At 31.6% G+C, this 72089-nt stretch overlaps 4 protein-coding genes, 2 long non-coding RNA genes and 1 pseudogene across 17 annotated transcripts; 3 read left to right on the top strand and 4 right to left on the bottom strand.

The window, feature by feature from the left end:
* Nucleotides 1-3523: 3523 nt before the first annotated feature.
* On the top strand, nt 3524-14327 carry LOC137818339 (uncharacterized). Of its 2 annotated transcripts, none has more exons than XR_016516234.1 (3): nt 3524-3806; nt 3987-4053; nt 13992-14327. It is a non-coding gene; the product is annotated as an uncharacterized LOC137818339 (long non-coding RNA). The 2 variants fall into 2 exon arrangements; XR_011082060.2 differs by having other exon boundaries at nt 3578-3806; nt 3976-4053.
* LOC137818338 (putative ureide permease A3) lies at nt 11734-16754 on the bottom strand. 8 transcript variants are annotated; one of them, XM_068621695.1, is made up of 8 exons: nt 16523-16754; nt 15265-15570; nt 14349-14487; nt 13937-14111; nt 13590-13612; nt 13395-13495; nt 12877-13251; nt 11734-12162 (listed from the first exon to the last, which is right to left on the bottom strand). In XM_068621695.1, exons 2-8 carry the CDS (start codon nt 15499-15501, stop codon nt 11989-11991), a joined length of 1224 nt encoding a protein of 407 aa, XP_068477796.1. In that variant the 5' UTR covers nt 15502-15570; nt 16523-16754; the 3' UTR covers nt 11734-11988. The 8 variants fall into 8 exon arrangements, with proteins under 8 accessions (XP_068477796.1, XP_068477794.1, XP_068477792.1 ...); XM_068621693.1 differs by having other exon boundaries at nt 13590-13615; nt 16523-16679; XM_068621691.1 differs by lacking the exon at nt 16523-16754 and adding an exon at nt 16253-16482.
* Nucleotides 16755-26542: 9788 nt separating this feature from the next.
* On the top strand, nt 26543-28029 carry LOC150024687 (uncharacterized; annotated as a pseudogene).
* Nucleotides 28030-30341: 2312 nt separating this feature from the next.
* LOC137818340 (uncharacterized) lies at nt 30342-33056 on the bottom strand. 2 transcript variants are annotated; one of them, XR_011082061.2, is made up of 4 exons: nt 32821-32957; nt 32472-32702; nt 31596-31837; nt 30342-30702 (listed from the first exon to the last, which is right to left on the bottom strand). It is a non-coding gene; the product is annotated as an uncharacterized LOC137818340 (long non-coding RNA). The 2 variants fall into 2 exon arrangements; XR_016516235.1 differs by lacking the exon at nt 32472-32702 and having other exon boundaries at nt 30457-30702; nt 32821-33056.
* Nucleotides 33057-34276: 1220 nt separating this feature from the next.
* Nucleotides 34277-35348, bottom strand: LOC137819238 (non-specific lipid-transfer protein 1). Its single transcript, XM_068623025.2, has 2 exons — nt 34873-35348; nt 34277-34529 (listed from the first exon to the last, which is right to left on the bottom strand). Exons 1-2 carry the CDS (start codon nt 35238-35240, stop codon nt 34520-34522), a joined length of 378 nt encoding a protein of 125 aa, XP_068479126.1. The 5' UTR covers nt 35241-35348; the 3' UTR covers nt 34277-34519.
* Nucleotides 35349-36390: 1042 nt separating this feature from the next.
* Nucleotides 36391-37319, top strand: LOC137817894 (uncharacterized). The gene is made up of 2 exons (XM_068621119.2): nt 36391-36451; nt 36496-37319. The coding sequence occupies exons 1-2, from the start codon at nt 36391-36393 to the stop codon at nt 37317-37319; spliced, it is 885 nt and encodes a 294-aa protein (XP_068477220.2).
* Nucleotides 37320-55623: 18304 nt separating this feature from the next.
* On the bottom strand, nt 55624-59938 carry LOC137819332 (uncharacterized). Of its 3 annotated transcripts, XR_016516450.1 has the most exons (7): nt 59696-59938; nt 59001-59615; nt 57974-58123; nt 57370-57498; nt 57118-57194; nt 56362-56862; nt 55624-56259 (listed from the first exon to the last, which is right to left on the bottom strand). XR_016516450.1 is itself a non-coding variant. In XM_068623138.1 (6 exons), the coding sequence occupies exons 1-6, from the start codon at nt 59747-59749 to the stop codon at nt 55999-56001; spliced, it is 1713 nt and encodes a 570-aa protein (XP_068479239.1). In that variant the 5' UTR covers nt 59750-59938; the 3' UTR covers nt 55624-55998. The 3 variants fall into 3 exon arrangements, 2 of the variants coding, with proteins under 2 accessions (XP_068479239.1, XP_068479240.1); XM_068623138.1 differs by lacking the exon at nt 57118-57194 and having other exon boundaries at nt 55624-56262; XM_068623139.1 differs by lacking the exon at nt 57118-57194.
* Between the last annotated feature and the right edge of the window lie 12151 nt (nt 59939-72089).

The raw sequence follows: 72089 nt of genomic DNA, 5'->3' as shown, positions 1-72089 counted from the left end.
AAAAGGAGAACAAATTGAGAAAAAGTAAAAGAATTTTTCATCGCCTTATAAAAGATAAAACGTATTCATTTAACACTTCAAGAATCAAAATCAACTTTTTCCACACTTCAAAATCCTTGCATGCAAAACCATGAAAAGAAAAAGGGAAGAGAAAAATTTACCTATGACGAAGCTTCAAGCTAGGGTCCTTATAGGGAGCTCATAAAAAGGAAGAATAATTAGGTTTGGAAACCTAATAAAAAAGAAGGAAGAAAGACATGAATGATAAAAGAGGAAAAGAAAATAGTTGTTAATTATATTTTGCGAGTTAAGAAGAAACTTTCCTTTTTTTTCTATTTGCAACCTCCAAGAAATAAAATTTACCCCTCCCCCCTCTTCTATTTTCTTATTCTTTTATAAACCAACTAAGCGTAAAAAAAGAGAGTCAAATTTTATTACGCTAAACCTATTTGCCCACAATATATCATACATGCATATCTTGAATTAAGTAAATCATAATCATATGTAGCACTTAACAATAAATGAATAATAAATACTTATATAATCACATAAAAACACTAGGTCCTTAATTTGTAGTCGAATAATAAATGAATAATAAACCCTAAACCCAAAAAATTTACCAAATTGGTGCAATTCTATTCCCAAATTACTAATATGGGTAGATTTCAAAAAACTTACACGTTAAGTTGTGCTTAGAAGCATGTCTCTTTGTGTGTGTTGTGTTGCAAACAAGTGTGCACACACCCTTATTATTTGATCAATACTCTTGTCTTAATTCTTAAAAAGTTGGCATTATTATTTCACTTGAACTTCTCAATCTTGAAAGTGATATTCATCCTTCTTTAAGAAGTGACCACTAGCAACATATAAAGATTAAAATTGATTTTGCTACCAATTTATTATCCACCTAGTACCAAATGAAACCTGATAATAATGAAAGAACCAGTGCAATATTGATATCAAATCAAACCCAAACAAGATGACAATCATAAAACTTAAAAATAAGAATAAATATGAAGGAACATTTCATGTGCTCACACTTAAGCAAGTACAAGTGTTGTTATGGTACCTTAGTACATATCTTCCAACAACAATTGTAGGCATCCCTTATAATGGATTAAAAGATGTTACAAGTTACTTAGAAGTACTTGAGGACGTTATGACTAACTCAACAAAAAAGAGTACAATATTTATTAGGTTTATCAAACAATAAGCATGTGTGTATACATGCTCTAACCTAATAGAAACTCTTTTGAAATGCACTAAGTTGTTAAACACAATCTAAGACTAAACAACCATGCCTTAGAAAGAAATGCAGTGCCCAAGATCCTATAGTATATTCCCCCTTAGATGAATGGCTCCCTCTTATGAGCACTTCATCTTCTCTTTTTTCTTCATCATATTGTTTTGTATGAAAGATACATTTAAGTTTTGTACTAGGTTTATTATATAACATACATTTACTTTTAGCTTTCCCTTAGTAACCTGTTTTCAAATTCAGAATTTTAGTTTTTCCTAAGAAACCTATGTTCTCAAATTCACATTTTTTCTTCTCCTATAAAATATAAGGATAGTAAAAATAATATCCTTTAGACCATCATTATGTCTAGAGTTCTCTTCTATTTTGAAAACATATTTACACATTTTCCTACAATTATCAATGGATAAGACTATACCTAGTTTAGATTGTCTGGACGAAGCCAAATTAAATAGAATAAAAATATCAAGTGAAATAGGATTAACAAAAGGAATAATATTTTTTTATCAAAGGGAAAGTACAAAAAAATATAAGAAAAGAAAACTAAATATCTAGAGGACTTGAACAAGTCCTTCCAGTGACCAGGAAAGCATTAACCACTAGACAAGACAAGTTCTTTGGTCATATTATCATTTTTATTATACTTATTATTATTAATATAATTTGTGCATTACTATAATTAATATTAATAATAATAAAATAAATTATATTAATATAATTAATATTAATAATAAAAAAATAAATTATATTAATATAATTAATATTAATAATAAAAAAATAAATTATATTAATATAATTAATATTAATAATAAAAAAATAAATTATATTAATATAATTAATATTAATAATAAAAAATAAATTATATTAATATAATTAATATTATTAATAATAATAAGTATAATAAAAATCATAATAATACTAAAGTATTTACTTGGTGTAGTGGTTAAATTTTTTTTGATTACTGAACGAACTTGGCTTGGAATCCCATTTACTGCAAATTTTATTTTATGGTGCCAAAATAATTCGGATTTCGAGTTTTTCTTGTAGTAAAATAACAAAAGAACTTCTGGTGTCAGGTTCATATATAATTGAAGTATAACCATAATCATGAGCAATTCAAAGTACCTGGTGGAAACAATATTTGTTGAAGTTGCAATAATCAACAAAGTTTTGGGCTGCTTCTTCCTGCACCTCCATACCTTCTTGTGCCACCCCCATAAATTTTTCTTATTCCAAAAATACCCTTTTCAATATTCCGGATTACATAATCCGGAAGTCTTTTTTTAGATTTAAAATTAGCTTCCGGATTATGTAATCCAGAAGTCTTTTGTGATTAGCTTCTGGATTACATAATCCAGAAGTCTTTTCTATACATAAGATTAGCTTCCGGATTATGTAATCCAGAAGTCTTTTTTTCAGATGTGTTATTAGCTTCCGGATTACATAATCCGGAAGTCTTTTCTAAATATGAAATTGACTTTCGAATTATGTAATCCGGAATTTATCCGGATTACATAATCCATAGGCTTATTATTTCAAATCCAAGGAGGTGAAAAAAAAAGAATAAAATGGTATTTTCATATTTAGTATGGGGTTGACACAAGAAGGTATGGAGGTGTAGGAAGAAAGAGTCCAAAGTTTTGTATTCAATGACCCAATTCATGAAGATGCCATCAAATCTTGACTTGTCCAAGTTATCCAATAAATCTGGGCGTTTCTTCCTGCACCCCAACAGAATTTCTCCTACATCCCATCAATTTTGAAAAAGACTATTATACCTTTTATAAAAATGACTTTCAAATTATTATTATTTTTAAATATTTCTGGAACATACTTTCTAGATACAAATATATTTTTAAAAAACGTTTTTCAAAACAGAATTCCTAGAATAAACTTTTCAGAACATATTATAGATGTTCTGGAATGTATTTTTTAAAATATGCTCCCGAAAGAGCTTTCTAGAATTATGACGAATTAAATGGGCATTTTAGTTATTTTATCTAATTGAGGTGGTACATGACAAATTTGACGGGGTGCAGGATGCAGGAAAAGATACCCAATAATATTTTAGTGGTGTTTATCACGTAAGTAACCCAAAATACCAAATCCAACATAAATAAATTAAGTTAATTTTTTTTTTTTTTTGCAATTGCACTAAAAAAAAAGTTAATTTTACCAAGGGTTTTTTAAGGAGAAGTTACAATAACCTCAAGTTTAAAACACATACATAATTGGGTTTTTTGGAACCCCGGTTAAGTATTCACAGTTTTTATATATGGAAAAGCTTATATTTTAAGGTATAACTAGTTTTAGTTCAACAGAGTATCACACTTACATAGTGCTTTACAAAACATTTATCAGACACAGTTTCATTGTGACAAGGTGCAAATTCATTCCAGGAAAAACTTTCTTTTAGAGGCAAAACGTTCCAAGCAACTCCATTTCAAAGGCAAAACGTTCACAGGGCGCAGTTTCATTTCAGAGGTAAAACGTTCAAGGAGCGCGGGTTTCAGTTCAAAGAAAATCGCGATGACACGAACTTTCCACTGTATATCATCTCCGACTCTTTTAATTTCTTCTTCTTTCAATCGATATTCTCTTTACTTGTGCCGTAATTGGTTTTCAAAATTGATTTTCACTTTCCGCATTTTACACGACCTAGATTATTTTTTGGACTAACTCGTAGTGTGTTGTTTGTTTTTGTGAACAAATTACAGTTTCGTTTCAGATTGCGGTGCGATTTCTTTCTAACAACTACAGTGCATTTCGGGGTTTCTGTTCTTCGAGTCTCTCCGGTTCGTCTCTCTTTTTGTCTCTTGTTTACTTGTATATCTTGACACTTTATCCGCTGGATTTGTTCTTCTATTTTTAGATTTTTGCATTGTGAGTAGCTTAGGCTTCTGAATTCCGCTATTAATCTTATTGATTGTAAGCAAACCCGCCTAGAATATTTTCCGCTATGTGAACACTGCTCCTTGACAACAACACAAGAAACAATAGAACATTTTTTTCTACGAATCAGTTAATTGTCTGGGAATAAAATTTAGACAGGATTAATGCAGTCAAAATTGTTGCATACTTCAAATGCCCCCTGTCTGTGTTGTATTTAATGCAGCCAAAATTGTTGTATGCTTCAAATGTCCCCTGTCTGTGTTGTATTCTGAACTCCAATGGTAATATTCTTTCTAATTAATCTTTTACTTTTGATGCTTTGAACTCCGCTGGATTCATGAATTCGTTTAGGCAACAAACTGGGTTGCAGATAAGAAGTGAGAGGTTTGAAGTATATAAGGTTGGTTTACCTATAGAAGAAATGTTAAGAATACTTGGTATGAATAGGATCTTGATCAGGTCTCCAAGGAGAAGCAACATTAGTTGGGGCAACTCTTGGCATGGGCACATTATCAGAAGTGAATCTTTTCTTCTGCTTTTCTCGAGCTTTGTGGTTCTAGAACCAATAGAAGACATTTAGCCTTCAATCTTACTGTAATTCCTCAGCCTAGTAGAAACCCTCTAAATTTTCTCTGCACTTGGGATCTAATTCCATTATTGTAGTGAAGTTCCTTCAATATTCTTATTTGGTTGGTTGTGGGAGTCTATTGTGTACTACTTTGCCTACTAAGAAAGCCCTCTTTTCCACTGCCACCATCCTCGTTTGGTTGGCTCCCTTGTGGTTGTTGAGGTTCCATGATGGACCGGAAACAAAGAGAAGCGAAAAAAAAGGAATGTGGGTTGTTGGATAGAGAGAATCAGAGGGTAGGTGAGGTAAGGGAGAGAGTGCATGAATTGGAGGGAATGAAGTGACGTGATGATGGGTTATAAACTTATATGAAATAAAGTATTTTCACACATACTCACACACAGTAATAGTTTCATGCATTTGAATTAAACATGTACCTAAATGCATGAAATTCAGTAATAATTCTTGAAGTCATTACTTTTGAAGTCTCAAAAGTAGATGCTACTTTTTTAGGACGTAAAAGTACACATAAACATGGAACAACAACATAACTTATATGAGAAACTTAGTAAGCTGGTAGTGGTGGCAATTCAAAGTGCAAAGTTGGAGTCATCCATCAGTGATGGGTTGAGAGAGCGATGGTAATGGGTTCGGTGATGGGAGACTCGTACTTCCAAAGCTTGAACTCTCCCTTCACAAAATCGTAGTAACCCCCCAAGAGTCCTATATTGTTCCTTATTTCTCTTTGAACATATGGATATGTCCTCAGGTTCACTAATGAGTTATTCATTGTGACTCCTGTATTAGAACTTACCAAAATGGTCACCACTCTCATTATTTAATGTTAAAAGCATGATAGTTGAATCAAAATTGAAGTACACAGAACCTTTTCATAGAATTTGTATTGTTCCTGGAAATCATAGCCTTCATATTCTTTCAAAACGTCCACTTTACCTGGCAAACCAATTTTCACCCAATCATTTATGAAGTCACTGCACATTTCAATTGAACAATATTAAAAAGGGTTAAAGCAAGGCTAATTGGTGATTTGTTCCATCCTACACATTATATATACTTTTAGTTTAACTCATCCATAAAAAAGAAGGAATTAAAATATTGAAGGTTGCTATATATTCTTATATATAGAAAATGAATTCTTACAAGGGGATAAAATCATCCTCTGGATGACTCATAAGCCTTTGGGTTCCAACGTAGCGACTGTGGCCAATGACCAAAATGTTTGGTACCACAATCCAACTTTGTTGCACCCAAGAGTGGCTATCAGCATCAACTAGATAAATATAGTGGTGTGTGTATGTGAGGTTCCAGGAGTTTCCAATGGGAAGATAAATATAGGAAAACGTTTTGTTAACACCCTCTCTCAAGTTACACACTCTTGATGCTGCAAATGTGGAAACGGCGGGTGATGTGGCAAGCACATTGTTGTAAATGTCATGATGGTGATGTGGCTTTGGGAGAGAGAAAGGGGAGAACGTAGGATTTGAAAACGGTGTGAGAAGTTGAACTTTCTCAACGCGGAGGAAGAAGGCGGTGTTGGAATTGGGAGGTTGGTGGTGACACTGGTCGGTGGTGACGTTTAGCGCCTTGCCGAGATCGTCGTTGTTGCGCTCGACGTGACGGCGCACCGAGAACAACTTCAGCGCTAATAGTAAGGATCGCGTGCGGTTGCTGTCGTGGACGATGGCGCTGAACTGGTTGGCGTCGAAACTGATCCACACAACTCTCAGATCGATGTCGGAAACGTCGGTGTAAAGCCCTTCGCCACAAGGACTAGTTACCCAACCATAGGTTCCTCCACAACGCAAAACTGGTTACCCGTGTGTCTGTAAGTGGTTACTTATGTGACGTTTATGGCCACCCACTCTTCATGAATAGTGTGGTGGGCTTCTTAGGATACAATTCAATCTTACAAAAAAACTAGATATCTTAGACCCACTGTAAAGTATAACCTGTCCCTAACTCTTATTTAAAGGCCTAGACTTAGCCTGTGGTACTTGAAGACCAGTGTGGCATATAAAGAAACATTGACGCATCACAAAGCCAAACCAAATGAGTACCTCTTTGTAAAAAACTGCACCAGCATTGCAGATCTAGAAAACATTGATTTCAATTAGCCTTAGGTGCTGGAATAAATTCCGTAGCAGATACATGCTGCATTGGATCTGCACACCTATTCTACTACATCACTTTCTTCTACATAAGCGCCCTGCCTACAATGTGATCTTCAACCACATCACGTTCATTAGATATATTTATTTTCATAATATATAAAAGTGAGTGAAAATAAGTTCATTTTCTAATATTTCTCTCAAATACATTCAACTATCATCTAGAGCATACAAACAACTTATATAAATTTGTGTAATCAGTATGCTTTTCTACATCTATGTTTTTAAGAGCAAAATAATCAAAGAGTTCTTTCAAAATGTTCAAGTCTGCTTATTAATCTTCAACAATATTATACTTTTAAGTAGAGTGTTTTTCAACATATTAGTTTTTAACTTTTTTTATAATTTATAAAATAGTACGTAACTTAATTAATATAATGATTAATTATTATTTTAACATTTTCTTGTTTAATAAGATAAAACTTTATAATTATTTATATTCTTAAATTATATTAGAAATATAAATTTGTCATTAATGTCTTCATTTATCACTTGTTGGATAAAAACATGTCATATAATTATGACGAGGTCTTACAATAAAAGGTGTGTATTTTCTGTGAAAGTGATTTTATAAATAGGGTTGGTATATCAATAATAACTTTTACTAATTGATAATATTTTTGTGAAAGTGGTTCTTTAAATAGGGTCTTCATTATGTTTGGTTGTGTCACTGGATTGATTTCTTTTATACAGAAATTGGAGCGATTAAATGCATCAAATTTTGTTAAATATTTCTTTTTATCTTTTCTTAATGTTCCTTAATTATTAAGAAAAGATAAAAACAAATGATTGGATGACCAATTTTATACTTTCAACAGTTTTGTGTTAATAAAGAATTAAGATCATTGAATATATTTTTATTGAAATAGTTAATTGTAACATTTTGTTTAACTATGATATTATTTCCTTGAAATGATGTATCAATCGTTGTTTGAACAGACTTCATTTCAATGGATAAATCTTGGATAGACATGCCAAGAAATACACTAGAATATATGGAAGGCTTAAATAAATTTTTGGACTTTGCATTTGCTAATAATGGTGTGAGGGGAAGATAATATGCCCATGTCAGAAGTGCAACTTTAACAAATAGGAGTGTTGTGAAGTAGTGTATGAACTCTTGATTGTTAAACCTTTTTCATGTGGATATAAAGTTTGGCTTCTACATGGGGAGAGAACAGGAGTAAATGCGATAGATGAAACATATGTAATGCCGCAAGAAGATAATGAAAAAATTGTTGTTAATAATCTGATGTGTGATATGGTTAATGATGCATTTGGGCATCATCAATATAACAATGACATGGTGAATGATAGGGAAATGAATGCACAGTCAAGCCATACTGTGAATGATGATATTGAAGATTTTTTTGAGTTAATGCAAGATGGTCAACTTTCTTTCTTGATCAAGTTGTACCACATCAAATGTCTATGGAAAATAAGTGACAAGGCAATGTCCATGATACTAGAGTTGTTAGCATATGCCTTTGAACATGCAAAGATTCTGCATTCATTCTATGAGGCGAAGAAAACCATTAAGAAGCTTGGTCTTCATTACACCAAAATTGATGCTTGTCCGAATGATTGCATGTTGTACTTATGAGAAGACGCAAATAAGGATTTTTGTAAGAAATGTAAAACATCTAGATGGAAGGCAAAAAAATGAGTACAATTGCTTGTGCTACATGTAACAAACGAAAAAAAGATTCCTGCAAACGTTTTAAGGTATTTCTCTTTGAAGTCACGCTTACAGAGGATGTTTATGTCTTTTAAAATAGTCGAGCATATGCGATGGCATGCATCGGGAAGTACAGATGAAGGCATCCAAGAGATTCTAAAGCATGGAAGTCATTTGACTTTAAACATCCTCAATTTTCCTCAGACCCTCGAAATGTGCGACTTGGTTTGGCTACTAATGGGTTTAATCCATATGGAAATTTAAGCACTAGTCACAGTATTTGGCCAGTTGTACTCATATCGTACAACCTTCTTCCTTGGATGTGTATGAAACAAAGTTCATTCATTATCTCTATGATCATTCCTGGAAAGCGAGCTCCAGGAAATGATATTGATGTATATTTAGAGCCATTAATAGAAGAGTTGAAAGAGTTATGGAACACTGGCGTGAAAACTTTTGATTCATGGGGAAATGAAGTGTTTGATATGCATTCAGCCATATTGTGGACTATTAGTGATTTTCCAGGTCTTGGAACCCTATCTGGACGGAACACATATACTGGGTTGGCATGTCCTAGATGTAATTTTGACACCATTCCTAGGAAGCTTCTTAAAGGTGGTAAATTTTGTTTCATGAGTCATCTTCGTTGGTTAGATGGAAGGCATAGATTTAGACTAGCTCGCATGAGATTTGATGGAACTATAGAAGACAAAAGTCCACCTTTGACAATCTCAGGATATGATGTCTTACAACAAGTTCAGAATCTTAATGTTGAATTTGGGAAAGAACAAATACTTGAAGAGCGGGAAAAAAGACAACGAGGAGTTAATCATGCAAAGTTAGACACTCAACAATGGTGAAAAAAGAGTATATTTTTTTAACTTTCTTATTGGGTAGACAACTTATTGCCCCACAATTTGGATGTTATGCACATTGAAAAAAATGTATGTGATAATGTGGTGTTTACATTGTTGAATGATAGTTCAAATAAATGTAAAGACAATTTAAAGGCCCGAAAGGATTTACAACTTTAGCTTTAGGGTATTAGACTTGATCTTTGGCCTGATGAAAATGGTAGATATCTCCCTACTATATATACACTGACAAATGTAAATAAAGATATCTTTCTCAAAACTTTGAAGAACATAACTGTTCCAGATGGTTACTCTAGTAACATTAGCATATGCATTGATGTCAAACAACGTAAGCTTGGAGGATTGAAAAGTCACGACTCACATTTTGATGGAGCAACTTCTACCTTTGGGTCACATGGAGATGTTATTTCCTCCTTCTTTTTTTACAGTCATGGTTCATTTAATTGTGCATCTAGTAGAAGATGCCAAGCTTGGAGGACCCATCCAATATCGATGGATGTATCCCATTGAGAGGTATCAAGGAAAATTAAAGTCTTATGTTCGTAATAAAGCACAAGCAGAAGGGTCAATAGCTAAAGGATACATGGCTGAAGAGGCTTTAACTTTTTGTTCGAGATATTTAGATGGAATTGAGACTGTATTTAATCGATTGCATCGTGTTAATGATGAGCTTGCTATTGTGCCTTCTAATGAAAATACATTGTTCCCGCCAATCGGAAAACTAGTTGGGGGTTTTACTTATTTCACTCTATCTACAAAGGAAAAGTTGTAAGCACATCGTCATGTGTTAACTAACTGCACCATAGTTTAGCCATTTTTGCAATAAGTTTATGAACCATAGTGTTTTTTTTTATAATTGATTTTCTCTTCAGTATTAACTTATATATTTTATATGTTTAACATAGGGAATTTAGAGATACTCTACGAAGACAACTAAGAAGTTGCACATGATCATCCTCTATGAAAGACAAGAGGGTTCATAGAGAATTTGTAGAGTGGTTTTCACGTCGTGTATGTATATTTACACCAATAGTTTTTATTCATATATATATATATATTACATTTCATGTGATATTTTTTTTTGTTAGATAAGGAATGAATCAATTGGTATCCAATCAGATGATTTAAAATTCTTAGTTATGGGTCCGATTGATTGTGCAAAACGGTATAGTGCCTACAATGTTAATGGGTTCAAATTTTGTATATTGGAGCGTGACCTTTGGCTTAAAACACAAAATAGTGGAGTGTTTGGTACATTTGGGACAATGAGTTATGCAAGTAGTAGTGATAATCAAATGCGGTTTGGAGGTGTACCATTTTATGGTTGATTGATAGACATAATTGAGATAAACTACCATGGTTGATTCTCAGTTGTTTTATTTAAATGTATGTGGACCAATACAACTACTTCTAGAGGGATTATGAGTGATGAGTATGGATTTACATTACTAAATTTTTCACGCTTGATTCACACTGGTGATAAGGATGATGATGAGCCATACATCCAAGCATCAGAAGCTCAAATGGTGTATTATGTAGAAGATGAATTTGATAAAAATTGGTGCATACCCGGGGCATACCCGTACATTTAAAGCCTAGAGACTTGTACAACATGGTTAAAGATGATGTTAACAATTTTCCTGAATCTGAGCCATTTGAACAACAAAACGTAAATTGAGTTAATTTTTAATATTTTTACGATTTTGGGTGAAAAATAATTTAAAAAACAATTAAAATTACAAATTTTAGCAAAAAAATTGAAACATGTTTTTCAATTAATCCAACTTAATTGAATTGGATTAAATTAATAAAATAAATACAAAAACCCAACACAACTTAGTTGAATCCAAAAAAAAATTAATTGAATTGAATGATAATATATCCAAACTCAATCCAATTTAACCGATCTACCTCCCTAATAAAATTGAGTTAGTGTTAAACTTAACATAGGTAACACTAGGAGTAATGATGTGAGTCTATCACGTTAACTGGAAAATAATTGCCAAAATTGAAGCAAAACCAGTCTACTACTTCTCTTCAACAATGGACAATGAGAATGTAGAGAATCTGTTGTTAGTAATTCATTTTGTATACAATGTTTTTCTATCTTATTTCTCAATATTTGCTCATTTTTGTCTCATAAATTGAGACTTTGTCAATTCAACCAAGTAACTCAATCGACTATAGATGCTTAGTTTAATATTTTTTATCTTTGATGTTGTTGTGACTGGTATTTTGAAAGCACATAATAAGGAAATAAATAAACAATAAAATACAACCAGAACAAGCATGGGATATATATTTCATCGTACAAATTGCAGTTTGAAAATTGAAATATTCACAAAAATCTACGAAAACAAACATAAATACATTTCAATAACAATATTACAACTATGCTCCTGCTTTACTTCTTCTTCTACACCCTTTTCTTAATATCCTTTTTCCCTTCTCTTATTCACACCAGTGAACAAATAGAATGCTTCTCCCTTTGCACTAGGCACTATTTTACTAACTTGTGTGCTGCCAAATTATTCCTTGGCCGTGTGAGAACTGCTTCTATGCCCTGATGATGCCATCAGCACACCAACAGCCACAATAAACATAAACAGCATGCTCCCTAGCAGTATATATGTTCTTCTTGATGATCTTCTGTACTCCCCAAACAAAACAACACCCCAAAAAGTGCTTACAAGTGGAAGTGCCTGTTTGATCAACACACATTGTTCAAATGATGAAATGATTCAATAATTTATTAATTTGGTGGGTTTTGGCTGGTTTTTACTTCCATTTTCAGTTGTTAAACTTGTATTTATAATAAACAAAGTGCTACCTAGTTTTAAGGTCATTTGATGTTTGATTAATTTTATCATTTCCTCTGCAAATTCATAAACCAGGAAACAAAGTAAAGTCATATTTTGTACTCTTTTAGTTGTTTTACTTTTTGAAAGATTTTTATTTTATATATGGATTTTAAAATTGAAGACAACATTAATTATATCCTCACTTATTATATAATTTTTAACTAACTTATACATATATATATATATGATATAAAAATAAGAAAAAGGTAGTATAGGAAACTTCATAGTTATTATACTTGGACAAAAAACTATTACTGTATTTTTTTATTTCTTAAAAGATAGATAAAATATAAATAAAGGGAGTAAAATGTCTGAATAAATGAGAAGTAATGTGTGCCATATGTTATCATTTGTTTTTTCTTTTCATACTTGTAATATGTTAAAGGAGTTCATGCCATGAGTACTTTTTTAAGAGTTTAATGCTGATGTACTGCAAGTACAAAGATTTTATCATACACAACAATATATGATTCAATGGCAATGTAAACGACTTTTACAATGTCACTGCATTTCAATTAAATTCATTTTTTTTTTCAAAGAAGTAACAAGACTAACCTGAACAGCATCTGCTGCTGCATATCCAGCAGCTTGACCACTCATAAATTGGAGACCATTCCCAACCCCACAAAGGAGACCAGCCAACAAGGCCCAGATTCTGCCATCAGAGTCTGCCAAATAAGCCTTCAATGATGACTTGGGTAGGTTTAGGACAGGGCGGTAGAGGAAGGTGATGTTTAGAACTATGGCAATAACAAAACAAGAGATTGAAAAATAGAAGAAGGCAGTGTAAACTGTCAAATGGGGAATCCCTTTTTCCAAAGTATGCCACTGATCATTTGTTGCCAAGTTGAATGCTGGTGAAAACATGGAGAAGCAAAGTCCAGCAGAGAAAGTTAGAGCCAATCCAATCAAAGTGCTCTTCCCAGAAACCTGAAGTAGAATTTAAGTGAGATATTAGGCCAAGTATTTGGTTTCTGACAAGTGTATGTGCCATACAAGGTTGATTAGTAGAGTGCATGACTAAGTCATTCTCCCATACGACATTAAACATATTAAAAAGTATAGTTACATGCCTTAATTGCTCTTCTTTCCTCAAGCTCTAGAAGGAAAACTGCAGTTCCTGCTTCAACATTGTCTGCAGAACTACTTCCGCTTTCTAGATCTTTTGATTTAACTGCAATAATATATGTTGAAAAGATAGAATAAGTAGATATGTTTTCAAACATAACAATTTCTTTCACATATTGAACCATATGTGAGCTTCTTACCTAAATCTCTTTCCTTTGAAGAGCTGCTGGCAAAAAAAAAAGGTTGCAGATAGAATTAGCAACGCAAATAAATTTAGATGGAAAAAGAAGCCAGCATCAAAATACACATCATTGACATAATGTGAGTTAGGGTCTAATTGCATAGTATGAGACTAGAGTCCATAAGGGGCCCAAAACAAGGAAGAACACACCCCCTCCCTAGAAAAAATAGGATTACAAAAAGCATACTGGATTAAAAGCAAGTTGACAAAATAATAATAGAGAATCAGTAAGGAGCATTAACCGTAAACTTAACTACTGTTCATCTCTCAGTATAAACCATATTATCAGAAGCAAACAACACATACATGGCTGCTTCTTTATAATCACTTGAGTAATTGTTGAGCTTTGCTTTATTATCAGAAGCATTGGATGAATGAACGGCAGAACCTAGAAAAACAGCAATCAAAAAGCAACCAACTCCTGGGAAAAGGATCTCAGCTTTGTTGATTTTGTCATCCAAAAAGTAATTCAAGGTTGTGCCTGTTACAATTGGAACAAAGATAGTGCTATAATTCAGTAATGGAACAAGCTGAAAATCATCACAGAAGACAGAAATTATTAGTAGATAGCCTATGCACACATCATTGAGTGTATTTTTTCTTGAACATTTAATTGTATTTGTAAACTTATTGGCATAATGTTATTTGTATAACCAAACCCCATTTGGTGCTGTTATAGTTATTGAATTATCATGGAGTGGTTGTGTGATTGAATTACCTATAACAACAGTTATGCTTGCTGTGATCACTTCAGTAACCGATAGCCCCACAAAAGCAAATGCATATTGTGAGGATAGATTCCCAAGGCTAAGGACCACACCACCCCCCATTGCAAAAAGAACTGAGGGCCAATTATTCTGCAAAAACACAGTTGCAGATATTTTAGCTGTAGATTATTATAATTAGAGATGGTAGATCTTACTAGAGTTTAAATTTAAATGAAGAAATTATTAGATGATTCTTAACCAATGTTTAGGTGGGAAATCTTTAAATTTTACAACTGACAAGAAAAATTCATTACATTTGATTATATAATATTAGCAGAAATCATGATAGTTCATTGTCACCTAATAACTTTTCGTTCAATTGATTGGAATATTAAGCAAAATACTCCAACCATCCCTAGATTTTTGTGATCGTTCCTCATGTTCCCTGTTGTTAAAAGCCTGCATGTACATGCTCTGTTCACTTTTGAAAAGGATTAGTGTATTTATCCAAATTAGAAAGAAGGATTGTGGAAAACCTGGTACAAGCAGTGAAGGAAGGAGTTTGTTATAATTGATCAGCATTTTCTGGTTAGAATTGAAAAACAAATTAGTAGTGGACTAGTATTGTTTAATTGTAAAACCAAATGTATGATTAAATTTTTTGTAAAAATCAAAATTTCACATTAAAAAAACTATAGAAAATTCCATTAAATTTTATCTCGTACGAATAAACTTCAGTTCTGATTAGTGATTGGTAATACTTGGCAATAGCTTGTATTAAAGATTTTTCTTATTTTGAAATGAACAAAGAGGACTAAAATTATCATTTTCAAAGTATAGTTGTATAGGTCCAAGACCAAAACGCAATCTACCCTTTATTCTAAGATGATATCAACAGCAAAAATATAATGTAAATAGCCTCCATACCTGAGCAAGTTGAGCTAAGAAATTTGGCTCATCAGGTTTGCCCTTGCCTATCTCACCAAATGTAAAGGCAATGAGTAAAGCAGCAAAGAAATTGGTGATTGAGTAATCAAGGTAGGTATGCTGAGGAAGACGACCACGCCTCTCTAACATGGTCAAAAGGGCAGGCCATGTTCCCAAGAAAAAAAGAGCCAAGAACATGCATGCTATGGCACCTCCTTTGCTCTCCACCAAATACATTTTCAATCCAGTAGTGCACAAACTGCTCTCAGATAATGAGGGAACCAAGGAGCAAATGCCAGAGAACTCCTGAAAGCAGCATGAATTAGTCACACTTCGGAAAAGTACAAGATGGTGAGCAATTACAAGCATGCCACAGGCAATAAGTTCATCCACACAAAAGGAGTTAGAAATTCATGCAAGATGATAAAGGAGGAGGTGAATCTCTTGAAACTGTAAGAAAATTACCGTTAAAAGAAAAGGAAATCAAAAACTTCGTATAAACGGCTTAAGAGTTACTTTTGAAAATGAAAAACTCAAATTGAGTAGGAATGAAAAAGAAAAGCATTAACTAAACAGTTCACACAAACACAACCATCAGGTGTTAGATCGGCAGGGCTTAAATCTAGCAGAAGTGACAAGTTCCAACAATTTGGTGAATAAGGTTTTGAATCCTTAAAATGAGGGTCTGCATTTATTGTTGATAGATGACAGTATTTTAAAATAGGATTGTTTAAAAAAAAACTGAAAATAGAGACTGATAATCATGATAAGTCATTGAAACCTTAACAAGTCAGCTGATCCTCTCCACTGATATGAAGAAAGGGGGTAACTAGCCAAAAGCCAAGTATATAAATGAGTAAAATTTCAGTTTTTAGTTAACCATGAAGCACCCAAATGGAATAAGAGAAGTAAAAGAAGAAGAATCTGCACAAAGTCAAGCATGGAGATACACATTGAATGGCTTAGAACTGGGAAAGCATCCAGCTACCTTGGAATCCATGGATCAGAGAGAAGAGCTAGTCAGAAAAAGAGAAGTCAAAACATAATAGCCTCTGTGGTAGCTAATCATCCATTAAATAAAAGGTCAAACAGTGAATACAAATTCATCCACTTGCTTCTAGCCACACAAAAAAAATAAAAAAATAGTGGGCCGCATGATAGAGAAATGTTTGAAACTTTTGAAGCACTGAACAGGCCAACTTTCCGGGAAAATGATTTCATAATCTCAAAAAACTATTGATGGATGAGAAGATTCCACCTTTGCTGATCTGCATTTTTGGAAGTATTTGAACCAAGAGTTGTACGGACACTGAAAACAAGAAAGAAAGAAAGAAAGAAAGAAGAGAGATGTGTGATTGTGTGAATGGTAATGGTTCTTTGTCACATACCATTGAAAAAATATCTACTACAATGATGAGAACTTTTAATTGTGAGAACACTTAATTGACACAAAGAACTGGACTCTTGGTAGAGGATGATTCCAACTCATTGGTCCTAATGTCAATTATGGCACATTTTAATATCAATTAATGATTCCTTATTGTTTTTCTTTGATTGGATGAAGATACACCATTGTTTTTCTTAGTAACGGGTCAGCTTATGGTGGGAAATTCGAGAGAGACTTTCTCGGAATCGGATCTATTTGATTCCATTTTCGAATCTGAATTTTGAAACATCTTATAAATAATCAGTGTTAATTAAGATTCTTTTCATACTTCTTACGTATCAATGTTAACTGAGATTCTTTTAATACATATGCATGAATGAATGTTAATTAAGAATTTTTTTATGCTAATAAGAAGGAAGTTATCAACATTGATACATGAATTAAATTTTTTAATTGTTGATTAACTAAAAAGTATCTTAAATATTATTCTTAAAGAAATATGTTTCTATAAAAAAAAATTGGTATAAATATAAAACAATACACCCTCCTTTTGTCCTAACATATAAAATGTAAGGATTTAGAAAAATAGTCTTAGAGTAGAAGTGTTACAATTAAAATGACATCTGAATATTTTATTATTAAATTTGAAAGAACATATAAATAAAAATTCAGTTATTCATGTTTCATTTTAAAAAGAACCACCATCTCTCTAGAAAGTTCTTTTTCTTTTCCTCTCCCTTCTCTCTAATATTTTGACTTTCTCGCTCATCAGTTTGACGGTCGGAGTCCACCATCAGACTCCTGGCAGTGAATACTACAAGACTGCCCGATCAGAATCTCTAATAGAGTAAGTTCATTTTTGCTCTTCTCTTTGAGTCAAATTTTGAACTTGTTAGGTTTTTTTTGTCTTTGCTTTGCATGTGACTCTTTTAGCTTCAGGGTGGATTAATCTCTGTTAGCTTAGGGTCCCAGTGATATAGTTATATTTTTTATTAGGATTCTGTGGTGCAGGTTAAGTTACCTTTAAGTTCTTGGTGGATTGGAGTGCTTAGTGAATATCTGCTAAATTTCAGGTAAGGGGAGCTAGCCTTAATTTCCAAAAGAACACTAGGCTAGAAGATATGGATGTTGGGGTTCACCAGTCTCAAAACTTTATTTCAGGATTGTTTGTTTTAAGTATATTAGAAGTTGATTGAGATTTGAATGTGAAATTTGATATATGGCAGATGTTATAAAATTATAATGTTGTAGAGTATTAGTTGTTTGATGTTGATTTAGAGTAATTATTCAGCTATAACAGGACTTTGTTATTTTAGGTGCACTCTGGTGTCATTTAGATCACACTAAAATATTTTCGTTCAATCCAAAAATCCTGGGTGCACTCTAGTGTCATTTAGCTCACACTAAAATATTTTCGTTCAATACAAAAGTCTTGGGTGCACTCTGGTGTCATTTAGCTCACACTAAAATATTTTCGTTCAATCCAAAAGTCATGGGTTCACTCTGGTGTCATTTAGCTCACACTAAAATATTTTCGTTCTATCCAAAAGTCCTGGTTGCACTCTGGTGTAAATTTTTTAGCTTACACTAAATTTTTTAGCTTAAGCCAATTAATATATATATATATATATAATTTTATTAGTATTATTTTAGCATAGTTTATTTTGGATTATTATTGTTAAATGACTTTTTGGATATATTTGGATTGTTTTAGAAAGTTTAAAATATCTCTTATGATTGAATGGTGTATTGATGTGTTAAATGAAGTGTGCAATGATGTGAAAGTAAAATCAATACATAGTATTTTCAGGAAAGAAAATACCGTGTTAAGATTGTTAGGATGTGCATTGACTAGGGATTCGTCTAGAAGGAGATATTCTGACCCTACTGAGATAACGGAATCATATAGATGAAGTTATTCAGGTGGTGAGAGTCGAAGGAGATTCATATGAATGGGTGAGTTGTTTGAAAGATAACTAACTTGACCTGTTATATGAGTTAACCCTGTCATACTAGGAGAGAGATGATATTGAGATTAATTATGCGTATAGCTGTGTGGATTTCATAGTGATATAGTATGACAGGTGCAAATCTCTGAGTCTAAGTTAACGCACGAGTCTTCCGGAAGTAGAGTCAAGTGTCTATGTGATATGAGTCAGTGGAAGTCTGACATGTGAAAGATGAATATTGAATTTTAATAGACACTTGATGATTTGAAAATTTGTATGAAACTTGATGATTTATGTTTATAAATTTCAAATCGAAATTATATAGAATTTTGTTTTATATAGTTAGCTTACCCTGGTATTTGTTTGTGTTGTTTCTTTATCTGTGATGATCGTGTATTTACACGGGAGCAGATGATGTTACATGTGATAGAGCTTCTTAGTGAGAAGCTGGATGATGAAAATATTTTAATTCCTTTTGAATATTTGTTTGAAATTGATGCAAATATTTAAAGTGTTATGAAGAGAGATATGTTTTGAAACATTTTAAGAAAGAGTTGTGGACATATTTGTATTATGTTTATATATTCATTTTAATATTTTATACAAATTATAATTTTTAGATGTGGGAAAATATAGGGATGTTACATAAAACTCTCTTATTTAATTCACATATTTTTATAAAATTGGTTAATTTATTTAAAGTCCTATGAAGAGAGATATGTTTTGAAACATTTTAAGAAAGAGTTGTGAACATATTTGTGGACCTTAAATTGGTTAATTTATTTAAAGTCTTATGAAGAGAAATGTGTTTTGAAACATTTTAAGAAAGAGTTTTGGACATATTTATATTATGTTTATATATTCATTTTAATATTTTATACAGATTATAGTTTTTAGATGTGAGAAAATATAGGGATGTTACATAAAACTCTCTTATTTATTTCACATCTTTTTTATAAAATTGGTTAATTTATTTTTTACATTAGATTTTTTAATATTGTGTATTGTTGTTTTAAAATTATTCTTAATACTTTTAAATAAACTATCTCCCACTTTTTTCAAGTAACTAATTAATGTGTGAAAAAAAATAAGTATATATTTTGAGTATTAATCTTTCCAACTCTAATAAGAAAGAGAAAGAAAACATATTTAATTAAATGTTAATATTTACTATTTTTTAAAATAATTAATGCAATACACAACTAAAAAATATATTATGAAAAGAGATAAATTCTTAAATATAAAATTGGTAAAATGTAACACCTCATACTATCTTCCGTATATATATATGTTCGGTATATATATACACTAAAGTTTCATTATTTGGAGTTGTATAAGTTTAGTTATAATATACTTACCAAAGGGTTTACACAACTAAGATTTTACAAAAAAATTATGTGCATCTAGATATTCATCTAGTACTTATACAACAAAATTTTCTAAGTTGGTCCAAAAGTATCTCTTGGACCTCAAACATCGTTAGTTCACATATCAAGTATAGCTACAACAACAAAAAAATACATAAAAAATACAATAAAGCTAAGTTATCAAGAATTCATGATGAATATACACATATATTCAAGACATGACTCAAATAAAATCAATTTGTGTCAATTCAAATCCTTCTTATTCATTTCAAAACTCTATTAGTCCAAAAACCTCAACTCCAATTAATATAGAATAGCAAATATAAGTCTTTCATAAGACTTGAATTAAATATATCTCACTAGAGAGGAAAATCTAATTCATTCTAAGCACTTTTGATTTGCACTCTAACTATTTTTTCCAAGCCTATAAGAAAACATATTTCGAAGAGAAGAAATAAATAGTGAGCCATAACCTGCAAGTGTTGAAACTCTGCTATAAATTTGTTGTATCCAAAAGCTTTGTAAGAACACAATGTGTGTTCATTCCCACATAGTGTCAAATTTCAGTAATATTTTATATTAAAATATAGACACTTATGAGTATTAATTGCTAAAATAAGTATAAAATAACTCCTAATTTATGAATTTATACATTTCTACATATTTTGTGATTTTTATTTGAATAATAACGATTTACATATTTTGTGATGATAAGTTACTTTTATAAATATGTGAGGAATTGATATTTAGCAAGCATCTTAATAATTTTATATTCGAGTAATCGGTATAAATGATTTTTATACGGGCATCAATATCAATCAAAGGACACAATATTGTCATGGTAATCAAAATACAAAAGAGTGAGAAAGATGAAATTCAATCCCTATTTTTTCAATTGAAACAACAAACTCTTTTACTTGTTTTTTTATTAATCATTGCCATCATAGCAACTTTCAACAAACTTTTATTATTCTGTTTTATATTTAGTAAATATTTTACTTGATTATTCAACTGTTTCTTGTGGATTCAATATTCGTCCTTAGGGACACATTATTACTTCTGACAACGCGATGCACTTGCTGTAAAAGAGTCATCATAGAGCTTAAATCTTGTTCACGTTGAAAGACGTTACCTTTTATTTAGTGAGCAAAAACAATGATTTGTAGATTACTCAACCGTTGTAACTATTTTGAGCTAAGAGTGAGTTGTAAAAATTAGTGGTCAACCAGAGGGCCTTGAGTAAAAAGTACTTAGTGGTCAGCCAAGAGTCACTTAAATAAAGTATACTTGATTGGGGCCAAGAGTGGCTACGAGCCCAAACAATACTCAATAGTATCGATGAGTGACTTTATCAAATAATACTCATTTATACTTCGTAGCGATGGTCTGCCTAGTGACACTTGACCAGTGGGTCAAGAACTAGATGTAGTTTGTTTCAACAAATGAAGCAGAATAAAAATATTGTGTAAACAATCTCCTTCATCTTTATGTATATTGCATGTTATTTGCATAACTATCTTCAAGGGGTGAACTATAAAAACATAAATTGTGAAAATAAAAGTCTTTCATTTTGTTACAATCTAAATCTATCGTTTGGCTATGAAACATCAGATGATACTTACGAAAAACAAAACAAAATTAAAATACAAGTTAATCGTCCCTTCTTGTGTTTTTTTCATGTTTTTCACACTTACACATAGAATTCTCTCTTCACTTGTGCCTTTTCCTCATATATATTGCTAGATAGATCAAATCCTTCTTTGGTAAGGCCATAATAGTTGAAGATGGATGAAGCTTCTTCTATACATAGTCTTAGTGTGTGTTTGATGTAGAAAATAGCTAGATTGCTTTAAAGATTGTAATGTATTTTAGTTGATCTTGTATTTAGGCTAGTGTGAGTTTAAGGTTGCCTTTTGCTACATGACCTATCCTAAGATGCCTAATCAAGGTGGTAAGATCAAGCACATGAAGTGATTAAATGTTTTTCAAAAAGCTTTTCAGAGTTTTCTCAAGAATCAGGATACTGCACAAAAATAAATCTGTTTGTTTGAAAAACAATAGGTTTATTTTTGTTCTGCTGAAAGGATTTTCGAAATTCTGTTAGGGCACCAAAAGTACAGCTCAATTAGTTATTTCGGTTAAGCTGAGCTGGTAGTTTTCCTAAAAATTATTCTGTTAGTTTTAAATTCAATATGTTGTTTTCATAACAACTTTTAAACTATTTTTTGAAAAGTTGTTAGAAATTATAATGAAAAGCTTTTCTCACATCAAAGGTTGTTGAGCAATCACGGTTTTAAACATAGATAAAGTGTTTTCCAGAGTGAGAAAAAGGATGAAATGCGTTTTTGAAAGGTTTTCTCAAAGAGATCTTCAAGTGTGCTTGTTCTAGGAGAACCTTGATCTTGGTGAAGGTGCTGGTGCGGTTCTACAACAATTGAACTACTGGTTTTGAGTTCTTGCATCTTCTTTCAGGTGTTATCATTCCTTTAATTCTTATTTGTAAAGGTGGTTATGTTAGCCACTCCTTGATAGGGTTTATTGGAGTGCAAAGGTGTGCTGAAATAGAGTATATTCAGCTTTGATTGTATGGTTCTTGTAGGGTTCAAGAACTGTTGTGTGTTGTAATTGATTGCAACTGGTTTTAGTGAATTCCACCTTGGAGTAAGGTGAAACTGGATGTAGCTCATTATGAGTGAACCAATATAAAGTGTGCTTGCATTGTTCTTCTCATCCCTGCACTCGTTTCTAATTTTTTTGGTTAATCTGTCAAGAACGAAATCTGTTCATTTGAAATTAAACCTGTTAATTCTGGGCTTAAGAAAAACTATTCTTCTTGATCTGGAAAAGTTATTTAGTCATAAACAAAGAATTTTGAATATGTGTTTTTAATTGGCTTAAGGACGAACAACTTTCTTCAATAATTCTTTGATAAAGATTCATTCTCTTTGAAGTTTTGTGTTGAATGAACTTGATTGATCTTTAGGTATAACTGTGTTCTTCAAGTTGTTTAAAAAATTAACCAATCTAGTTCTGTCAACTTTCTCTGTTTGATCTCAATCCTAATCTGAATAAGTTCTAATTGTGTTAAAGTGTTTTGAAGAATCAATCTATTCCTTTTAAAATCAATTTGTTCCTTTTCTCTTGATATACTGTAAACCAGTTTGTATTTGCGAAAACTTTATAACTTCAATTCACCCCTCCTCTCTTGAACTTAGGCACTAATAGACCCAACAATTGGTATCAAGAGCTAAGACTTGTATTTTACTCAAGTTTTTGCATTATGTCTGAGTTTAAAATGCCTTTTGCTGAAGGTGCTTCTATTAATAGACCTCCTATATTTGGTGGTGTGAATTATTCATTCTGGAAAATTAGAATGAAAATCTTCATGGAATCTATTGACATGGGTATTTGGGATGCAGTGGCAAATAGACCTTTTATACCTATGCAGGTTGTCAAAGAAGAAACAGTGAAGAAGCCTTGGTCAGAATGGAGAAAAACTGAAAGGAAGAAGGCTCAATATGACTCCCTAGCCAAGAACATCATCACCTCTGCATTGAATATGGATGAATTCTTTAGAGTGTCCCAATGCAACTCAGCTAAGGAGATGTGAGAAGTACTAGAAGTAACCCATGAGGGCACAGATGATGTGAAACGAGCAAGAAAGCATTCACTCATTCAAGAATATGAACTTTTCAGGATGCAATCAGAAGAGAGCATTGCAGATGTGCAGAAACAGTTTACACATATTGTAAATCATCTCACTGGTCTTGGTAAGGTCTTTGACAAGGAAGAACTCAATAGAAAGGTGCTGGCAGCCTAAGGTAACAACAATCTCTGAATCCAGAGATTTATCCAAGATGTCCACTGTTGCGTTGTTTGGAAAATTGATGGAGCATGTGCTAGAACTCAAAAGATTGAAAGAACAAGAAACTGTGGAGAAAAGAGCCAAAGGAATTACTTTGAAGACTACCATGGAACATCATACAAGTGAGGAAGAGGAGAATCCTGAACATGATGAGACCTTGAGTCTACTCACCAGAAAATTCAACAGATTTCTTAAAAGGAAAAACCGGAACAAAACTCAACAAATAAAAAGGTACTCAAAATCCAATGACTCAAACTATTCTAGTTATACTTGCTTTGGTTGTGGTAAACCAGGTCACATAAAGATTGATTCTCCAAACAATCAAAACAAAGAAAAACCAGCAAGCAAGAAGAGTGAAAGAGGCAAAGGAAAAAGAGCATATATCTCTTGGGAAGAAAATGAAGTATCCTCAACAAGTGACTCCTCAACTGGAAGTGAAGAAGCAAATTTGTGCTTCATGGTGAATGATGAAGGATCAATATCTGATTCGGTGAGTGACTTTTCCACTGATTTCGAAAGTTATGATCAACTGTACACATGATGAAGCAAACAGATTGGCTTTCATATGTAACAAACTGAACAAAGTAAATTGGTTACTTGAACCTAAGGTTAAGTCACTTGAGGAAGAATTACATAAAGCTAAAACTGATTTGGTTAGTCTTGAATTGACATATTTGCATGCATCTATAAAAACCTGTAAAATTGTAAGAAGCTGGAAAAACAAGTTGAATATTTGCTTAAAACCTTATCAAATTTCACCAAAGGTAGAGAAAAAGGGGCTCATCATGGTATATAACATAGACTCATTTGTTCTCACACTCATGAGCAAAATGGTGTTGTTGAGCATAAACATAGGCACATAGTTGACATGGGATTAACTCTCTTGGCCACTGCTTCATTGCGTAGGCGTTTCTTGCCTGAAGCTTTTCTTACCTCAACTCATATTATCAATGTGTTTCTCACTCCTGTTTTGCATAATTCTAATCCTTATACTGTGTTGTTTAACAAGCTATTTTCAAAGTTTTTGGATGTGCTTGTTTTCCTTTATTACGACCTTATAACATAAATAAATTTGATTTTCGTTCACAACAGTGCTTGTTTCTTGGGTATAGTGTCAACAACAAATGTTATATATGTCTAACTCCTTCTGGTAAGACAATTGTTTCCAGACATGTGCACTTTAATGAAATTGAGTTTCCATATCATGAACAATTAAATTCTTTTCCTATTTCATCTATTTCAATGTCTTCACCTTTGACTACAACTCCTACTCTTACTGTTATTCACTCTAATACTAATACTACTATGCTTGTTCATAGTTCTTATGCTATTCTCCCTATAGATAACAACACTGATATGCTTAACAATACTGGCTCTATTGGCTCTAAGATTCACCCTGTCACTTCCCATCCCATGGTCACTTGTGCCTAGGTAGGTACTTTCAAACCTAAGACATATACTGCTATGGTTTCTATACCAACTGCTCCTACGTCTGTCAAGGAAGTCATTACATCACCTATGTGGTTTCAAGCGATGAATGACGAATATCACGCTCTCCTCTCCAACAAAACTTGGACTCTTACCACACTTCCACCGGCAGCCTCTTTTATTGGCTGCAAGTGGATATTTAAAACGAAGCTTCATGCAGATGGTACCTTTCAATGGAGTAAGGTCTGACTGGTTGCAAAGGGATTCAATCAAACTAAAGGTGTTGACTACACAGAGACATTTAGCCCAATGGTGAAACATAATACCATCCGTATTGTTCTCACACATGTTGTTACTCAACAATGGCATGTGCGTCAGATTGATATTAATAACGCCTTCCTTCATGGTGATTTGAATGAGCATGTTTACATGCAACAACCTTTTGGGTTTGCATCTCGTGATTCCACTTTTATCTGCAGATTACACAAGGCCATTTATGGTCTTAAACAAGCTCCCAAATCCTAGTTTTCTAAACTTAGTCAAACTTTGATTCATCTTGGTTTTTAATCTACTGTCAGTGATTCCTATGTTTTCACCAAATTTACTACTTCCTACACTTTGTTTGTGCTTGCTTATGTTGATGATATCATTATCACTGGTTCTTCATCTACTGTTGTCACTGATCTTATTTCAACTCTTAGCTCTTTCTTTGCCCTCAAAGATTTAGGTCATCTCCATCATTTTCTTGGGATTTAGGTATCAACTACACAACATGGTAATATGCATTTATCTCAGGATCAATATATAAAACACTTGCTTCGTCGAACGAATATGCTTCATGCAAAGTCCCAACCTACCCCTATGACTTCATCAACTCGTCTACATCAAGACTTTTATGAACCTTTTCAAGATCCATCTATGTACAGGTCAGTCGTTGGTGCTTTGCAATATATTCTTATAACGCGACCTGAGTTATCTTATTCAGTTAATCGTGTTTGTCACTTTATGCATTGTTAGCATTAAACTCAAAGCCGTCAGTCGTCATCAATTTTATTTTAGCATTTGAATAGCCAATAATTATTATCTTTAATTCTAGTTTTGAATGTCATTTATACTATGATTTAAATGTAAATTATAGTATAGGTTTTATGATAGAGAAGGTAGAATTTGAGAAGTCTATTGTAAGACTATTTAGAGAGATTGTATTCTTATTTGAAAAGTAACAGTGAAATAAAATATATATTCTATGTTCACAAATATCTTGCTCTGTTTTATTCCCTCAACACCAACAAGTGGTATCAGAGCTATTTTCTTGAGGGATCTGTGAGGTTAGTAAAGTGCACCAATGGAAGGAGGATCAAATTTTTCAGCAATGGCACCACCTGTCTTTGATGGAGACAATTATCAAATGTGGGTTGTTCATATGGAGACCTACCTAGAAGCATTGGATTTATGGGAAGCTGTAGAAGAGGACTATGAAATTCAGTCCCTTACAGAAAACCCTACGGTGGCACAAATAAAATCACAGAAGGAAAAAAAGATGAAGAAATCAAAGGCAAAAGCATGTCTATTTGCAGTTGTATCTCCTATGGTATTCACAAGGATAATGTCCTTGAAGTCAGCAAAAGAAATCTGGGATTACCTCAAGGCAGAATATGAAGGTGATGAGAGGATTCGTGGAATGCAAACCCTGAATCTAATCAGAGAGTTTGAATTGCAGAGAATGAAGGAGTCGGAATCCGTAAAAGAGTACTCGGACAGACTTCTAAGCATTGTCAACAAAGTGAGGTTGCTTGGATCTGTGTTAAAAGATTCAAGAATTGTGGAAAAACGGCTTGTAACAGTTCAAGAGAGGTTTGAAGTCACCATAACAACCTTGGAGAACACAAAGGACCTATCAAAGATTTCTCTTGCAGAGCTCTTAAATGCTTTACAAGCACAAGAACAAAGGAGAGCCATGAGACAAGATGGAAAGAAGGAGCCTTACTAGTCAAACATGAAGGCGGCTGGAGAAACAAAGGTAGAAATTATCCTCCTTGTAAGCATTGCAACAAGTTAGGTCATCCACCGTTTAAGTGTTGGAGAAGACCTGATGCTAAGTGCAACAAGTGCAATCAACTTGGGCATGAAGCAATCATTTGTAGAAACCAAAGTGAGCAACAAGATGTAGATGCTCAAATTGCAAATGAGGAGGAGGATGTACTTTTCGTTGCAACTAGTTTTTGCAGCAATATTTCAAGTGCATCTTGGCTAATTGACAGTGGCTGCACCAACCACATGACACATGACAAGGAACTCTTCAAGGAATTGAGAACTACTGATATTAAAAGGGTGAGGATTGGAAATGGTGAACACCTTGCAGTAAAAGGAAAAGGCACAATAGCTATCACAAGCTATAAAGGTATAAAAATCATTACAAATGTTCTTTTTGTGCCAGAGATTGATCAAAATCTTTTGAGTGTTGGTCAAAAAAAGGCTATAAAGTGATGTTTGAAAATAAACATTGCTTAATCAAAGATGTTGATGGCAGAGATTTGTTTAAAGTTGAAATGAAGGGAAAAAGTTTTGCTCTCAATCCAATGGAGGAGGAGCACATGGCCTTTAAATCCAAAGAAAGTGTAACATAAATTTATGTACCTGACTTGAAGAGTAATATTCTCAGTATGGGACAATTATTGGAGAGTGTTGAAGCAAAATTTGATAACCTGGAAAAAAGGTTTACAAAATTGGAAGAAAAATATGTTGATATGGAGAAAGACAAGGAAAGTAGAGTCAATCAAGTTGAAGAACTCCATTTGTTGCTTTTGGCACAAAAAGAAAAGGTGAATGAATTACAATTCAAATTAAAAGCCTCTTTTGGTTCATGTGTTTTACTTGAAAATAGTGGTTTTGATTTAGGAGAAGACCATAAATGGAATGGTGTTGAGACATCATCTGAAAGGGAAATATGGTATAATCATTATCTTCAAAGCTCATTGAAGTCAAAGTCTTTCTTAAATCCTTTTAATTCAAAGAGTGAAAATGGAGAAGATTTTGTTTGGAAAATTAAAAGTAATTCAATTCAAAATTCTGCACGGATTGGTGCAATGAAGAAAATTGAAGTTGCTTCTAATCAAGGACACTATGGTGACTACTGGAAAAATATAATATTGGAGGCTGTTGGGGTAAGGAAAAATATAAAATTGGAAGTGTGAGCGATAACAATCTGAATGAAAAATATGAAAGGTTTGAGTTTAAGGGGGAATTTGTTAGCATTAAACTCAAAGCCGTCAACCGTCATCAGTTTTATTTTAGCATTTGAATAGCCAATAATTATTATCTTTAATTCTAGTTTTGAATGTCATTTATACTATGATTTAAATGTAAATTATAGTATAGGTTTGATGATAGAGAAGGTAGAATTTGAGAAGTCTATTGTAAGACTATTTAGAGAGATTGTATTCTTATTTGAAAAGTAGCAGTGAAATAAAATATATATTCTCTGTTCACAAATATCTTGCTCCGTTTTATTCCCTCAACACCAACATACATGACCCTAAACTACACCACTGGCAAGCTGTGAAACACATCTTACGCTATCTAGCTGGAACCACCAATTATGGTCTTTTATTGAAACGTCAGTCTTCATCCTCCATCATTGGTTTCTCCGATGCAGATTGGGGAGCTGATGTTGATAACAGGAAATCAACAACTTCCTATTGCATCTATATTGGCTCAAATCTCGTATCATGGTCTACTCACAAACAAAAATCTGTTTCCAGAAGCTCAACAGAAGTCGAATATCGTGTTGTTGCAGCTCTTCTTACTGAAGTTTTATGGACTCAGTCTCAGAATTACATATTCCCTTTCTCACACCAAAGTTGTACTCTGATAATCTTGGTGTTGTCCTTCTCGGTGTCAATCATGTTATGCATTCAAAGACAGCATTTTGAGTTGGACCTACATTTTGTTCGTGATCATATATGCAAGGGCACCAGTAATCTTCTTCATCTTCCTGCACACTTCCAAGTCGTGGACCCTCTCACCAAACCTGTATCTGGAAATTTGTTTCTTAATGTCAGGGATAAATTCATGGTGATTCCTAATCCAACCATGAGTTTAACGGGGGGTGTTAACCATAGGGTTATATCCTCTCTCTAACTTTTGTATATAAAGAAGATCCTACACCTTTAATAACATAACAAAGTCACATTCTATATTTCTCTCTCTGACTCTTTGTCCTATGTCTATTGGTTATGATGTATTATTAAGTTGGCACAAGAAAAACAAAGCAAATTTATATATATATATTTATTGGAAAATTCTCACTTGTCGAAGAAGGTATTCATCTTCAACATCATCATCAACAATCTTAACATCAGTACTCTTTTTACCACTTATGATTTCTATGACCACTATGTCGTAGTTGTATGTATCAACCTTTTTTTATAATTGACCATGGAGTGCATACTGAGGGGTTGTATATCCCCTAACAAATGCATAACATTTACGCCACATAGTTTTAAGAAATCGTGAAAACTATTATGCATGGTACAATGCATTTGACCCTTTAAACTTTTCAAGCTAAAATTGGTTTTTTTAGGACTTACATTGTTCCTGCAAATTTTGTGCTAAGATGAGATTGGTCCCCAAGTAGGAGCTTCACCAAACCAAAATTAGAAATTTTGGGCTGAAGTTCTTCATCCAAGAGGATATTGCAACTCTTAATATATCTCTATGTATGATAGAAACATGAAATTCCTCTTGTAGATAGGTCATTCCCTTGCCATGCCCAAAATTATATCATAGCGTTGTTTTCAGTTGAGAGAACCTTTTCTTTTACCTATTTCCCAAGTTTACATGCTTAAAACATTAGATCATCTTGGTTTGGTTCAACTTAAGTCAGGTACCGATGATCATCTTTTTATGCAAAATATGTATGTAGATCTCTGCAGTTTTTTTTTTCATTCTGCAGCATGTTTTGTAACCATTATGGGTGGTTTGTTGGTTTTTTTTTATAAAGGTTGGGATATCATGAAGTGTCCCCTTAATTTTATTTAATTTTTACTGGAAAATAAAATATTAAAGTAAAAAGGACAAGATAGAGAAGGAAATTTTACTTCATCATGTATGTTGTTACATTCAAAACCAATTATAGATAACAGATCCCTCTAACAAGTACACGTTGACACTAATCCTAAAAAACTACTAACAAACAAACAACTCTTTCGAATTTTGATTCTCATGTAATAGCATTCATGGATATACACCAACTAGATTAAATGACTAGCTTAGAGCATAAACTAAATTAACTTCAAATCCTTTCAATACTTTTGCAACTTTCCTTGCACAAGCTTCACAGTGCATATCAACCTTGAGTACTATCTCTGCAGGTTCTTCATCTTTTTTCTCTTCTTCCTTCTTTTACTCCGTGGTTTGTTCTTTCTTTTCTTCTTCCTTGTTCTTAGAACATAAATTAAAAATAGCAAAGATGTGAGTGAAAATGGATTTCCATATGGCTAACATGTCATGCATTACATCATAATAATGCCACCATCACATAACAGACACTGTAAAATATCACAAAAGTTAGAGAATATAAATGATTCTAGTCTTATAGTTAAGTTAGTTTTCAAAACAAAAGTTGTTGAAAAAAAAAAGTGCACAAGAATTTTTCTGTAAGAGAGAACTCTTCCTTCACCCATTTGTGTGATAATGGACAATGATCTCTAATTCAGAAATGTTGCAGTCGTGTGTAATATATATTGGAGGTAGCAATTGATGCTTTTCTCTTGTTTTGGTTTTTCTCACTTATCTTTCCTTGCTTGAACTCTTTGTCTACGCATCTTACATATTCAGCAAATTCAAAACACGAATTAAGCATCAATGCAAAGAATAAAAAAATTGTTTTTACTATAATTTTGTCACACAATTGGCACTCATTGTTAATGCATCAAAATTATTTAACAATCACAATATTTGCTCCCGCAACAATTCAATTCACTGAAACTATTGCTTCCATCACCGTAATTGTTGTTTCCAAACTCCCCACAAAATAAATTGCAATTAAACAACAAATGTGAAAAAATGAAGAATTACATTCCAAATATGACAAGTGCCAAATTTTAGTAATATTTCATATTGAAATATAGGCACTTATGGGTATTAATTGCTAAAATAAGTATAAAATAATTCCTAATTTATGAAATTATATATTTTTACATGTTTTATTAAATGAGAACGATTTATTTCCAAATTCGTGTTAATTTCAGGTGTCTAGGAAAGTATGGAGAGAATTGGACAAAAGGAAAATATACAAAACTAAACAGAGAAAGCTGAAATGCATCAACACTCACCAAGCTGCCCAAACTCACAAAAAAGCTAAGATGCCACCAGTGGATCTTGCTCAAGCGAGCTCAATCTCGCTTGAGCGAGATAGTGCCAGAAAAGTTGGGCCTTTTTACTTTTTACTCGCCAAGCAAACCCATTAGCGCCCAAGCGAGAAGTCACTTCTTAAGTCAATGAAAATTAGGTTAAATAGGGGGCTTGAGGCACATCCTTAGGGTGCAAGATTGAGAGGAAAACATCATTGAGTGACCTGAGACCCAATTGGGAGAATAGAAGATATTAGAAGATGTGTGGTCAATTCTACCATTTGAGATTGAGAGTAATCTGTTCAAATTTTTATTATTTAGTTGATATTTAAACATAATATTATGTTCTTTATTGATAATTGATATTATTGTTTTGTATAATTTTTTTATGATTCTAACCTAAATAATAATAATAATACTTAACATATTTAAGTGGTAAGAATAGACTTGAAATGTTAATTGTTATTGATATCGATTCTAAGTTGTTTTTTTAAATATGTGAGGAATCAATATAAAAAATCAATATCAATGATTTTTATACGAACATTAATATGAAATCCAGTCCCTATTTTTCTAATTGAAACAACAATTTTTTACCTTGTTGACAATGATTAACAAATTCCAACAATTTTTTATTATTTTGTTTTATTTCAAACAAATATTTTATTTAAATATTTAACAGTTTTTGGTGAATTCGATATTTATCCTTAAAAAAGACATTATTACTTTTATACACTTATCGTAAAAAGTCATCAAAATACACAAATAATCACACTCATCTTGAACACTTCCACTGAATCACCAACGATTCACTCAAAATTTTCCAAAAATCACCAAAATTAATTTGCAGTGACTTACCGCTTCAAATGAAGAAGAATTGAAGATACTTTGTGATTTTTTTTTAGATCAATCTATGCTTCAATTCACAGAAAATCTTCAATTTACAACACCGAATGGATCAAAAGTCACTGTTTCACCAATTTGATTTTCAAATTCTCCTTCCGAAACATGTCAACGATTTGCTGAATCACCTAATGATTTTTTCTCTCTACGGTTCCAATCTCCTCACCGCAATCGCTCAACACAGTTCTTCGTTTAAAGCAACAAGTTCAAAGATGAATTTTCCAGTGAGAAGAAAAAAAACAACAAACAGAACACAGAAAACGAATTTTTAGAATCGGAAATGAAAACGAAAGAAGGAACTTACATGAATCAATTCATACGAAACACTACAGTTCTTCTTTGGTTTGTGTTCGCTCAATCTCAAATTTACCAACAAATCGCTTCAAATTCAGTTCCAATTTCAAAACCTAAATACAAGGCACTATTATGGTGGTCTTCTTCGTTAACTGGTTTCGCCGAAGTATTGCAACTCCTCCGTTAGCAATTCTTCCAACACCGTACTGTTTTCCGCTAACGTTTTCAAAATCACTCCAAGAAAAATGAATAACAGAGATCCAATTGATTCATTTGTAAAAAAAATTCAAAACAGAATGACATTGCTCTTTACACCACAGAAATCATTTTCCACAACAGTTTTCAGGATTTTGCAAAAACTGACCCAAATTACTATGCAGACCACTGAATTGCGTTTTGAACCACGAAAAATTATATATTAAATTAACAAAAAAAGGGAAATAAAAATAAAATAAAATATATTAAAATTATTTATTTTTATTTATTTATAGAGATTTAGAAAAATCTAAAATATTTTTCTGAATAAACTTTTGAAATTTAACAAAAATTAAAAATCTCTTTTATTTTAATAAAATTTTAGAATATATTTTTAGAACTTAATGAAGATTAAAAAATTTCTTATTCTACTGAAATTTTAGAATAGATCTTTAAAATTTAATAAAAGTTAAAAAGACTTTCATTAATTAAATTATGAAATTATATTAACCTACCGTTATTTAAAACTTTGTTTCTTACCGTGTTTTTTATTCTTATCCGAATACTGTATTGTGGATATTTGAAAATGAAAAGTATTATTACAGTCAAAATTATTTGAGATGAGACAATGAGATCGAAGCCGTAGATTTTCACTCAATTTTCACGTGACCTTGTCATAAATTTGAGAGTGGGTACGTAAATATTCATTACATAATGTTTTTAAAACATAAACAAAACAAGTGTTCCATAATAAGAATCTTCGGTCAAAGTTTGTCTATTCATGACACCTACTGAAGTTATGTTCTTTTGAAAAACTTATCTTTATTGCTAATACTTAAATGTATATGTACGGGAGATTACTTCAGAAATAAAATGTATTTCTCAAGAAATATGTATGGTTAGTATTTTTGTTTAAAAGAAATACTTTATAGATAGAATAAGCATATTCCTACTTCTTTCTTAATGTGTTTGTCTAATTTATTTATTTAAAAAAAAATCCAGTTTATTATAATAAGCAAATTTCATCATCTATTTTAATAAATAATATTTTTTTAAAATATTCCTTTAACTGGTCTAATTAATATCTCGAACTAAACTCGTTTTGCTTAAATACTTAATTACCACATTTAGCCAAGACGAGCAACCACAAAATTTAGATTCAGTTCCTTAAATATATTATGTTTTATAGTTTTGAAACCTCACTTTCCCCTATAGTAGTCTGGGTCAAGGAACAAAGAAACAGACACTAGGTACCATAATCATTAATCATGTCTCATAAAACTCTCAAATTATATTATCATTTATATGGGACAATAACGACTTATACATCCATAATTGGTTCCATAATACTCTATTATATCTTCTTCTACTAGTGCCTACACAACGAGCTTCACGAGTACTTGACTTTATCCACGACAGACATGATAACTAGTACCAGCAATTTCCAGTCATCCTATGTCATGTCACGTGGCCTTCTTATTCTTAGTATAACATATGCATCACGCACCCCAACCTCACTGCACACTGCATAACAACAATAAGGACTCATTATTAGAAGCATTGAAAAGTTGCACAGAGAAAAGTAACTCATTATCAATATGAATTGTAGTTCGTAGATAAAACCTTCTGACAATGATTAAAAACTTTGACAAAATATCATGGAGACTAAATCGTATAAAAACTCTGTTAAGTGATGAAAATATCGACAAAACTGCATAGACACTGAAACTTAAAATTTTTCTCTTTATAAACTAAAGCTGGAAAGGAGAAATATAGGGACAAATAGTTGAAGCAAAATGATTTTAACAAAATGTTTATGGTATCCTTTGTTTCTTATAAAACCTAGAGAAAATATTAAATGGAGTACCTGTTACAGTCAGTGTTAGGGCTGATCTGATAAGGAATGTTAACCCCACATTTCTTGGGAAGATTAGCAGCATTGTTGAGATTGGAACGAGAGTAGTTGAAGCCACTGTTACTAACAGCATTCTTGATGCAGCTGCAAATAGCTTGGCGGTCAGTTTTGGTCTGAGCCTGGCCATAGAGGTTCTTGATTCCATTGCAGCACTGAGCAGGAACATTGACTCCCCCATACATCACATAGGAAATGCAAGGGCTCAGGTTGTTCACAACTTGGCCACATGTCATCTGTGCTTGTGCCTTGGGACTGGTTGTTGCACCAAGAACCAGGCACACAATGGCCAAGAAAGAAACCCTAGTTACCATGGTAGCCATGACGCACTCAACTCTTGCAAGAACCAGATAGTGGTTGGTACTATACTTATTATGTGTTAGGGACCTTTTATCTGTGGTGTGGTGCTTTGGGATGCTCTACGTTGGTTGTGTTTATATAGTGGGGGAAGGGTATGGGGCGAAGAGGTTCAAGAAGAATGCTCTGAAGTATAATCATGTGGCTGAGCTTATTGAGTAGTTGAGTGAATTCAATGCCATAATGGAGTGTAGTTGAGCAAATAAATGCCACACTATACTAGGCAAGAGGGGTGACTATAATGATGTCTACATATCTAAAGGGTAATAACTTGTTGGAGCCTCTTTCTTTTTTTTCTTTTTACAAGTAATCCGACACTAACATTATTTTTTTTAAGACCCAATGAAACCATTTTTAGGATTTTTTTTTTTACATAAATAGTGTAATTTTGTTTCAATTTTATTATAATAAATATTTTTTTTATAAAAATGGATAAGTTGGTTCTATAAATATATCTTTCAAATCTAAAAATTGTGTGTACAATCACTTTTACATAAATATGAGGTTTTATTTTATTTTTACCAGTGAAATGTTTATAGGCACAAATTTTAGGATTCTAAATTACTTCTTTTTATTTATAAGTAGAAGCACTAGGTTGGGTTATAATTTCGACTCAATTCTTTATATACCACTATTTAAATTTTTATTTTTCTATGTAGTACCATTTTGTTTTTGTTTTCCTATTTAACACCATTTTATTTTTATTTCTCTATCTAGCATCATTTCAAAAGTAAAATAATAATAATAATAAATTAAAAAAATTGATATTTTAATTTTGAATGTATTAAAAAAATAAATATTTAAAATAGTTAGAAATATAATTAATGAATAAAAAAATCAGAAACAGAAATAAATAAAGAATAGCAGAAAAAATAATAATAACTAAAAACAGAAAAGATATAAAATAAAGATAAAATATATAAAAAAATAAAAATAAATCTAAACAAGATAAAGATAAGATATATAAGGTGATATTAAATAAGTATGTCACCCAACATCTTTGATTTCTCCATCTTTCCTTTTGTATTACACACCCAACATTTTGTTTGTTGTCAACAAATGGCTTCATTATATGTTAATTAATGATGGATCAATGAAAGAATGTCCCATTGAAGGATGTACATTCAGTTCTATGACACCAAAAGTTGTTGCTATCAAAAGGGGAATGACCCTACAAGTATGAAAGAAGTCATCCTCGTAAAACTGCATAGGGAACGACAGAGCCACGCTTTTTTTACTATTACAACATAGTTAGAGAGGAAAATCTTGAGGCAACTCAGTGGCTGGATGATATCCCGAGAGAGAAGTGGACTCTTGCATGGGACAACGGTAAAAAGTGGGGACATATGACAATCAATCTGGCTGAGTCGATCAACTATGTTTTGAAGAAAACAAGAAATCTTCCAATATCTCCCATGGTGATGGCAACATTCACTTGTTGCAATAAATTCTTCACAGATAGAGGCAGGCAAGTGGAAGCCATGGTGGTTGATGGACATGTATACTCTGAAGTTGCAGCAAAAGCATTGGAAGATGAACAATTAAAGGCAAACACTCATACAGTGATTTCCTTTGATAGTAGGAACACCAAATTTTTGGTAGAAGAAAGACAAAATCCAAGAAAAGTACGACCACCAGGCCGATTTGCAGTTCGTTTGGACGAATTATGGTTTGACTATGGGAAATTCCAAAAACTACACCTACCATGCTCCCATGTGCTTGCTGCATGCAAATATGCTCACCACGATTTTGCTAGGTACATCTCACATGTGTACACATTGCAACAGGTCTTTCATGTTTACGAAGGACTATTTTGTGAACTAAAAAATGAAGGGTATTGGTCTGCATACACTGGTCAAATACTATGTCTAAGTCCTGACATGAAAATAACCTCAAAGGGAAGGCCTAAGTCAAGTCGAATAAGGACTTATATGGACATAAGAGAACAACATGATCGAACAAAAAAATGTGCATATTGTCAAACACCAGGACACACAAAAAGAAAGTGTCCCAACATTACTAGATCATCCACTTCTCGTCATTAATTATGTTTCATTTCACACAAACTATTTAATGTACCATTGAAGAAAATATTAAATGAATGATCATCTATAATTTATTTTCCTTTTTATGATCAACATATACTTATTTAGTATCGCCTTATATCTCTTATATTTATCTTGTTTTGATTTATTTTTATTTTTTTTATATATTTTATCTTTATCTTTTTTTTTGCCTTTATTTTATATCTTTTATTTTTTAGTTATTATTTCTTTTTCTATCATTCTTTATTTATTTCTGTTTTTTGTTTTTATTTTTATTGTTGTTGTTTTTATTTTCTATACTTATTTATTTTGTATTTTTTTTCTTCTCATTTTTAAGCATTAAGTGTAGCATTTGCATTAGTTTTTTTTTTAGGATTTTTGGATTTAGGATAGACACTTCAATATTATCTATGTCCACTACTAAATAATACTAATTGACTTTATAATTATGTCCTGTATTTTTTACTTGAAATTAACATGATTACATCATCAATAATAATAAAAAGAATTACTAATTTATGTTTATAGGTTCAACTTTTATGTTCTTGTAGGGTTTAATTTTTTATTTTCTTCATTCTTTAAAAAAATAATTTTAAACTAACATTTTTAATTTTTAATTTTTTAATTTTTATTTTGTAAAAACTCATTTATTTATTAATTATATTTCTAACTATTTTAAACATTAAAAATATTTATTTTTTTAATGCATACAAAATTAAAATTATCAATTTTTTAATTTTTTTTTAACTTTTGAAATGGTATTATATAGGGAAATGAAAACAAAAGGGTTGTAGATAGGGAAATAAAAACAAAAAGGTGGTAGATAGAAAAATAAAAACAAAAGGGTGGTAGATAGATAAATAAAAAAAAAAAAGTGTTAGATGGTGAAATAGAGGAATTGAGCCTTATAATTTCAGCACATAGATTTTTAAATTTCTTTGTAAAGTCGTGGATTGTGCCACAACTTTAGCATATAGGTTATTTTTAAATATTTAATAGAAGTCGTGGTATTAGGACATAGGTTTTTTTTATATATATTTTGTTTATGCTGTCATTTTTGTTTAGAAACAAATATTTCATGATTTTTATTTATTTAATTTTGTAAATTGTATTTTATTTAATGTAGATTTTGTTTTTAACTTAATTATTAGTGTAAAAAAATTAAAATAATATTTAGACTTTAATTTGAAATTAAAATAATATTTAGACTTTAATTTGAAATTAAAAATCGTATTTAATTTACTTTGTGGAAAAATAATAAATTTATAAAAAATAATAAAACTAAATTGAATAACATGATAATTATTTTTGAAGAATTATACATAAGATAGTAAGATATTTATTTATGGGAGTTAGTGCCAGAAGTTGGTATTCTAGTTTGTCTTCAAAGTCTTCATGGTGGTATATTTTGATATTGTCATCATTATTATTATTTTTATGTTCGTCGTTGTCATCTTGACTTACATAATGGAAGACATTGTGGATCTATAGTAATCCATGGATGAAATTGGATTATATGTGGTGGCATAGTATATGTCGCAAGCATATTTGATGTGCTTGAAAAAAATGTAATTGCGATGAAAAAATATTATGTGTATAAAATGTGTTAATGTAAAGATTGTGCTGGCATGTGATGATGATGATGATCGACTTATGAAAACATTAAAGGTGGCTGACAACTAGATTAACCAATATGTGGTAATGGAGACTTCTGAATGTTGGAGAAGATCACACATGTTGATAAGAAGGTTGTGGACATGTCATATTGTGGAAAAAAATTAAATGTTAAATAAGTTGAACCACAAAAGAATAATTAAATGTATTTGAAATTAAACTTAAATCGTCGTCAAATCCTAATTGTTGATGTGATATGTATCGAATAGTGTGTGCAATGTATCATTGCATGTATAGCGTGATATCACGGAAATGGACATTTCCATAAAATTCATTTCCTTGAATTAGACGATTATGTCGATCATTTCACAATCTTATCCACTTTTGATGATATTGTGGCCAATATCGATTGATTTACCCTTGCATATCTTCTTTGTGGAGTTTATCTATATTCAATGGATTAGCGAAGGCCAAAGTGTTGCATCATGTAATTGACTTGATGGAACTCTACGATGGTGGAACATATCAAAGGAACAAATTACCTACTTACAAGAGAAACCTCAATGTTTATGAACTATCTGACATTATTTATGCGATATGGAATATTCATGAATTAAACACATATTCAGTATGTGAACAATAATAAGTGTGTTTCAAGAAATTAATGAATTTTTTAGGAATGAGAAATTACGTCATTTGGTTGTAAGTTGTCAAATGTCTTCCATAATAGATGGAGTGGATACGTGGGTGTTTATATCCTATGTCATATGAGACCACATGCCAAAAGTTGTAATTAATGAAAATGCATAAAAAGTTGTCAATGTGCAAATTTAACTTTAAACATGAATGTCATGAAAATTAAAAATGACCTTCTAGGAGAAAACCAAGGTTTACATCAATGATTTTCAATAGTGAATGACTTGATTGCTACAAAAATACACTTAAATTTTACATTATATTCTTTTAAAAAATTCTCATAAGTTATAAAATGAAACAATCCAAAAATTATAGTATATTATCAAAAATATCAATAACACAATTATATTGTCAAAAATATCAATAACTACTCATATACATAACAAGATAGATGAACAAATTAAAAAAAAAATATTCTTATTGTTGAAAATAAATATGAGAAATTATTCCAACAAGTTATGATTTTTTTATATCAAATTATTTATATTTAATTATAAATCTCGTACTGTTTTTTTCATTAATGGTATACTTTTTAACTTTTATTTCTTTACATTACAGTTACTTAACATCATTAATTTAATCAATAAACTTACATAAAAAAATACTTATCAGTGTTTAGAAATTCAATACAATTACCAATTTAAAATTAAAATTAATATATTACATACACATTTTAATTTCAAATTAAAGTCTAAATATTTGTTTTAAAAAATTTCACACAAATACTTAACTTAAAAACAAAACCTACATTCATAATATACAATAAAAAAACATGAAATAGAAAAAAAAATCAACAGAAAAAACTATCTACTACTTAAAATTAATCCACAATTTCTATTAAAAATTAAAAAAAAAAATCCAATGGGCTCAACCTAGCACAACCCACAACTTTTGTAAAACAAAATAGAAACGTATGTGTTGAAGTCGTGGCTCAACCCACCACTTCTATTAATAAATTAGAAAAACAATTTTAAAATAAAAAATTAAAATCTTAAGTGGTTGTCTTAAGCACAAGTTTTATAAAAAGAATTTAAAAATCTAATAATGAAGTTGTTCCTATGATTACTTTAGAAACCAAATTAATTTAATATAAAATCATAGCTTAAATAAGAATGATTTCAGAGAAAAAAGATTAAAATTTATGCATTTTAAAATCTTATCTATTTTAGTAAAAAAAAGATACTCATATTCTAATAAAAATGAAACAAAATGCACATTTACTTAAAAAAAAATAATCATTTTTCTCTATTTCTTTCTGTATTACATCATAAAATATATTTTTTTAATCTCTCTCCTTAAATCCCATTTAATATTTTGAGTTTTATCTATATTCTTTTTACAAGTAGACTACTATAAGATTGTGTTAGGATTAGAAAATGGATGTGTAAAGATTTGAGAGAAAAGTGTAAAGAAAGTGAGAGTGTTTGGATTTTGTATGTTAGAGTAAATTTGTGAGAAAGAATTATAGAAACTTGTGACTGATGTGATGATTGTAAGAAATTTTTTCTTTTTTTTTTAAAAGGTATAAGATGTAAGTTTACAAATTTACTCATATCTTAAAAATATTTGAATAATAAAATATAAGGTATTTATGTGTAAATTTAAGTGAAAGACATTTTTTTTAATATTTACAAAAATTAATGTAAACATCCACTAATTAAAAATATATAAATATAAGAAAAAGGAAAAAGTATAAAATAAAATTTGATAAATGTTGAAAGAAGTATTATAATTTAGTGAAAATAGAAGAAACACTTAAATTTGATATTTGAATGTGCATTTGAATCTACAAACATTGTATACACGTTACAAAAACTGGGGTTAAACAATAATAGCATCAATGCTAGGTAGCATATCTTTCCACACTGTTCTTTGCATGGGTGAAGGATGATTTTCATTACTCATTTGTTCCCGTAACACTGTTTTTGTTAAAGCAAACACACTCTTGTTGTTCATAATCAGGTATAAATTTTTATCTTAATAATATATAATACTAAACATCTGGAATGAAATATTTAATAAAGGTGTGTTTTGATTGAGAAGAAAATTTGAGAGGGGGAGGGTGAGAGTAATTTGTGAGGATTAGAGAGGATGTGTGAACTTGTTTAGATTAAAAGATAATTTAGTATATTTGTGAGGATGATTTATTGAAATTTGTGAGGAATGTGATAGTTGAAAGGAAATCTAGAAATTATTTTAAAAGTGTAAAATGCAAATTTACAAATTTACATTTATTATTAAAAAAAATCTGAATAATGAATTATGATTTTTTTAAAGTTTGAGTTAATTAAATTTTTTTAATTAATAATATCCATAATTAGTTGTATTTTTAATAAAAAATTATAATAAAAAATAATTTTGTGTTAAATTGAAATAAATGTATTAAAAATATTAAAATTTATGAAAATAATAATTATTATATATATTTGATATTTGGTATAACTATACATGTTTTGCGGATATTATAATTTTATTTCATTATTTTTATTTTTTTTAATTATATATTATTATTAATATTAAATATTTTTTAAATTGTTAAATAAATTTATCTAATATTTAATTTTGTATATTGTGTATATATAATTATATTAATAATTATAATAGTACTAAAATATTTAATATTATTAATAATTTGAATAATTTATATATTTTTAAAATAATGTACTATTTAAACATAGTGATACAATAAAATTCACATATTTTCATAAATATTAAGAAATATTAACTGACAACATGAAGAGAATTGCATTTTATTTTTAATTTTAATTTGTATCCAATAAAACAAATAAAATAAAATAACAATCTTTGTTTATCATTAATGAACATAAAATAGTCGGTCATTACAATACACAATAGATGAAGTCATTATATTAGAATTCCAAATGGAGATACTTGATGTTGTCATAGGAATTTAAAAAAATTACAAACATAATATGTCCAATAACACATTAAATTTAACTGATAATCAAAATAAGTTCAACATACAAAATAATAATAACATAATAAAAATACAATCAATATTCTTCGTTACCTTCAAGCTGCTGAAGTCTATCTTCGATTCTGAACAATTGTGTGTTGATAGTGTTGATATCCAACCTCATGTTTGACATACTTTCCTTTATATTTTGAATCCCCCCCATAGAGTAAGCACAATATAAAACAACATTTATTACAATATCAATTGTTTACATAATCTTGCGACATTTCGTTCATTATAGTGTCCCTAATGTCTGAACCTAGTCTATGATCATCGTCATGGGCTTGAGAAGAAGAAACTTGTATATCTTGTTGCAACAATTCACAATCCACTTATTCTATCAAAGACTCATCATTGTCCACCCCGCGAAGAAAGTTATGTAAAATACAACAAGATAAAACAATATTTGTCATAGTATCCAAATCGTAATATGGCTCGGTCCCACTAGCTATAATTGGGAAACATTTTTCATGGCACCAAATATCCTTTCAATTACATTTTTAAGCAATGAATGTTGATGATTAAACAATTCCCTCGCATTCTGTGGACCTCTTCGAGAGTACTATTTCAAGTGGTATCTAACCCCATGATAGGGTGTTAATATTTGTGGTTTTAACATAAAACCTGTATCGCCAAGACAATATTTTCCAACAAAGATTCCAAGGAAACATCCTTTAGTTTTATATATTATGACCTTTGTATCTATTGTTATGAATTCTCAAACACCTTAAACTTACCTTCTGGAATAACCAAAGGATCATCTCCTATGAAAGCCTCCTTCAATATCCTCGAATATGAGGTTTTTATTTCTCACCCAACTACAACATATGTGAATTTCATGTAAAATCACAAGTTGTGAATATGTTTTGAGTTGGCCAGTCTTTTCTTCCTCGAAAATGAGAGGCATCGGCATGTGAGACCTTCACACGTACATGAGTGCCACCAATGGCCCCTAAACAATCCTAATGGTAAGCAAAATTTCAGGTCTAAAGAAATACAAATGCAAAAGACATTATGATAATTGTAAAGGAAATTTGTAATAAACAAACCTTAAAGTACAAAAAAAGTTGGTTGTGTGTAAGATTTGGGGTTGGACATGAATACCATCTGCTTGCTTTATGAATTTTCCTTCCGACATCAAAATTGCATTTAATACGTTGTAAAAGTGATAAGAAATTGTTTCTCCACACCGATGGAAAAAAAATGAAACACTTCGATTCTTAACGTTATGTCCAATCATATGAAGAAATTTAGCAACTTATTCTTCAACTGTTGAACGATAGACATCCTTAACAACTTCAATTGCCCTAATCCGTTCACATAATTGAATGAATTCTTCTGGTCCCATGCGAGTAATGTCATGAGAACGTTGTAAAAGTGACAAGAACCTGTTTCTCCACAGCAATGAAAAAAAAAATGAAACACTTCGATTCTTGACTTTATGTCCAATAATGTGAAGAAATTTAGCAACTTGTTATTCAACTATTGAATGCATCCTTAACAACTTCAGTTGCCCTAATCCATTCACATAATTGAATGAATGCTTTTGGTCTCATGCGAATAATGTCACGAGAACGTTCGGTGTGCACGAAATACTCCATGAATTCTTGTTTGTGACGTTTTTTTCTTGGTTCGAACTCAGTAATAGAGTTCGTTATATCACTTAACATATACATCAAATTCAAACCAAAAGCAATGATTCAAAGAATCATCACTGATGCAAGTTCAATATTTCTTTTCAATTGCTCTTGTATTTTTTAAATTAGATTCATGTTCGCATGAGCAAGATCCTTATAAACTACAATTTTGTTTTCAAATTCTTGCATGTCGTCGTCATTCCAAAGTGGTGGACAATTGTTCTTGTTATCCATGTAATCTTAACCTTGTCATTAACAACCATAAAATAGGTTATGGATACACTTGAAATAGTTTATGCTACAAATAACTCTAACCACTTTAAGTTGGAGTTACTACAATAACATTAGGGTTAGGGTTATGTAAAGGATAGTGTTAGGGTTATGATTTACTTTAATCCTTACAATTAGGGCTAATCATTTCTAATACTACTACTGCTAAAAAAATTATAACTAATTCTAAATTTATTTTAAATCATATTGATGTGAACTTAATTACTATACAAAATAATAGTGCATATTTAACAAACTTAAAATTATATTTAAAACTTGGTTACATTTCTAAATAAATTTATAAAAGTTAAAAATACTAAACAATAACAAAAAAATATAAATATATTTATAAAAATTAGAAACAATAAACACATAAAATAAGAAATTAAACAACAAACACATAATAATAAAAACATAAAATGTAAGGATTTATAAAATAACCTTATAGTAGAAGTGGTATATTTAAATGACACTTGAATATTTTATTATTAAAATGAAAATAGCGCATAAATAGAAAATTCAGTTATTCAGGTTTCATTTCAAAAGAACCACCATCTCTATAAAACTTTCCTTTTTTCCTTTCCTCTCCTTTCTCTCTAACATTCTGATCTCTTCGATCATCAATTTGACGATTGGGGTCCGCCATTAGACTCTTGGCAACGAAGACTACAAGATTGTGCGATCAAAATCTCTGATAGAGTAAGTTCAATTTTTGCTCTTCTCTTTTAGTCAAATTTTGAACTTGTAGATCTTCCTCAATCTATATTTATGCATGTGCCTCTTTTAGCTTTAGGATTAGTCTTTGTTAGCTCAGAGTCCTAGTGATATAGTTAGATTTTTTATGATGACTCTGTGGTGCAGGTTAAGCTACTCTTGAAGATTTTGGTAGGTTTGGAGCTCTTAGTGAGCATCTGCTCAAGTAAAGGTAAGGGAAGCTAGTTTAAATTGCCAATAGAACCATAGGCTAGAAGATCTGGATGTGGGGGTGACGTGGTCACCATTTTCAAATTTTCTTGTAGAATTTCTAGTTTTGTGTAGATTGGAATTTTTTTGAGATTGAAATGTGAAAATTTAGATATAGTAGATGTTGTAGAATGTATATGAGTTTGAAATTGAATGAGTTAATGAATGTATTTGAATAAGTTGTTGTATCAAATTAAATGAAATGTTTGATGAGAATTGGTTACTTAATTTTAAATGATTTTGATTTAGAAATCATATATATATATGTATAGATTCATCTAATAATTCAATGACTCAATGAGAGTGTTTGTATAATTCTATGCAAGAATTGTAAATGTAATGTGTAGATTTATAAATTTATCAATTGAATGAAATGTTGGTTTAGAATTTAACAAGTATAACAAGTTTATGCAAAAAAATTCTTCATATCTCGCTCAGGCGAGATAATTCTCACTCAAGCGAGACCTAGGTTGAAATTTTGGGTGCTCTCGGGTTGAATCTCGCTCAAGTAAGAGAATTTTCGCTTGAGCGACACCTGTTCTTGCTCAAGCGAGTAAATTTTCACTCAAGCTAGATTCTCTATAAAAAAAAAAGAAAACTTATTTTTTTTTGCTTTAGAAAGCCTAGTTTATCATTGCATATTCTTTTTAAGTGAAAATTCTAATTTTTTAAAAAAAAATATAATTAAAGGAACTTAGTTATGTGTTTCAATGAATTTTGAGATATATTTGGATTGTTTAGAAAATTTTAAAATATGATGTGATAGAATGGTGCATTGATGTGTTACATGAGATATGGAATGATGTGATAGTGTGATCATGACATAGTATTTTCAGGAAAGGAAATACCGTGTTGAGATTGTTGTTAGGGTGTATTGATTTGTGAGTATCTTATGAATGAGACGATATTGACTCTACTGATATAATGGAATTAGATAGATGAAGTTATTCAGTTGGTGAGAGTCGAAGGAGGTTCATTTGGCTGAGTCTGAGGTTTGAAAGAACTTATTAGAGCAGATCAAATGGATTTATCCTGTCATATGAGATGATGAGATATTAAGATGATTATGTGCATGGCTGTGTGGATCTCACAGCGAGTAGTATGACAGGTGCAGATCTTTGGATGTTAATTTCAATATACAAGTCCTCCGGAAGTAGAGTCAAGTTTCTATGTGTTGTGAGTTAGTAAAAGTCTGTCATGATAAAGATGAGTTATGAATTTTAATAGACACTTGATGGTTTGAGAAATTGTATGAGACTTGATGAATTATGTTTATTAATTTGAAATTGAAATTACATAGAAATTTTTATATAGCTAGCTTACCTTGTTCTTTGTTTGGGTTTGTTTCTTTATCTGTGATGATCGTGTTTTACACGAGAGCATATGAGATTGCAAGTACTAGAGCTCCTCAGTGAGCAGTTGGAGGATGAGATAACTTTAATTTGAATGTTTTGTTTTGTTTTTAAAATTTTTGGTGTATATATTAAAATCCCTATGAAGAGGGATATCTTTTTGAGATACAATTATGAGATAGTTGTATATATACATATGTAAATTAGATATTGTTTGTTTTACTTTTATTTTATTATATATAGGTAAAAAATTAGGAATGTTACATAAAAACAATGAACAAATAATAAAAAATGTAACAACAATAAATACATAATAAAAAAAATATAAATACATTTATAAAAATTAAAAACAGTAAACATATAATAAAAAATATATAAATACATTTATAAAAATTAAAAACAGTAAAAAAATGTAAATACATTTATAAAAATTAAAAACAAGTAAACACATAAAAAAATTAAATACATTTATAAAAATTAAAAAAAGTAAACCCATATAAAAAATGTAAATACATTTGTGATGATCAGATCTCGGTAGTAATTTTGTGATGGCTCGACTCTTGGGTAGAGTGGGGGGACAACTCGGTTGCTGGGCCTGGGTGACACTTGCGTAATTTAGAAGGTATAATGAAAGCCAATGAAGAATCACAGAGAAAGAAACTAAGGAAACCAAAAGAACAAAACTGATTAAGTTGATTTACAGAAAATCAACCGGTTGTTTTTATCAGCAGTGAATAAAAACAACTTAAATCGGATATTAAAGAGTTCAGGGAAAAAGATAAGCACTCTTATCACAAGAGCTACATCCAGTCCCCAGAAACCACTGGGAATCCCACTAAGCAATCAATCATAGATTACAAAACACACACACCTAAAGAAGTGATCTTGAACCCCTCAAGAATACACACATCTTTTAGCAACTACACCATAGAACTCAGAACAAACTTTGCTTCTGCACACACCACAAGTATTCCAGAAATACAAGAGATAAAGAGAAAGATTACACCTGATTTGACTCAATCAAAAGATCAAACAACAATCATATTCCACTCTTTGAGAAAACCCAAAAGCTTGAAGTAAATATTTGAAAACTTAAGTCACTTTGTCAAATATGGATTCTCCAATATGTGTTTTGTATCTTAGGAGCGTAAAACATGTTAGAATATATGGCTTTAAACTAGAGGGGGGTGAATGGTTTACAGAGGGTTTTCGCAAACTTTTAAGTCAAGAATGAAATTACTTCAAGAAACAATTGATAAGGAATCCAGTTTGCCAAATCAACAAGCAAAAACAACAGCACCAGAAAAACAATCGGTTGTTTCACAGAAACAATCGGTTGTTTATACCAGTTTGCAAATATTAAAACTGAATTTAAAGAGATCAAGGATAGAGATAATGCACACAGATGTTTATACTGGTTCACTCTAAACCCAGAGCTACATCCAGTCTTCTCAGAAACCACTGAGGAATTCCACTAAGCAATCACACCTAGATCACTTACAACACAACCAAGAAAGTGACCTTGATCCCCTCAAGACACACACTTCTCTTGGCCAACACACCAACACTAAGAATGCTGATCTTGATCCCCTCAAGAACACACAACACTTCTCGGCAAACACACAAACAACTTGTTTTTACAGAATACAAGGATTACACTTGTTACAGAAGCAAATCTGAAATCAATACAAGCAGAAGTCCTATCTCACACTCTTTGATCAATCACAATCTCTAAGCAATCTCAACTCTTTGAAAAACTCAAAAACTTGTATTCAAAATCTAATTACTCAAATCTGTTTTTCTGAATATATTTAAAGATATTGTTTGTTATCAAATCTTAACAAACTTATTCATTGTATTTAATGATTGGTCAAAACATTTAAAGACTGGAGCGTAAACAGTTAAAGCATTTAAAGCTCAGTTAAAGCTAAAACAATTTTTCTGTTATGGTACCAAAACAAACAATCGGTTGTTTCCTCGAATCAATCGGTTGTTTTGGTTTTAACAACTCAACCATTTGAAAAACAGTTTTCAACCTTTTCTCAAAACATCTAAGTATAAAACAATGGTTGTTTCGACAAAACAATCGGTTGTTTTTCACTTAGTTTGAAAAAAAACTTTTTCTTTTAAAAGATTGAGAATGCTTATGCTTTGGATTCAATCTAGAGTGGATTACAAAACTCAAACTACCCCAGATCCTAACTAAGACAGCTCAGCAACAACAAACACAGCCAAGCCTTCAACATCCTTCAAAGGGTTTGGATTCTTCAAAGCTTGAACACCACTTGGTTCAACAATCTCCCCCTATTTGATGAAGACAAATCCCTGATGCTTGTGTTGTACCTGATTGAATCTGAAGCAGTTCCTGCAAGATACAGTTTTAAGCAAAGCATAGAACTTATGATATTTGGTTAGCACAGAAACAAATACAGAAATTCAGAGCATAATATCAGAGTAAACAACAACCAAATATAGGAGCAAAACATATAAGGGTTCACTCATCAAACTGTTTTGCAGAAAAAAAAACATAAAAACTGAAATCAAACACATCATATAAATCTCCCCCTATTTGTCTTCACAAATAGACAAAGAGAAGAGATAAAACAAGATAATTATTTTGATTACATCAGAATTAAACAGCAAAAGCAGCAAAAAGATAAAACTAATACATTCACCAAAAACAATCGGTTGTTTCGATACATCAACCAGTTGTTTTTCTTCATTCATCATCATCAACAAACTGAAGGTCAAAGATTTGGTTCTGGACAGCCTCGATCTGTTCATCTAGAGTCATGAAGCGTGCATCCATGCTTTCAAACCTGTTGTCAATCCTCTGGAAATTGCTGACACAAAGATCATGGAGATTCCTTTGATTCTCCGCAAAGCTATCAAGCCTATTAACCATGAGTCTCTCAAAAGGAGACATGGTTTGCATCCTTTCTTCTTGATTCCCAACACCAACACTAGGTCCAGCATCTTGATATGCTTCAGGTAGATCTTCATGTTGAAAATCCATATCAGCAGGTTCATCTTGTTCATGATCAGCAACAACACTAGTTGAGGCACCAAAGTCACCATCTTTGCTAATCCATTTGCCACCTACTTTGGTAAAACCCATTTTGCTGAGTGATCCATTGTTCAACTCTTGAGTTGACTTGACCAACTCAGATTTTTCATCTTCTAGGTTCACTTCAAAATAGAGTAGAAATTTAGATACCAAAACAGCATATGGATAGTGATAGTCACTTCACCTTATTGCCTTTTGCATGTGCTCTTTGTTGATGTGAATCCAATTGACTTTGATCTTCTTCATGATGCAGAAGATGTACACCAGATCTTCCTCAGTAAGAATAGAATGATTGCTCCCCTTGGTATTAGAATCCAAGTCACAATGAGGGCTAGCAACCTTTCATCAAGCTTTAGGCCTCCAACCGAGCAAGTCCTAACTTGAGCATGTTGGTTCTTCAAGCAACTTTTGTAGTATTGGATTTTGTTGAAATCCTCCACTACTCCAAGGATTCCCTTGTTAATCCTGAGACCAGAGAACTTAAGACCAGTAACAGCAGCCCATACCTCATGGGTTATCTCCATTTCTACATCTTTTACCTGAGAAACTAGGTTGTTTCCCTCAAACTTGAGATTTTTGTAGAACACCCTTATCAAATCTGGGTAGATGTTTCCCTTCATCTCCAGGAACTTTCTGAGAGATTGATCTTTGAGAAACCTCCTTACATTATCAAGCTTTTGGCTTTTCAGCCAATCAAAGCACACAACCTTGGGGTTGTTTATCACTTTGGTGCTTGTTTCAAACCTATATCTCTCAATTAGATCATTGTCTCCAGAAAACCATCCTTCTAGCCTTCCTTCAGACCTTACAGCTCTGGTTTTGATTCTCTTTGAGGTGGGAAGAGTTGATTCCATGATGACAGAGAAGAAAACAGAGAAAAGCTCACTCACAGATTTTGCAAGAGATGTTGCAATTGGTTGTTCTTGTGGAAGAGATCAGCTGCAACAGATTTTATAGCAGTAATAGAATAAAAAAGCATTCAATGTTATGAGTAGGTACCAGATTTTCAGAGAGAGAGGACTTGACCCTGCACTGCACAGAAAACGTTAGTAAAAGCTGAAAATCACATGGTCTTCACATGTGATCTTTGACTAGTCATTAAGGCTCTTGAATTTCCAAGATTTTGGAATATATTCCTTTATGACTGTTGTAACTTCTTTCTGAACCTGATCAGCTTTCAACACAGGTTCATTGACCAAGGATTCTCTCTTTAAATTGATCTGCAACAAATAGAAGTTCAAAATAGAAATTAAATTGATTTCTTCACAGTGCTGTCAGACTCAAAACAATCGGTTGTTTCGAAGAAACAATTGGTTGTTTTTCTGCAGCAGCTAAAACTGATTTTGAATTTTAACCATGAGCAGAAAGGGTTTAAAACAGATGAAGATAAACATTTTAAAGAAGATATTTAAGCCTGAGAAAGAGCTTAAAAACAGAAATTAAGAACAGAGAAAGGAAGGTCTTATCCTTTATGTTGTTCTTTCAATGAGCCTTGTGCTTTGTGATCAAGAAGCCTCTTTTAACTGTTGAGGGCTTTTAGACAGATGCAGAACATTGATTCAGCTTCAATGTTGGTCTTTTGCTTTTCAATAACTTGATCAGATGACTCAGTCCTTCACACTTCTTTTAGAATTCCTGCACAAGTATGAGTTCAAGCAACAAGATTTGGTCCCTTTACAAATGTGGGTCCAATAGGTTTCTTTTTCTCATTTGGAACCTCACATCCTTTAGGAATCCATTTCATGAAGCCCCTGGGAACAGAAAATTTTCTTATTTTGCAGAATCTAACCGAATGGCCCTTTTTCATGCAATAAAAGCATGTAACAACCGGTTGTTTCGATTTAACAATTGGTTGTTTTACTGGCTTTCTTAAAAAAAATTTGAAAACTTATCTTGTTGATTCTGTGGATTGAAACCTAAACCAGCCTTTCCAAAAACACAGCTTTGAGATGCCAAGACATTCTCAAAGTTAGATTTCCCTTTTGAAAGCTTGTCCACAGTGTCAACAAGATAATGAACCTTTTTCTCAAGATTTTCACAATTTTCGCAAATGAGAGTGTCACACTTGCAAGAAGAATTTTTGAAATGATTTTTCGGATTTTCGAAATCATTTTTAGATTTTTCAATCTCATCTTCAAGTGATTTCACTCTCTTTTCCAGCCAGTTGTTAAGTTCTTTCAATCGGTTGTTTGAAAGAACCAATCGATTAGCTTCATCATGAGTTTCTTGAAAAGCTTCAAGCAATTCACTATAATTTTGTTCATTTAAAGAAGCACATGAACTTACCTCACTTGAGCTACATGATTCATCATCATCTTCAGCAACTAAGCATAAGTTTGCCTTTTCTTCCTTACTTGATGATGAACTTTTATCATTATAAGCTCTTCTTGATTTACCTTTCTTCTCATGCTTCTTGAAGTTTCTCTTCCTTCTGTTGGGACATTTAGTTTTAACATGACCCTTCTTTTTGGATTCTGAAGAGAAAGATTCAGCAGAAGATTCTTCTTTTTCCATCAATGCACTCCTTGGATTCTTGTGATGCTCTTCAAGCGTATTCCACATTTCTTTGGCAGAACTACATTCTGAAACCTTGAGCAATTCATTAGAATCAAATGCAGATACAATGATGTTCATAGCTATACAATTAAGATGTTCAGTTTCAAAGGAATCATTTTCAGATATAGGCATGAGATAGTTCTTTGTAATGACATTCCAGATTTTCCTATCTAAAGATTCAACAAAGAATTTCATTCTTATGCACCATAAATCATATTTCATACCACAAAACAAAGGTGGTTTGTTTAAACATGCACCTTCCCCAAAAGAAAACTTTTCAGCCATTTAAAAAGAAGTTTTAGGATCAACTTGAATAAATTTCAAGAACCAAGCTCTTGATGCCAATTGTTAGAATATATGGCTTTAAACTAGAGGGGGGTGAATGGTTTAAAGAGGGTTTTCACAAATTTTTAAGTCAAGAATGAAATTACTTCAAGAAACAATTGATAAGGAATCCAGTTTGCCAAATCAACAAGAAAAAACAACAGCACTAGAAAAACAATCGGTTGTTTCACAGAAACAATCGGTTGTTTATACCAGTTTGCAAATATTAAAACTGAATTTAAAGAGATCAAGGATAGAGAGAATGCACACAGATATTAAAACTAATTTATCTTTTGCCTTTAGGAATAATGATGGATTCAAGAACAAAATGTTTTTCAACTGGTTAAACTGTTTTTCAATTGGTTAAAGGTTTTTCAACTAGTTTTAATTTTTCAATATGTTATCTTTTAAATCAATTGATTGGAAATACTAAAATGCTTTTAGATATTTTTGTATATGTTTTATATACAGAAAACCATATTTTTATTTTAATATGTAACATAAGAAATATTTTCAGTTTGAGTACATTCTAATTGAGAAAAAATAATTGTCATGCTTACTACAGTTTTTAAGTGAAATTAACAGATTGTTTTGATTTTTTAACAAGTTGATTTTATTTAACTGCACCCTTTTGTTTTAAAATTGTTTCTACATTATTTCAAAAAAAGGTTACTTACATAGTTTACATTTTTACATCTGTCAAAACCTTAGTGAGAATTTTTTTTGAAAGAGTTAGTCTTTGAAAGATTATTGAGTTTTCTTGTAGCCAAATCTTCATCATCTAGATAGAGGTAAAAGAATTGTTCTTTGTTGCTATTAATTGGAGAGGTCCCGTTGTATTTCTTCGTTCATAGTCAAGGTGTTTTCGCTCCCTTACCTTTTATTTTGTAATTTTGTATTTGTTGGGGCCAAGATAGGTTTTCTTGGTGTGAATCACTACTGTGACATGGTGTTGCAGTGAGTGGTGTGGTTCTTGTAGTGTTCAAGAACTGTTTTTTCTTTTCTTGTAAAAGAATTTTGTTGCTTTAGTGAAATCCACATTGGTGTGAAGTGGGACTGGATGTAACTCTGTTGTGAAATCTTGGTTGTCTTTTATGCTTTCTTAATCAACCCTTTATAATTCTTCTGTGAAATATTTTGTACTGGTATAATCAATCGGTTGTTTACAAAAATCAATTTATTGTTTTTGTTCTTTGCAAATTTATTTGTTTTTCTGGAATAACCAAAACAGTTGTGTTAAGTAATTTTGAGTGTTACATTATATATTAATATTGTTTGTAATCATTCATATTTGTTATTGGTTAGACAAGATAAATTGAAACAAAGATTTTCTTTAAAAAAACATTGTGTGATATATTTGAATTCTGCACTTATCTTAAAATTTGTAAAATCTTTTTTCTATTATTCTTAATCAGAAAAATAATTATTTTATTTTCAAAAATAATCTGTTTAAATTAATTGAGAAATTTTTTTCTTAAAACATATTCAAATCTTTTCAAAATGTGTTTCTGATTTACAAAATTGTGTTTTAAGATTAGTGTGTTAAAGATTTTAATCAATTGTTTTTTAGTAAAACATTATTTTTTTAATCGATGTACTTCTCTATAAAATCAAACTGTTGTTTTTGAAAATCATTTTGTTAAAATTCTGTCATAATTGTATAAAAGAGGGCATTCGTGTTTGCCAAAGAAAGTATACGCTTGAGATTTTGAGAGATGTAGAAACTCTTTGATCAAAATTCGGTTGTGCATGACAGCTTTACTTATCGAAGAACCATTGGACGTTTGTTATATCAACGTTTTCAAATGTGAAAAGTATAATAAACTAATCAAATATACAAATATAATAAATTAATCTAATCAAGTATACTAATATCATTATTCAAACAAAGGCTTGGCGTGCATTAAATGATTGGGCAGTATAATTGCATTACACCGCCTTTTGGCAGCAATTAATAACTGGGTAGTGCATTTGCAAAGTACTGTTCTTGTGTGCCTTTTCAATTCCAAAGTCTTGCTTTGCCATTTCAATTGAATGACAGCCTCTAATTTATTTGAATAAAATAATTAAAAAAATTATTTTAAAATTTTCCTTACCTTCTGTTATTTTTCCTCTAGAAAGTGTCTAAAACTTTCGCTCATTGTTTCTGTTTCTAAAACTTGCTCACTACTTTCTATTTCCCTCTTTTGCTTCTTTCTTTGTTTTTTTTTCTTTGTTTGCTGCAAAACTCTGCAATTCAACACGATTTTCTTTGTTGTAACTTAACAATACAATGTTTACAGTAATGCAACTCAATATAACAGAGGTGCAAAATTAACCTACTTTTTTCTCTTTTTTCTTTCTTTTGTAATTTTTGTATAATTTATAGTGTAAATGCACTAGATTTTCTTCATAAAATAGGATATTTTAAGATTATAAATCATACTTAAAGAATAAATATATTATTTGTTTCTGTTTTTTTATTTATTTTTAATCTCTTAATTAGAATAGATTCGTGTGAGAGACCTGAGTGAACTGTGCTATCTCCGACATATCCAAGACTAGTACTATGTTTGGCGCAATAAGGGTATCCAACATTGCATCGTTCACGCATGTTAGCAGAGCCTTCAACATATCGAAACTTCATTAGTTTCAAGTGAAAAACTAAAATATACCGAAGGCCACTGAATTATAGTATCAAACAAGGACACCTTCAACCACTCAATGCCATTGCTGGTTTCTTCCTGTCCAAGACAAACCTAGAGCCATTGTGATTAGCATTAATGTGCGCTAAGCAGAAAGAAAAGGCTAGTAGCAGTAGTAGATGGAGTTGCTGATAAAAAATAATGAACAGTGACTAGCCTCATAATGCTCAAAAAAAAGGATAACTATACCATTTGAAGAAGTCCGACATCTACTTGGAGTACATGCACAATCAACTACGTAATATACAACAAAGAAGAAATAAATAATCCTGTTTACCGGACATGAATGCTATGGTTTCACTTAAAAAGAAACCTCCTAACACTGTTCACACCTAAATTAGAATGGATAATGCTTGTTTACCTTAACAATATATATACACACTTGTTTACCCAAAAAATCTATACTTCGCGGAAGAACTCGGATTGATCAATGTTGCAGCGGCAGCAACGTCTGAAAGTTTAGAGGTTGTTTGGGTGTCACAGCTCTGGCTCTATAGGCAGCTAGTTATGTTATGGGGTGAAATTCAAGGGTTGCATGTTCACTCAGTTGCATTAGATTCGAAATCCAAAATATGTCTATCCATTCGGTCTAGAAAACTATTTATTGACAATCTTAAAATTCTGTTTTCTTCTCTCAACAAGTCCAGCTCTTTCTTTAACTCAGCGTTCTGCTCTTCAAATTGGGTATTTGATAAAATCTGCGTACGGAGAAGTTCATTTTCCTCCATTAATTGGTCTGTTTTCACCTTCAATTCTGTGTTTTCCTCTTCTAACGTGACATTTTTCTGTCTTATATCATCCTGCTAATCAAATAAGATAATGATAAAGTGGAAAAGAGAAAACTAAGGATACATAATCTATGACAAGACCAAAAGGATTATTAAAATAGCAGGAAATCTCACATCATAAAAGCTCAACTTTGGAGGAGTATTCTCCACAAAGAGTTTCTCAGACTTGAACTCCTGATCACCACCGACTTCGTCAGAAAAACTGATAGTTGTGGGGGTGTCCTCAACAACCAATCCCAGGTTCTCAAGATTCATTTCTTGCTCTCTACGTACTTTGTCACAAATTGTTACATCCGGGGGAGTATCCTCAACTATGAGTTTTTCACCGTTATCTCCGCGTACTTCATCAGCAATACTGATAGTTGTGAGGGAATCCTCAACTACGACTACAGGATCCCTTTCTTGCTCTCCACGCACTTTGTCGCAGCTGATTAAATTCGGGGGGGTGTCCAACACTACCAAGTCTCCGAGATTGGTCTGCTTTCTATATTTTTCATGACTAGTGCTCGACCTTGTGGGCGTGTCCTCCACTACCTGATTCTCCATATTATCCTCGTCCTCTCTATATACTTCACTGTTGATACTATGCCGAAACCCTGAATCTGCATCAGAAACCTGCCAATGCCCATTTATCAATCAGTAGAGAGTACGAAATGAACATTGAAATAGAAAATAAAATATAACACCTAGAATAGAAGATAGACCAATATTTAAAATTCAGACTAAAGATGTGCACGTTTGATTAATATTTATATTCAAACTAAAACCCATGTCAATTAAAGTTTGGCTCAAGATAAGATCGTCCTACGTCAACCCAAACGTGAAACGTACTGACTCTTAAGCTTGCTGTGGCTGGTGGTTTGCACTAACCTTACAATGGAGCAACTCCACCCTAAACTTTTAGGAGCAGGAGGATCACCAGCAGTTCAAACAAAAACTGCAGGCTCCTGCAGTTAAAACAAAATCAAATGGTCCAGAATTTTGAAGATACATTTGTTTCATTATTTAATGCAAATAAATAAGTTTTTTATGGTGAGCATTTTCTGCATTTGAAAATTCAATTGCAAGAACCCTGAGCCAAACTTACATGTACCAGAAATAAAAATAAATATCATAACTCACGCTAGATGGGGTGCTTGTCGAACGGCTTTCTGCACTTTGAAGCTCTTTGTTGTCACCTATCAACTCCAGTGCTTCTTTAATTATCTCTATTTGCAACTCTCCAGAAGTAAGTTGGAGCTTCCAAATCACCTGCACATAAATAGATATAGACAAAAGGAATTATAAGTTTATAACCCGTTTTACTTCCTCCATTTTTTTGATCCGGACATCAATGATACAAATAGAACCAACGTCACTGTCATCAATTCAAACACCAAAATCAATTATCTGCATATTCATACTAAATCCTAAATAACAGATGAAGAGAGATGCTCCACTACTTCAACCATTAAGTGTGTGTGTTTGAATTGCTGTTTCTGAGGGCCAAACATCCAGTTTCACTTTAAGAAGCAACAACATTAATGAATTGAAAACAAAAAAGTAGGTTACTTTCAACGGAACTGTAACCTAAAGACTCAATAAATAATCAAATAAGGACTAAATATAACACAAAAATGGCAACGCGTCAAGACATACATAAGTTTTCTCAACCTTCTATGTTATATAAGGAGTCGGTAACGTAAACTCAACACTCAACAAATTTTTAAACAAGTCGCTAAGTTACCTGATCATCATCCAGCTCTTTAAACCATGAAGTACACTGTTGTCTTTGGTTAGATTTAATATTATCCCATCGACACATGCGAGGAAAGGTAAAATCATGATCTTGCAATTGTGGCCTTGCTGCTACGTCAAAATGTTCATACGACCATGTCTGCTCGCCATAGATAAAAAAAACTGAACTTGAATTCTATCAAATAAGCATATACAAATGACATTTTACAAGTACTGCTCCGGACATCTTATCCATCCAAAATCTAATGCATAGTCACGGTCTTAAAAGCTAGAAAAAGAAATTGCGTTAATGGCCCATGATACATAAATTTTACAATGCATATAGCTTCTATATACTAGCTAAATATGAAAAGAACAAGAGAAAATAACACTGAAATATCAAATCAACATCAATTTAGTCTTTGAGAAATTCTTTCCATTATACTAACCTTCAACTATAATTCAGTTAAGACATTTTTTGGACTAAATTGATACTAATTAAATCCTTGGAGGACTCTAGAGTCAAATTTTGCAAATATAGACGACCAAAATATCAATTTACTCAATAAATTAAAAAAATGAAAATTAGCCACACCTTAGACATATGATCAAAACAACAACATTCACAAATCATTATTTAAAACACGTTATTGTTAACAAGGTTTCAAATCGTGGTTGTAGTAGCAATTCTTTTTATTGCATAAAACTACATACAATTGCAAACTCCCAAAACATTATCTTTGCGACCGCAATTACACTAGTGGACAATTTCATTTTAAACCATGAATATTACTTGCGTGTTTGGTTTCACATTTCGCATGTAATTTTTAATTTTTTCACGTTTGCTAAAAAGCGAGTAGTTATAGCTTCTCATGCAAGATTTCTTACTTCTGAATGAATTTTCAAACACGGAGTACTTCAAATCTCGAAAAACCAATTAGCTTGTCCATAAATATATCATATTTTAATGTCAAGCACCAACACGAACTAAATACCTATTCCTCACACCAAATTATGACATGGTGAAACAAACTTACTTGAAGAAAGATAAGACAACCTCCTACATACTGGACCCTCTGCTCCTTCCTCTTATCCAGCCACTGACACAAATCATCAACAACAACAGCGCCCCAAGCAAACCCGGAAACCTCCCCCAAATCCCCGAGAAACCGCAAGAACCGTGAATCCACCTTTCCATCGTTCGAAGCAAGAAACGTTCCAATCGTGTAGAGCAAAAAGCTCCGCAAAAAATCATCACTCACAGCATCCCCAATTGAATCGAGCCTATTCTCGAGAAAACTCATCGCTACCTTCCTCTTCACTTTCGTTGCTCCGTACGACTCTTCCAAATCGGAGAACGCTTCCTGTTCTGTCAAGTTCACGGGGTTACCGGTCACTGGAAGGCCCAGGATCAGCGCGGCATCAAGCAGCGTCATTCGGATTTCGCCGCCGGAGCGTAGCACGAACGCGCGGCCCTCGCAGCTCCACGCCTCCATCAGCTCTGTGAGGAACACCTTGTTCAGCAAGTAGTTTGGAACGGATAGAAGGTTCCCGAAGCCGGCTCGCGAAATAGCGGATCTCTGCTCTGGTGTGAGAAGCTGCACGCGCTTCGCGTACGACCTCAGCGTGAATCGAGTGCTGAAAGGCTTCGTCTGAAAGTGCGCGCGAAATTGAACCTAAATTCAAGCTGAAATTCAAATTCAAATTGAAAGCGGAATTTGTTCGTTCTTACCGGTTCTGGAGCCTGTGCTAGGCCGATGGCGGAGAGTCTGGCGGATTTTCTCATCGGAGAATCGATATTCCAGCGACGGCGACGGAGATGGCCACAAAGACAGCGACGGAGAAGAGAAGTGCCGAAGTGAAATGAATGAAAATGAATGCATAGAGATAAGAGTAGGAGCGAGCGAGAGAGCTAACCCAGCACTACTTGGCAGTGACAAAGCTTCCCGAAGAAGCTTTAAAAAAAAGAAGAGGCGCCAAAATAAATATAAAAAATATATTAATATTTCTCTTTCTCTCCTTCCGGCTCCACCAAAATATTAATTTATTTTCATTTATAAATTATAAACAAAAAAAAGGTTGGAATGAATAATTTTAAAATTCTCTTCAAAAGCTTTTTACATGAATATTTCTCTTTCTCTTACATGTTATACAAAGAAAGTGTTAAATGCTATGTTTTTTAAGTTTCTTAAATATCTTATATATTATTTTATGAGTGTTAAATGTTATGCTTTTTAAGTTTCTTAAAATATCTTATCCAACATTATTCAATCTATACTTATCTATCTATACTTATAATCCTTAAAACATTTAAATAATACTTATATAATACTTATATAATCTATATATAACAATTGAGGAAGCACAAACAGACAACTTTCTATACGTGTTGCTTTCACGAATTTTTTTAAAAAATAAACAAAAAATCAAATTTACCATAAGAAGAATGTTTTACACGTGGCACATTGTGAGACTTTAGCTGGAAAGAAAACGAGTTCATGCTTCTACTGGCCCAAAATGAGTGAACAGACCCAATGTGCATAGGTGGAGAAAAAATTAGGGTTTCTGAATGTGTGTTCAGTGTGGCTAGCCATGGCTTTTCCAAAACTGTGTATGGTTGTGCAAATGCTTTTCCAAAACCAATTGCAGAACAATCACAGAGCACCATTTCAGGTAATGTTTTTTGAATTTATAATCTCTCACTCCGCTTGACCCTCTCTCTTAAACCCCCATACCTTTCTCTCTCTCAACTTTCACTGATTTGGCCACCGCACACTCTGATCATTGCCTTACCAGCAACTCAAATATCTTCTTTTAGGGTTGTTTCTTATGACATGATTTTTTAATTTGAAAATGACTTTCTGATGTTATATAAGTTTTCATAAAATGAAAAACCTTCATTTATCATTTCGTCTTCCATTCTTCCAAATAAAAGGTTAGCCTTTTATCATTCCTTTTCATTTTTGCATTTATTTTGATGTTCTTGGTTTTCTGCTTGTTATCTTCTTCTCTGTTCTTCGTGTTTCTCAGGAAACGTCTCAACTTTTAATTTTCTCAAAGAACAGGTAATTATCTAATCAATTTTTTTGAGATATTTTGTGTTTTCTGCATTTATTTTGATGTTCTTGGTTTTCTGTTTGTTATCTTCTTCTCTGTTCTTTGCAATATCAATTTGATTTTTTTGGGTTTTTGATCAAAGTTCCTTACTTTTATCTTTTCTGCTGATTCTTTTCATCACTTTATCGATTTGTTTGCTTCATTGTTATTGATATTGTTGTTTCTGTGTTTATTACGTTGTTCACAACATAAAAATGATTTCTTTTGATGTTTTTGTTATTCTCTTCATCTCTTTTACGGTTTCTTTGCTCCACTGATCTTCATATTGTTGTTTCTCATTTTGTTACATTTTTTTGCAACATAAAAATGATTTATTTTGGGTTCTCTTACCAAAGTTTTTTGCTTTTGATGTTTATTCTCTTCATCTCTTTTACAGTTTCTTTGCTTCAGTGTTCTTAATATTGTTGCTTCTCTGTTTGTTTTGTTTTTCAGTATTCTATATCATTTCTGCAAAAGATTTTGCATCGAAATCACAAAGCACTTATAGAAGGTAATGCAAGCAAAAATTAAGGCATTTTCCACTATTCTCATTGTGTCCAGTTTTGTTTGAATTTATATGATTTTTGTCCATAATGTTAGCTAAATTTTTCTCAATTTTTCCATTTGTATTGTCAAATGTTCATCTCATTTGAAAGTGTATTTTTGTTTCCATCTGTTTTTGTTATTTAATTTAATTTAATGGAGTAATTAGAGTTTCAATTGACAATGTTTTGGGCGTTTTTCTGCAACTTTTTTTTGCAGAAGATTTTACATCAGAATCACAGAGCAACTACAGAAGGTAATGCAAGCAAAAAATGTTTATTTATTAATTAAATTCGAATGTTTTCTATTTTTAATTTATTATGTTTATGTTTATTACACTCTTTATTTTTTGTTTTCTTTATGGTATTTGTTCTTCTCATTTAATGTCATATACATAAAATAACTGTTTTATGATTTCACTTTTATTTATTTTTCAGATTTTACTTACAACATTAATTTTTTATTTTACTTTTATAATATAGTTTAAATCTTACGTAATTTTTTTATATCAATAGAAACATCAAAAGCAATCAATTTTTTATAAGAAAACCAAAAAAGAAATCATTTTTATGTTGTGAAAAAACGTAACAAATACAGAAGCCACAATATGAAAAACAATGGAGGAAACAAACCGATCAAGAGATGAAAAGAATCTACTTCATAAATAATTATATATGTATTTCTTTCCCGTGCGATGCACGGGTTAGTAACACTAGTACTTATAACATTTAAAAGAAGCACAAACAGAAACATCGGCCACATGTCGCCCTCACGAATTTTTGAAAAAAATAAACAGAAAATCAAATTTACCATAAGAAGAATGTTTTACACGTGACGCATTGTGAGGCTCAGTTAGGAAGAAAACGGGTTTGTGCTTCAACTGACTCGAAATGAGTGAACAAGCCCAATGTGCATAGCTGGAGGACAAATTAGGGTTTCTGAATGCGTGTTCTGTGTGGCTGGCAATGGCTTTTCCAGAACATGAATGGTTGTGCAAATGCTTTTCCAGAACCAATTGCAGAACAATCACAGAGCACCATTTCAAGTAATGCTTTTTGAATTTGCGATTTCTAACTTCGTTTGACCCTTTCTCTCAAACCCTCATACCTTTCTCTCACTCAAACCCTAATTCTCTCTGAAACCTTCATGCTTCTCTCCTCTTTATATACAGCAAAATAAAACCCTACCTTTAATGTTTTTCACAATTTCGACAACTATGGAGATGGTGTAATGGAAAACTCTTTTTTCTAATAAGAGATCTGTAGAAATGGCGCTTGCTTTTGAAATTTGAAATGGCAATGGTTATCACTATATATATAGTGTTGTATTGAGCATTTTTTTTATTTGATTTCGATTTTGTTCTTTTCATTCTCCAAGGACCAAGTAATCTTTTATATTGTTCATATAATTTTTGTTCTGTTTCTGGCCATGGTTTTTAACATTGTTTTTGCTCTTTTGTTTTCTGATATTCTAATATTCATCAAATTTTTTTGAGTCATTTGTTAATATAATTTTTGTTATGTTTCTAGCCATGGTTTGTTATCGTTGTTTTTGCTCTTTTGCTTTCTAATATTCTAATTTTCATCATTTTTTTAGTCATTTGCTCATATGTTTTTTGTTTTGTTTCTGGTCATGGTTTCTTAACATTGTTTTTGCTCTTTTGTCTTCTGATATTTTAATGTTCATCAGTTTTTTGAGCCATTTGTACATATAATTTTTGTTTTGTTTCTGGCTATGGTTTCTTAACGATGTTTTTGCTCTTTTGCTTTCTAGTATTCTAATGTTCATCAGTTTTTTAGCCATTTGTTCATATAATTTTTGTTTTATTTCTGACTATGGTTTTTCTTAATGTTGTTTTTGCTCTTTTGCATTTTTAGTGTTCCAGTTTTGTAAGGCATATGTTCATGACATTTCTATTTATTTATTGCTTTTTTATATTTTTATTTATTCATCTTATTTGTTTTCCTTATTTGTTCATCTAATCCAACTTTTTAAGTCAATTTTTGCTCATTTTTGTTGAGTTTGTGGCTATGCTTTTTAATGCTATTTTGCTCTTTTGCATATCTATCCGTGCGTGTTCCAAGTTTTTAAGGCATTTCTCTTTATTTATGGTTTTCTTATATTTGTATTTCTTCATGTGATTTGTTCATCTAATCCAATTTTTAAAGGTTTATTTTGTTCAAGTGCAGTATTTTTTTATGCAAAAATATATTTAATGTTTTTTCTTCATCATTGTTTTGCTTATATTGATTATGGACTTCCATTTCAGTTTGCTTTTTTTGGATTTTGTACTTCCATTTTAGTTTGCTTTTATTGGATTTTGCACTGCTCATCCTTTTTAAAGTTTCTTTTGTTCAATTTTTAATGCAATGCGTTTCTGCTATTTAATTTTGTTCATCATATTTCTCATCTAGCAAAAATATAAAAGTGTTTGTCATGTGTAAATTGTATTTCAAGATAGAAACAACGAAACTTTGCTTATATTGATTATGCACTTCATAATCTCCACCATTGGTGCAAGTTGCAGAGGACAATCTGTCACTAAAGACATTCAATTGAACTGTTAAAATTGAGAAATGAAATGTTATTTAAAGTTTATGTTCACATTTGATGTTTTGAGGATATGCAATTTGTTTAGTTATGTAATATTGTAGGAGATTTGAACTATTCTGCAAAACAATGTTTTTCTTTTATATTATTGTACTTATATTGATGTTATTTATTGATGATTACTTTTATGAATGACATATTATGTATTGCATTGTATAGTTGTATATTGCTATTTTGTATGTTTGTATCTTTTGATCATCAAACTTTGTAGGTTTGTAGCAAAAATATAAAAGTATTTCTTTTGTGCATAATCTATTTCAAGATAGAAACATTAGAACTTCATCAATTGTTCTTGGTAAATTGTTATTGACATTTAATGTTTTTTCTTCCTCATTGTTTTGCTTATATTGATTTTGCATTTCATTTCAGTTGGATTTTCATCCTCTTTAGTCTGTATCTCTGCACTGCATTCCATATATTTTTTTTTCCTAATTGTTTTGCTTCTATTGGATTATGCACTCTAATTTATGTGCATATTATGGTTTTCATATTGATAATAGTTATATCACATGTATTTTGCATTGATTTCATATGGATGTTTATGTTGTTTAGATTTCATATGGTTTTCAGATTATTCTAACTAAAACTATTTTGTTATGTATAGTTGCATTTGAGGAACACTTTGTAGCCGTTGCATATTAAATTTTATATTTGTTGGATTAATACTGGATGAAACAAATATGTAATTAGTAAATATACATTTTGGATAGTGTGATCAATCTCCACCCCTAGTGCAAGTTTTGTATCTCTTGTAAATCAAATTTTGTATAGTTCGTTAATGTAAAGTTTCATCTTAAAAACATCATTATTTAATGCATTCTGAAACTGTGTTATACATAAATGTGAAATCCCAATTTTGCTTAATCTATACCTATATATAAAGGGGATTCCCCTCTTAACTGCTCTTCAATTTTTTTCCCATTTTATCCTTATATTAATATTTAATTTTATTATTGTATTATGGTCATTGTGTCATTTCTTATTTTTTCTACAATATTTGGTATGGGGGCGATTCTGAATTGAAAGAGATGTGGAGGAACAATTATGAATTAAAAGAGAGGTGGATGAGTGGTTTGATTTATTTTCAAAATCAGTTACATTTTATTAATATTTTATATATTAATATTTTATTTTATTTCTATTTTATTCTTATTTTTATTATTTTGTAACTGTTTTTTTTATATATATAATTTTTTTTAAAGAACAGTTAAATATAAAGAGAATTCTCCTAAATAACTGTTTTTGGTTATTTTGTAGACAGTTTTGAATTTAATTTTCTATTTGTTGTTTTTCTTCCTAAATCAGCAGAACGGTTTTTCATTTTATTTACAAAACAATTTGAATCAGCAGAACGAAACAATTTGAATCAGCGAGAGCAGTTCTCGATTTGATACAGAACAATTTATCATTTGATTTACACAACAGTTTTCAATTTGATTCAAATAAATTTTTCATTCCCTCATTTCTTACCTTTTTATTCCTTCCATCAACGAAATCTAATGTAAACTCTCATTTTCTCTCTGTTGATGTTGTTCCATCTCTCTGTGGATGTTGCTTTTGATTTTCCAGAGAAAGTGGAGAACAAGATCGAGAAGTCAATGTGGTTTCATGCGATTAGTCCTTTAAACTTGATTTTTTTTCAAGCCAAAAGAAAACCGTGAGGGGGAGTCTGAGAAAAAGAGGGAGCAATCCAAGCACCCCAAGTCACGCGAAGATTTCAACATCTTTCTCAGTCACATTGTGCTTCGTTGCAAGTTCGTTTTGCATTGTGATTAACAAGGTTTTGCCTTCAATTTCTCGATTAATTTTACTCCAAAGTCAAGATGAAGACTAATGAAACTTTTTATTACAGTTCGTGTGTTTAATACATCATGACCTGTGCAGGCTGGACTTGCTAAGGCTTATTGAACTCGACTCAGATACGTGTGTGCTTGCTTCTGCATAAATAAATCCATGAATTATAATTTTTTTTATTTAATTATAGCTTTTATTTGTTTTCTATTTTTGGTGTGGTGAGATTTTAAGACATTGTTTGCAAACCCAAAAAAATACTTGCAGTTAGGGATTCGTATATGTCATAACAGTTTTATCTTTGTATTTGTGAGAGGTTTGTTTTGAATTTTCCTGATATATTCAACCTTGGTTGCTTCATGAAGAATGACCTACATGAGCAGGAGAGGTGAAAAGTGCTTCCTTCAAGATGTGGTTTGTGGGACATGATTTTAGTGATGCAAGTATTGCTGCTAAAGAAAACACAAAACCTGATATGGAGATTGTAACAAGGGTAATGGGACTTGAAGTTGGATATCTGATCACACCAATAATTATTTTCCGTGTGCAACCCAACGCAACAACATTCCAAAAGTTCATATAATGAATTGGTGGTTGTCTTGCTATGTTTGAATTTAGGTTATTGAAGCAATTGATCAAATCCGAGAAGAACTCTGCCTCATTTGTAGGATATAGTCCTTGGGGTACCATATAGACCATATGGAGGTAACCCTTTTGTAATGGCTTTCTTGAATTGATTAGGATTAGTAATTTATTTTAAATAATGAATAGTTGTAGTTATTTTTATATTTTTATGTTGAAAGATGCTCTCTCTCTTCTCTTCCCTTTCTATCTTTTTTTTCTTTTTGTTGGTTCTTCTATAATAATTTATTATTTACCTCTCTCTCTCCTCTTCCCTTCTTTATCTTTTTTTTTCGTTCTTTTATAATAATTTATTATTTACGTCTTTCTCCTATCCACTAACTATACCAACCTTTTTTAAAAATACCATTATCTTTGAGTTGATCTGAGTTCTAATGGGATCATTCATTTTTTAAATTGTTTTTGTTCAATATTTCTGTAATATAAAAATGTGTATATTTAATTGTTGTATAATAACAGAAACTGTTAGTAGATTTTAATTTTTTTTAAACAAAAAGAATTTAACAAAAAAAATCAATAGATACAAGTTTATTATTTGTTTTTTTTAATTTTTTTTATTCGTTGTTAGTTTGAGATTTTATAGAAAAGGGTGGTGATTATTAAGGTAGTGTTAAAAAGGGTATTGATTATTAATGTTTTAAAATAAATAATTAATATTATTTTGAAAAATTAATATATTTTGATGTCATAGATGAAAATCTTTTATTGTTAAAGATCCACTTTTTATGTTAGTATCATTTGGAAGTAAAATATTTTATTTGTTCTCACCTAATTGAGAGATTGGTACGTTAATTTTATTTTTTGTTATCACCTAACTAGTAGGATAGTGGAGAGATTGGTTACTTTTCTGTTGTAAACTGATATTCTTCTTTATTAAATAAGCATATTTTTTATTTTAAAATTTTATTTTATGTGTTCTCAATTAACTCTTAACGGGCAGAAAGTGGAGAGATTGGTGTCTTTTATTAGGGAAGAGCGGAGAGAGAGGGGTGAAATGTAGATTTATGGACGGTTACTTTTTTTTAGGCAAAAGAGTGATATATAAGAAAACTATGAGAGAGAAATAATATAAAAACATCTTAATGTCTCCAAAATCCTCCAAAATCTTAATTTTGATATATAAGAAAACTGTGAGAGAGAAATAATATAAAAACATGTTAATGTCCCCAAAATCCTAATTTTGAGATTCTGAAACTTTATTGTTGTTCTTCTTAACATTTCATCACCGCCACTTCACCAGGTCTTCCGTCTCCTCAATACTTCAAAAACCCTAATGTTGAGATTCTGAAATTGTGTATTGCTAATTTATTTCATCTCTTTTATTTATCTTATTTTGCTTTTCCTATTTCTCTAATGTATACATTTTTTTTTATATAAAGATGTTTAGTTTCTTTTATAATTAAATTAATAACTTCAATTTCTTTAGTTAAGAATCACATTGTTAAAATATTAAGTTGTTCAATAATATTACATTCGATTTATAATTGTTTTAAACATATTTAATTAAAAATAAATATAAATATAAGTAATAAAAAATTAACACAAATAATAACATATTATTTAATTTGATTAAATTTTGTATTTAATTATATAAAAATAAAAAAATAAAAAATGCGGATCGTAGGCGCGAGAGCGCCTATGTGCCCGCTAGTTAGTATAATTTAAATAAAATATCTGCGCATAATAAAAATTTTAAATTATTTAAAATTCTAAATAAACATAAATCTTAACATATTTTATATCATACCTAAATAAAAATCTTTCTAAGTTTTTCAAAATCCTGAATAACTACAAAATCTTAAATTATTTTATTTATTATTTAAATAAAAATATTAAATAAATAAAAATCTATAAGTTTTTTAAAATCCTAAATAAATATAAATCCATAATTTTTTAACATTCTTAAATAAAAAATGAAAATCAATAAAATACTTAAATTATTAAAAATTCTAAATAAATCTATATCCTAAATTATTTAATATCATTATTAACTAAAAATCTAAAATTAATAAAATTTCTAATTTTTTAAAATTATAAATTATTTTATTTCTTACTTAAAAATAGTATTCTAAAATAAATACAAAATATAAATGATTTAATATTGTACTTAAATAAAAAATATGAAATAAATTAAATTTCTAAATTATTCAAAATCCTAAATAAAAGCAAACTCCAAATTTTTTTTAATGTCATTCTTAAATAAAAATAGAAATTCAATAAAATTTTTAATTATTCAAAATTTTAAATAAATTCCTATCCTAAATTATTTAATGTCATTATTAAATAAAACTCTAAAATTAATAAAATTTCTAAGTTTTTTAAAATCCTAAATAAATACAAATCCTAAATTATTTTATTTTCTAGTTAAATAATAACCTAAAATAAATACAAAATCTAAATGATTTAATTTCTACATACTTAAAAATATAAAATAAATTAAATTTCTAAATTATTCAAAATCCTAAATAAAAACAAATTAATTTTTTTAATATCATCTTAAATAAAAATCGAAAATCATTAAAAATTTTAAATTATTCAGAATTCTAAATAAATACATATCCTAAATTATTCAATATCATTAATAACTAAATATCTTAATTAATTAAATTTCTAAGTTTTTAAAATTTTTAAATAAATACAAATCCTAAATTATTGATTTCCTTCTTTCCTTCCGATTAAACACTTGAAAACACAAAGACAAAGGGCGCCCTAGAGGTCGTTTGCACTCCGACGCTCAAGTCAATCTTAGGGCGGAAACACCAAAACTGTTAAGCTTTTAGACTAGGGTTTCTAATGTTTCTGTTACCCAAAATAGGCTTCCTGAGGGGGTGGGCCCCAGCGCCACTGTTATCCCCTCTTAGGATAACCTAGCGCGTGGGGTTCCCTAACTGGAGTGCAACCTCTGACGGGATGACCACCTGGATGCCTCCTAGTGCACGTGATCTCTGGGGTCACCCGTCTTGGGAGTGCCCTAGTTGTTCACGTGCCATGCATGCAACTCTCCGTTGGAACGTGACCCTCACAACTCGTATCCTTTCTAGTGGCTCTATACTTGTGTTACGCTTGAACGCGTCATCCACTCCACACGCATGGACTCTCGTGACCTAGGCTTTGTTAGAATATATGGCCTTAAACGAGAGGGGGGGTGAATTGTTTAAGGAAGATTTTCGCAGACTTTTTACTTTAGAATGAAAATACTTTGAAAGAACTTTGATTAAGGATTCAGTTTTTCCAAAACAAACAGCAAAAGCACAAAGCTGGAAAAACAATCAGTTGTTTTAGCGAAACAATCGGTTGTTTATACCAGTTCCAAAATAAAAATAAAAACTGAATTAAAGAGATAGGGATAGAGAAATTGTACACAGTTGTTTATACTGGTTCACTCCAATCCAGAGCTACATCCAGTCTTCTCAGAAACCCTGAGGATATCCACTAAGCAATCACCACTTGATCACTTACACCACAACCAAGAGAATGACCTTGAAAACCTCAAGACACACACTCTCCTTGGCCAACACTAAGATTGCTGATCTTGAACACCTCAAGAACACACAGCCAATCTCAGCAACACACACAAACGAATTGTTCAGCAGTTTACAAAGATTACACTTGTTACAGATGAATATCTAAAATCAATACAAGTAAAATCCTATTCAGCACCTTGATCAATCTCTCAACTCTTTAGGAATCTCAGAACTCTTTCGAAAAACTCTTAGATCAAAAACTATGTTTCAAGATTCTTAAAAACATTAAAACAGTTTTTCAGAATATATCTAAGAATATAGTTTGTTATCAAATCTTAACAAACTCTTAATTGCATTTAAAGTTGATTGGTCAAAGCATTTAATGACTGGAGCGTATTCAGTTAAAGCATTTAAAGCTCAGTCAAAGAAAACAGTTTTTCTGTTATGGTTTTAAAACAAACAATCGATTGTTTCCTCAAATCAATCGGTTGTTTTGTTACTTAACAAAAACACCATTCAAAAACAGTTTTCAAACTTTCTCAAAACACCTAAGTGTAAACAATCGGTTGTTTCGACAAAACAATCGGTTGTTTCAACTTAGTTTGAAAAACATTTTGCTTTGATAAAAATTGAGATGCTAATTGCTTTGAGATTTAATCTAAGGGTTGATTACAACAAAGAACTACCCCAGAACAAGGCTAAAACCAGCACAACAGCATCAAGCAAAGCAGAGGCTTCATCATCATTCAAAGGATTTGGATTCTTCAAAACATTGAACACCACTTGGTTCAACAGGCTTCTCCCTTACTGATAACTGGTGTGTGGTCTGGGATCCACCTCTCGTGGCCCAGCTCTGCTGTTCGAGTCCCCGATGTCCGACCTCTCTACACTGCCTAGTGGCACGTCGATACATCCTGGTGACCGATGTCTGACCACTCTTTGGTTCCTTGGCGCACGTGCCTCGCGAGACATTGACCCATGCCGCTCGTGGGACCTCGCTTACGTGACCCCAACGTTACTAGTGGTCAACGACGCCCGAGGACTGGTCGGTACACAAGCCCCCTAGTCTCGAGCTGTAACTTGTTCAGCGAAGAGACTAAGTCCTCGCCCTTGGTGACCTACGTGGCTCTGCATGACATGACGTGAATAGTACGCCGAAGTGACGCCTCTCTGCGCCCGTTTTAACTACGCACACGTGTTTTGATCAACAGTAAGGGCTTAATGTCGCTTGCGCTTCTTAGTATACGTTAAGTATTCGAAAACACGCGCTTCCAATCACTGTTCCATCTTCTCTGAAACACCCTTGATTTCTTCGTCTTCTTCCTCGAGCACTCTCGCATTTCCCTCTACAGAGTCCTGAACTTTCATCCTACTTTGATCAAAAGGTACGAACTTTACCCATTGATCGCCCTTATTTATCGATTTTGATGCTTGATAACTGCCTAAGACTGTTTAAACTCCTTGCATTTATGCTCTCTTTGTTTTTCTCCGTTCCTCTGTTCTTCTGGGTTTTCATCGAGTGTGGGGTTTTTCTGGGCTTTCGCTGAGTTGCGCCACAGCCCTTTCCTGAACCTTCGTTTCCTTCTTTTTCTTATTTTCTAGCTTTCTTAGACATGGCTCGAACGAAAACGACATCCAACCCTCCACCCCAAGTAGATTACAAAGCCTTGTACCCTTGGGCCTCTGCGGAGCTTCTCGCCAAGACCTCTACCCTCACCTCTAGCGAGGATGTGAGGAAACACAGGGACGGAGAGCCTGACTGTGTAGGGCGTGTCTTCGGGCGTGAGAGCGACGCTTATGTTTTCGTTCGACCCTGCGCTAAGGGAGAACCCATGTGCTCTGATGAACAGACTAACAATGGAGAGCCCTATTTTTTCCTGTACCAAACTGTCTTCAAACGGACTAAGCTGCGTCTCCCCCTCACTGGCTTCGAGAGGGCATTGTTGACAGAAATCAACGTGGCCCCCGCCCAGCTGCATC

The sequence above is a fragment of the Phaseolus vulgaris genome, chromosome 10 (assembly GCF_051622355.1).
Source record: "Phaseolus vulgaris cultivar YP4 chromosome 10, ASM5162235v1, whole genome shotgun sequence".
Taxonomy (NCBI): domain Eukaryota; kingdom Viridiplantae; phylum Streptophyta; class Magnoliopsida; order Fabales; family Fabaceae; genus Phaseolus; species Phaseolus vulgaris.
This window is presented reverse-complemented; position numbering and strand designations above follow the sequence as displayed.

Bases quoted from the DNA above. Each gene is read 5' to 3' on its own strand.
- LOC137817894 (XM_068621119.2), top strand. From the start codon at position 36,391: ATGTACATTCAGTTCTATGACACCAAAAGTTGTTGCTATCAAAAGGGG. The intron at 36,452-36,495 runs GTATGAAAGAAG...AGGGAACGACAG, and splicing joins AAAGGGGAATGACCCTACAA to AGCCACGCTTTTTTTACTAT.
- LOC137818338 (XM_068621690.2), bottom strand. The intron at 14,112-14,348 runs GTAATTCAATCA...CAATTGTAACAG, and splicing joins AAGCATAACTGTTGTTATAG to GCACAACCTTGAATTACTTT. The intron at 13,616-13,936 runs GTATGTGTTGTT...TTTTTTTGCCAG, and splicing joins GATTATAAAGAAGCAGCCAT to CAGCTCTTCAAAGGAAAGAG.
- LOC137819332 (XM_068623138.1), bottom strand. From the start codon at position 59,749: ATGAGAAAATCCGCCAGACTCTCCGCCATCGGCCTAGCACAGGCTCCA. The intron at 59,616-59,695 runs GTAAGAACGAAC...GCGCACTTTCAG, and splicing joins TAGCACAGGCTCCAGAACCG to ACGAAGCCTTTCAGCACTCG. The intron at 58,124-59,000 runs GTAAGTTTGTTT...TATGGCGAGCAG, and splicing joins GTTGTCTTATCTTTCTTCAA to ACATGGTCGTATGAACATTT.
- LOC137819238 (XM_068623025.2), bottom strand. From the start codon at position 35,240: ATGGCTACCATGGTAACTAGGGTTTCTTTCTTGGCCATTGTGTGCCTG.